The sequence below is a fragment of the Anolis sagrei genome, chromosome 2 (assembly GCF_037176765.1).
Source record: "Anolis sagrei isolate rAnoSag1 chromosome 2, rAnoSag1.mat, whole genome shotgun sequence".
Taxonomy (NCBI): domain Eukaryota; kingdom Metazoa; phylum Chordata; class Lepidosauria; order Squamata; family Dactyloidae; genus Anolis; species Anolis sagrei.
In genome coordinates this window covers 74928755-75000843 of record NC_090022.1, presented here as the reverse complement: position 1 = coordinate 75000843, position 72089 = coordinate 74928755, and the positions used below count along the sequence as shown (strand labels likewise).

Genomic DNA, 72089 nt, shown 5'->3' with positions numbered 1-72089 from the left:
GGGAAGGTGGAATCAGTGGGGTGAGATGAAAGTGAAATGCATTAAGTAAAAGCACTTTTAACTGTTGTTAACTGCCATCAGGTCAACTTATGGAGAACTCATGATGGAAGACCTTCAGGTGTTGTGAGTCAGCATTCTGACACCATACCTACTACTAGTAGTAGGAGAAGAAGAAGGAGTGATGCAGAAACAGAGGAGAATCAGCGCCAGCTGAAATGCATTCGTGACATCTTTCTGGCTCCCAGTGATGAAGAAGACTTTGTAGGATTCAGGCCAGAGGAAGCTATGGAAGCAGATTACAGGGGAGTGAAGAGAGTGGCTAGTGATTCTGGCAGTGAGAGTGACACTATGTCTAAGAGGCTTAGAGACACAGCAGATAACTCCAGTGATAGTGAGGATGAGTTGGAAGAGGCTGTAGACTGGACTCTTGTTCAGAACATTAGAGACATTTGCAATCAAGCAACATCAAGTGATGATTTTGAAGGTTTTAGGGATAATGGGAATGAGAGTACTGATTGGCAGGATCAGGCACTAGAGCAAAGGTGGCAGGCTTGGCGTGGTGTAGATGCTTCAGCTGCGGGAGCAGAATCAGATGCAAGCAATGAATCTCATTCTTCTGATAGTGAATAAAATGAGCACTCTGGGACCTATTCCTTTGCAGACGACAAAGTGTTGTTTCGTGTTCTCTGCCTAATCTTGTTTTGGATTCCCAGTATCCTGTTTTCCCTGCCATGCCTCGGACCTTGGAACCGTCGCTTGTGAGTGTACATCTGGCTTCTTGACCCTTGGAACTGACTGACTACACGTTTGCCTACCGGATTTTGCTCCATGCCTTGCAACCCTTAAAGACTGTTTGTTTTGTATTCTGCTCCTAGTTCATCGTATCTCCTGTTATTTCTTGGCTGCAATTCAAGCCTGCTTATCTAGCGTTTTGTGTTCCTGTTTAAATACATCCTTTGAACTGTTTGCACTGACTTTTAAAGTGCCTTATTAAGTTTGTTTTGCATTAAAATACTACTATTTTGCACCTCAACTGCTGTTTAAGACATTCTGTGTTCTGTGGGTCACGACATCAGGTCTCTTTATTCTTAACAGTCTTGCTCAGTTCTTGCACACTCAGGCCAGCCGTGGTTTCCTAGATTGAGACTATTCACTTGGAATGCAGTCTTCTTCTTTTCCTCCTGCCTCTACCCTACTAAGAATCATTGTCTTTTCTAGTGAGTCATACCTTCTCATGATATGTCCAAAGTACAACAGTTTCAGTTTAGTCATCTTTGTTTTTAGGGGGAGTTGAGGCTTGATTTGCTCTAGGACCCATTCATTTGTCTTGTTAATGGCCCATAGTATCTGTAGAACTCCCCACCAGCATTTCAAATGTGTGGATTTCTTCATGGTCCAGCTTTCAGTAGCAATAACTGATGAACACATTTATTGTAATGGAAAAATAAATAGGATAAAGAAAGCTAATATTGTTGGTTAAAATAAAATATTTAATGTGTATTGCTAAAAAAAGCTGGACCTTTATTTTCTCTTCTGCAGTTCCTGATGTTGCACTATTTTCCCTCTGCAATTTTTGTTGGCTGTGAATCAGATCACAGTGTGCCGTCTGCAGAGCTTGCTGTGATTTTCTCATTGATGTCTAAGTTTTCACTGTGAGTAAAATAAATAAATAAATCTGAGGGTAAAAGATTAAAATACTGCAACCAAAAACTTCTCTATGTGATACATTGTCATTAGGATTAAGGTTATAACCAGTCTGTCTAGTAATAGCAAGGTGAAGGTCTTTTTCACATAATTCCTCTCTTTCTGTTTATCCCCATAAAAGCTTGTTAGGTAGGTTAGGCTGAGGCGTAGCATCTGACTCAGTTCAGCTGATTAGCTTTGTAACTAAGCAGGGATCTGAAGTTGGATCCTCTGTTCCAAATCTGCAACTGTAAATGTTATTCTCTGCTGGCTACATATACTGTAGATGGTGCTAAGGCAGAAAGAGTGCATCTACACCATAGAATGAATGTAGTTGGACACCACTTTAAATGCTTTTGAATTGTGGGTGTTGTAGTTGTACAAGGTATTCAGCCTTTTTTTGCCAAACAGTGTTGGTACCTCGTCCCAGGATTCCATAGCATTGCGCCATTGCCATAAAGTGGTGTCAAACTACATTCATTCTACTGTGTAGATGCACCTATAGTGGTAGAAAAACCAATTTAACAATTAAAGTACTCAATTTGGACAAAGTATAAATGGCACAGTATAATTACTCTGCATGCTATACACATTTGCATAATATGGACAGGCTATCTAGATTTGGAAAGTTAGAATATGGCAATTCTAGCTGAAACACCCTCCAATCACTTCGTTGAGAAAATAAGCATAGTTTTGATTTTTCAGGTTAGCAACTAAAACTCAAAATATTAGCACTCTTGACATCTCTGAACTGTTTTCTTGGGTGGCTGTGTTTTAGGACAAGATGTGTATGTTGTCTGGGTACATTGTGATGAAATTTTATCTATTAAGATGACAGTGTGGTAAGTTTCTCTCCAGATGCAACACAATGTCTCCTAAAATAAACAAAGGATCTCAAGATGCTTTAAGGCTAGGAATGTGCTAGTAAAGCAGGAAGAGTCATACCTAAGTTGGGAATAGGGCGTTGTGGATTGGCACATGACCTCCTGTCTCTTGCACACAGGTGTTTGGGTCACATTGATGTCTGAATGTTTCTTTCATGTAAATATACGAATTTTCTTTACATTGTGAAGCCTTCCCAGGGGCAATGAGAGCTATTGTGTTAAGTAATCTGGGACTTTCTTTCTCCCCCCCCCCCCACCCAGTGGAAAAGAAAAACATTGCCTTGGCAACCAGCCATCTCTTTTTCTCTTTCTTCAATTCCCTATTGCAGTCTCAGAGGAAAGGTCTAGCAATTCATTTTATTTTATATATCTCTAAGCTTTCCCCCTTCTTCGAAAGTAATAGGTTCTGGAATGCTTGCGATGGCAAAGAATGAAACACGTACTTTCTGTCTCAGACTACTTTACCTGATTTTGTGATTTTTTTTTGAAATGAAAGAGTCCTAGCAACAGATGCTGTTGATCTGGACCTGGCCCACTACCAAACATCTTCATTTTGTGGGCAGGCATTTAAGGGCAGGGTTGGATAATACAAAGAAGGCCCTACAGCATGATATCACTGCCTTGCAAGCTTTCAAACTTTTCCTGGGGTCTGCATGTATGGGCAAGGGAGCTGGCAATTGAATTAGGTGGCATTGTGTCCTTTGTTTTGCTAACCATGGGGCGGGGGGGGGGGGGGGGAGAACTTGAAGTGAGGAGGAGAGTTGTGGGTGCTTCTATAACTGCATCCGTACAATCTCTGTGTCAATGAGTTATGTTCCAAGACTTTGGAGAAAGGGCAAAAGATACTCAGTGTGCAGATGTGAGATTAAAATAGCATTCTTTGCAAAATTAAGCAGAGAGAAGATTTAGGCTGCAAAAAAAAGGTTTGTAATTTTTTTAAAAATGCAAATCTTATGTGGTCATCACCCATAGCTAGCAAGAAATTTCACACTTTCTTGACAGGCCAGAAAGAGCATTGTGGGGCACTCTGGAGCAGCATCACTGAGAGCTACTTTCTGTGTTTGGGAGCTGGATGGTGGCTGCATAGTGTGGCCCCAAACGGTACTGGTGGCTAGATGGCAGCTGCACTGCCGAGTGACATACGAATTGGTTTGGTGCTCCTCAACTGTGACACTTACCTTACTCAATGTGGTGTTTATGGTGCCCATTGGGCACGAAAATGGTTCTGTTCATCACTTGATGCTGGAGTGGTGATATCCAGAGTGATGAGGAAACATGGGAGGGCGGGGGAGGTGAATTCTTATCTGCTCCTCATGATCAGCTCATTGCTCTGGACATCATCACTCCAGGCACTGAGTAATGAACCACACTACTGGTATTCCTGTGTCCACTGGGCCCCACAAACACTGGATCAAGGGGGCAAGGTAGGGGCCATTCTCTATTTTTGGACTGCCTGATCCTGGGGAGAGCAGGATAGTGGTTTAACTAGCTATGGACACTTCCTGAACAGGAAGCAGCATAGTTGATTCCACATGCCTGAAATCATGGCTAACTCTGGAATTTGGAGGAACGTTGTGGGATTGTGAGCTATTGATGGGGTTTCTCTGTGAATAGAGAGGGACAGGAGAAAAACAGGGAGTGGGCACTCTCTCCAGTATTGATGTGAATATTTCCCATCTATCTGGTTTAATCTAACTAGTTTTAAATACCATCTTCATATTATGTTATAATAATTTTCTTTAATTCTTATAAACATATTTTTGAAGTGTGCATATTCCATATTTTTTTCCATTTTTGAATATTCAGAGTTCTTTCGGAGTCTAATTCCCATATTTCTCAGTAATAGTTTATAAATATAACTTATTGTACCTTTTATTATTTCATTTTCTAGTTTAGTTTCTCTTGGGATAATTATCTTATCCAATTTTGTGTATTCTCTAGCTCTCTTATATTTATATTCTCCACTTCTCTTATATTTATTTTGTATATCGATGGACCATTTTTCCAGTTGTAAGCACTTATACCATGCTATTTTACCTCCTAATAATTGATCTTTTTTATTCTTTCTATACTTGTTATCTTTAAATCTCAATCTTTTATTTTAATTATTTCTCTTCTTTTAAATTCTTCTTTTAGTTCTTTGTTTAAGTTTACAGGGAAATTTTCTATAATCAATACCAGTGTTAATATAAACACTTTAATAAAAAATATTTAAAAAAAATACCAGTGTTAAGGGTGAAATACCTGGTGTCAGCTTTATTTTATATTTCATAGAATCATAGAGTTGGAAGAGACCTTGTGAGCCATCCAGTCCAACCCCCTGCCAAGAAGTAGGAAAATCACATTCAAAACACCCCCAACAGATGGCCATCCACCCCAGCTTAAAAGTCTCCAAAAAGGAACCTCCACCACACTCCGTCCGAGGCAGAGAGTCCCACTGCTGAACAGCTCTCAGTGTTAGGAAGTTGTTTGTCATGTTCAGATGGAATCTCCTTTCTTGTAGTATGAAGCCATTGTCCTGTGTCCTAGTCTCCAGAGCAGCAGAAAAAAAGCTTGCTCCCACCTCCCTATGACTTCCCTCACATATTTATACATGGCTATCATGTCTCCTCTTCTTTAGCCTTCTCTTCTTCAGGCTAAACATGCCCAGCTCTTTAAGCCACTCCTCACAGGGCTTTTCCTCCAGACCCTTGATCATTTTAGTTGCTCTCCTCTGGACACATATCCTTTCAATTGTGGTGCCCAGAAATGGACATAGTATTCCAGGTGTGGTCTAACCAAGGCGGAATAGAGGGGTAGTATGACTTCCCTGGATCTAGACACTATACTCCTATTGATGCAGGCCAAAATCCCATTGGCTTTTTTTTTTGCCACCACATGACATTGTTGGCTCATGTTTAACTTGTTGTCCATGACGACTCCAAGATCTTTTTCATGCGTACTGCTGTCGAGCCAGACATCCCCCATTCTGTATCTTTGCATTTTATTTTTTTCTTTCTAAATGAAGTATCTTGCATTTGTTCCTGTTGAACTTCATTTTGTTAGTTTTGGCCCATCTATCTGTTAATATTGTTTTGAATTCTGCTCCTGACTTCTGGGGTATTTCCTCCAGATTTCCAAAACATTTTTAAAGAAGGAATTACTTAACTTGTTTTAACATTTTATAGCCTCCATTTTTATCTAGAAAAAAAATACTCTAATTTCAAATCTCATCTTTTATCATCTTCTAACCACTCCAGATTTCCTTGCTTTGCTAAACCTTCTACTATGTATCTTATTTGATTGGCTTGGTACTATAACTTAATGTTTGGGAGGTCTAAGTCCCCTTCTTTTTGTGGTCTATACCATGTGCTTTTATTTATTCTGGCTTTTTATTTCCATTACAATAAAAGTTTAACATATTTTGCAGGTTTTAAAATTCTTGATTGGAGATTTTTATAGGTAGCATTCTAAATAAGAAATTTAATTTAGGCAACAATTTCATTTTAACCAAACCAAACCAAACCAAACATTTTAAATTTAGCAGATTCTGATAATTTAGTATTCACTTCTTTCTTAGTTTGGTAAAATTATTTATCTCGAAATTTTCTAAGGTGCCAATGTTTTCTAAGCAAAAGATGTGGAACCTCTTGCCTTCATTGTCCTCTCCAGGATTTTTAGTCCCTTCCCACATTGCCTGACTTTGTGGTATAATTAATCTTGTGCTTGCTGCAACATGCAGTTGTGTGGTGCCAAATGGAAAGGAGGAACTGCCAGAAACAGTCTTGCACTCTGTAAATAACTGGGTGATGACTCCCTGTTGTGAAAATCACACTCTCTATAAGAAGCTGGGAGGCAACTACAACCTGGGTGTGAAAGGCAGGGAAAGAAGAGTTAGTCTGTAGCTGGTCGGTGTCTATGTACCTCATCACATTAAGTTGTCTTATGGGTGAGAGCGGGGGGTTTCTCCAGGCATTGCAGCGAATAGATCGGGCAGCAAGGAAATCCGTTGCCCCGCACCCTGCATTGCCTGCAGTACTTCTTTCCCCACCACACGGGGAAAAGCTGCAACCCTTGCACTTGCCCCATTTTTGGAAACAAGAACACAAGAAACGCCCCATGTTCTTGCTGCTTCCTCATGCAACGCTTTCAGCACAGTTCAGATATGGAGCCCCACCACAAGTAGCTGTACTTTGTTTGATATGATCCAGCAGGATCTGTCCCAAAATTGTGCTGAAAGCATCATATGATGGGTAGATTTGTCTGTGTGATGAAATCCCAAATGAGAGCATAGAGGGGAAAAGGAGAAGTGTAGGGGAAATAAAGTCAAACTAGGAGTTTAGAGATGGATCTTGTTAGTGGCCCACAGCAAGGTAATTACCTGGTTGCTATTATCTTGTAGCCAGTCCTCTCCTGGCACATAGAAATGACATGCCAGGAGAAAAGGGGGGGGGGGTGAAGAGTGATTTTCCTCCCCCCCCTTAATTTCTATGTGCAGCAAGGTAATGGTGGCTGGGTAAATAATTTTTTACTTTTTAGGGTTTTTAAAGGGGTTTTGGGGAGGGGATAGGAGCTGTTTTGGGTTTTCCACGCTCCAGGCACCTGGAAATCTTGAGATAGCTATGTAGACTGGGACCAGAAGTTGCACAATGTGATCTCCAGGCCCAATCCACACAGGGCCAACACTTGGAAAGACCTGGGTCTTTCCATGTATCAAATTAATTTGGCACAAAGCAGGGTTTTTCTGCTTTGTGCTAAATGAATTTGCTTTTACTTGAGGCATTGTTTGGATGCCTCAGGTAAAAGTGCAGAAGCTCATGCATTTTGAGAGCTGTGTGGATGCACCCTCAGTGGGCTTTGAAGTGGGAGATTTGCACTTTACAGAGAACCAGGCTATTAAGATGATTCATAGAAATTCCCTATTCAGGGACAATATGTCTGAGAGTCAAAGCTATTAGCAGAGTAAACTTATAAATGAAAGAGAGATTCTATTCAAGGAGCAAGGACATTAGTAGCTAAAGTTTAAAATAATCTTTACTAAGAAAACACTATTCCTTATAGGAAAAGAGGTGCTGATCCAGAGGGGGAAATGGAAAATTGAGAAGAGGTGCGGTAAATCTGAGATTATCAGTCTATGCCACAATGGGTTGGGGATGAGGCAAAATAGATAACTATTCAAAGAAAGAAGGATCCAGGCTGCCCTAAACTTCCAAAAAGCAAACTTTGATTTTTGTCATTTTATATAAGGGACATCATTTTACTACACCTTTGTATATAATGAGACTTGAGCATCCATAGATGATATATTTACTGGGCTGCGTGTGTTGTTGAATCAAATACTAGCAGATAATAAGGACCCACTATAAATAATGTGGCTACTCAACAATAGTTACAAGCATACCATGATGCCACTTGGTAGCCTGGAAGCTATTCATGGCAATAGCAAGTGTTAGATCAAAGAGAAGAAGGAGACCTCATAAGTTTTGCAAGGTCTTATTGACAGGATTCAATGGACTCTTCTTTAAAGGGATACAGAGGAAGGTTTCCCTTATCAATGTTAGTATTATTGTCATAGAATGAATAATTTAAAAAAGCTTAGCTTGCTTTGCCAATCTCAACAGGGTCTTCAGGAAACCCTTAAGAGGCAGACTTTAATTCATGGGGACAGCTGGCACAACAAAGCATTGCATGGGCAGTTCCTTGACAAAACTGAAAGAAAAATTGATAAGGAGAAGACCTGCTTATGGCTCACAAATGGAAGGAGTCCGAAGGCCTGATTCTTGCAGCCCAGGAGCAAGCCATCAGAAGAAATGCCATTAAGGCCAGGATTGAAACATCAGTGATGACCCAAAATGCAGACTGTGCAAGGAAGCTGATGAAACCATGGATCTTATTCTCAGCTGCTGCAAGAAAATTGCACAAACTGACTACAAACAGAGGCATAACTCTGTGGCCCAAATGATTCACTGGAACTTATGTCACAAGTACCACCTGCCAGTAGTAAAGAACTGGTGGAATCATAAACCTGCAAAAGTAGTGAAAAACGAACACGTAAAAATCCAGACTGACAAAGTTTTGGAACACAATACACCAGACATCATGATTGTGGAAAAGAAAAAAGTTTTAATTATTGATGTCGCCATACCAGGTGACAGTCACATTGAGGAAAAACCACAGGAAAAACTCAGCCGTTATCAGGACCTCAAAATCAAACTGCAATGGCTCTGGCATAAACCAGTACAGGTGGTCCCAGTGGTCATCGGTACACTGGGTGCCGTGCCAAAAGATCTCAGCCAGCATTTGGAAACAATAAACATTCACAAAATCACGATCTGTCAACTGGAAAAGCCAACTTACTTGGATCTGCACGCATCATTCGAAAATACATCACACAGTCCTAGGCGCTTGGGAAGTGTTCGACTTGTGATATGAAATCCAGCATATAGATCTCGTTTGCTGTGACATACTATGGTTTTGTGTCAGTAAAATAATAATAATAATAATAATAATAATAATATTTCCTCTAAGCTCCTTGCTTTTCAGTTTACCATGGATATTCTCCATAATTCTGTTATGGTTCCAGCTTACAAGCTTTTAAATGAATAATTGTCTCCCTCTGACCTTAAGCTGTTATTCCCATCTTACAGTTGTCTTCCAAGAAGTCTCAAGGGGCATTGGTGTCTTGAATTTCAATTCATCACGTGTACAGGAAGATTTCTTTAGCACAGATTTCCAGGATCTCTGCTTCCCCTTCCTGATTTACCTTTTCCTTCCCAAACTATAGCACTGTGCATCAGAGGTTCATGCTTCTGTATGATGAAAGAGCTATGCTTTAAATAATTGCCCTTGTAGTAGTCACTTATTTCTGCCCATTAGAAACTTTATGTGCTACAACTTTCTTTGTTCTTTTAGATGCCTATTAAACATACAAATTAGTTCTGGGTCAAAAGTGTAGAGGGGAAATGTGTCAGGGATTCTTAATAGACTGTGCTGGAAATGCATACCCCTCCTACCATTAACAAGTAAATTCCAGAATTAATTAACCAGTTTATAATTAATTTAATAAAGGTCCAGTATAATGCTAATTGCATAATCAAACTGTCACACTGGATAAAGGAAGATAGCAATCAAAGTGTACTATGCCAAGTGAATTTACAGAAGGGTTGCTATGTCAGGCGAGATCAATACAATCAGAAGGAGCACATGGCGCAGTTCTCTTGTAACTGCATTTATGAATATGGGTGGGGAGCTGCTTTGTTAAACGTTGGCTATACCATCAAATAGAAAACCAGCAGATCAGGGAAAAAGTTAAACGCAACTTTTCTTTCTTCCTCCAGACAAGGAAGGGGCTTTTTTGTATATAGAAAGGCATTAAACATATACCGTAAGCCCATTTCTGTCACCATCTGGAGTTACACAGTCTAAGGTGGAATATACAGGTTATACCTCCCTTATCCAGAATTCCGAAATCAAAAACACAAAATTGTCCACATGAGTGGCTGAGATAGCAACAGCTTTGCGCTCTGGTGGTTCAATTTACACAAACTTTGTTTTATGCATGAAATTATTAAAAATTATGTATAAAATTACTTTCGATCTATGTGTGTAAGGTATATATGAAACATAAATGGCTGTTGTGTTTAGAATTGGATGGCATATTCTATATATATATATATATATATATATATGCAAATACAGGCATTCCAAAATCCAGAAAAATCTGAAAATCTAAAACATATCTGGTTTTATGTATTGTCGAAGGCTTTCATGGCCGGAATCACTGCGTTGTTGTAGGTTTTTCTGGACTATATGACCATGTTCTAGAGGCATTTTCTCCTGACGTTTCGCTTGCATCTATGGCAAGCATCCTCAGAGGTAGTGGGGTCTGTTGGAAGTAGGAAAATGCGTTTATATATCTGTGGAATTACCAGGGTGGGACAAAGGACTTTTGTCTGCTGGAGCTAGGTGTGAATGTTTCAACTGACTACCTTGATTAGCATTTAATGGCTTGGAAGTGCCTTTGTCCCACCCTGGTTATTCCACAGATATATAAACCCATTTTCCTACTTCCAACAGACCTCACTACCTCTGAGGATGCTTGCCATAGATGCAGGCGAAACGTCAGGAGAAAATGCCTCTAGAACATGGCCATATAGCCTGGAAAAACCTACAACAACCCATTTCTGGTTTTAACGTAATTTGGATAAGAGATACTGAATCTGTAGCCAAGAACAGCAATCACAATAATAATAAACAATAATAAATCTTTATTTATATTTAATCTGAGTGTGTGTATTTTATTCTATGGTTTAGAGCTGTGGTCCTCAAACTTTTTAAACAGAGGGCCAGGTCACAGTCCTTCAAACTGTTGGAGGGCCAGATTGTCATTTGAATGAATGAATTCCTATGCACACTGCACATACCTTATTTGTAGTGCAAAAAACACTTAAAAACAATACAATAATTAATAACAAAACAATAATTAAAATGAAGAACAATTTAAACAAATATAAATTTATTAGTGGGCCTGATTTTTGGTGATGAGATAGGATTTTTGTTGTTGTGTGCTTTCAAGGCATTTCAGACTAAGGTTGACCCTGAGCAAGGGCCGGGTAAATGACCTTGCAGGGCCGTATCTGGCCCACAGGCCTCAGTTTGAAGACCCCTGGTTTAGAGAATGTGAATGCTTAACTTCTGAGCCTTTCAGGGGATTAGACTATGAGCCTGAGCAAGCAAGACCTCGCAACTCCCATCAAACGCTGTAGAAAATGGCATTCCCGTGGCAGCAAAGCAAACAACCTGCCTCCTACCTCAAGCTGAAGCAAAGAGCATAGCAGGGACGTGAAGCAGACTTAGCCTGCAGCTCTGCCCCGTCAGCTGCCCTCACCAAGGCTGGTCTCCTTCATGAGGGCTTTTAAATCCACCCCTCCCCCTGTTCCTTAGACTTTGCCTGCCAATTATGAGTGGGCCAACTTGGTTGCTTCCACTATATCGCCTATTGCTGCAAGTAATGACAGTGTGTATAAATTGTCAAAATTTGGTTGAGATAGTGCTTGCAGTTCTGGAGGAACTCATTTAATTTTTGCTTCTTACAGACTTAGCATGGGGATTTGGTATACCAGTTAAAATTTATGAATAGAGCACAGTTGAACCCTTAACCACCACCACCCCCCGCCCCCCGGCTACAGGCCTGGTTTAATGTGTGTTACTGGCCTTCATCTGTGCTGCAGTACACGGTGTAGTGTGCATTAGTTCAAACCAGATTATATGGTCAGCATAAATAAATGTACCCCAGGTATGGTGAAATAAATAAATTTACCCTTGGACCCTACTGTGCCAATGACTGCTACTCCATGTTGTTAAAGAACAACAAACCTTCCAAATTTCAGAGATGAAAACTGGGATGTGTTTTATTAAAGCCAGAGTTTAGGCATTATATCATATGCAGATTCTATGATTTCCTTTTTCAAAAAGGATGAACAATATAAGCATAATTCAAGATTAGGCCCCACCTGAAGAGGCCAAAGAGGGAGAAATTAGAAGATTTTATACTAGAATTTAGGGGAAGATTGATCACACACCAAAACACAAGTGACTGGAATGTACGCAAAAGCTGGAAACAGAGCAGAACCCAGATTGTTAGAAAATTTGACCTAGGGTCAAGAAAAGAAGCAGGAGTACAACCAATTACATTCTGTGAGGCCAAAACTTTGTTCACATTTTTCAGGCAACCTAATAAACCACTATATACAGGGATAATGAAGCACACCAAAGAATTTCAGAAGAAGATCACTCTGTGCTTTATAGATCATTAAAAAAAAGCCTTTGGTTGTGTAACTCATGAAAAACTAAGGAGCACTCTGAAGGAATGAGATGTATCACAACATTTTGATTGTCCCAGAGGCCACTGTCAAGGCAGAATGTAGAGAGACAAAAAGATAACCATTGACATGGAGATCAGACATGGCTGCTCTCTATCTACCCAATCTAATCTATATATTAAAAATACCACACAGAAAGCTAGATTGGTCTTGAAGAAGGAAAAATTGGAGAAAGAAACATCAAGATATGCAGATGATACAATTTGTTCTTTGTTTTCAAGTCATTTTCAAATTATTGCAATTGTAAGGTGAACAACTATTCAAAAAGGCAAGAAAGAATGTGCAATGGTAGAGTTACAGATTCTTGGGTTGTTGTAGGTTTTTCGGGCTGTATGGCCATGTTCTAGAAGCATTCTCTCCTGATGTTTCACCTGCATCTGTGGCAGGCATCCTCAGAGGTTGTGAGGACCTCACAATCTCTGAGGATGCATGCCACAGATGTAACCTTCGACATTACAAATTATTTGTTTGCTTGTTTTTATTGCCACATTGTAAATACAAAATTCAATAAAAGACAATTTTTCATTTCATTTTTCTGGTCTTATTGTTTCATTTTATGATTTTTACTGATAATATTTTTGCTGTATAGAGGAGGGGTGATAAAAATGATCTGTACTAAGAGTCAAATATATGAAGTGTGCCACTGACCATATAAATGGTAATAATTGGAAAATTGCAGCGAGGTAGCAGCCAGCCTACCCTCCCATTAAAACTGGGAGGTTGCAGTGCTTCTCCTTTGTGTGGCTTTGCGGCATGTGGCTCAATCAATTTGAATGCGTATTGCCAAATGTATTCCATCTAGGAAAGTAAAACTATACTGTACTTGGAGAAAGGAGCAGAGCACAGCCTTTCTGTTGTGCAAAAGCACACCCCCTCCTGCAGTCCCATGAGGTCCTTTGCAGCACAACCTTGTTAAAGGAGGAAATTAAGTAAGCAGTGTGTCAAAAGTCTCCTCCATCAGGCCTTGCTTGTTTGCATCCGACATGCTTGGCCAATATGCTGCCAATTGATAGCTGCAGAAATCCCTTCTGCCTGGGACAGGAGACAAGCAGAAATCCCAACTCATTAAAATAATCTGTCCCAGTGACTCAGGAGCCTGCTGGAGGCTGAAGGCAGTGTCGAGTGTAGATGTCTTAACTTGGAGAGAGAGAGGCAGAGGCAGGGGGGAGATATCTGGAAAAGCTAAGCAGTGACAAAAATTCAGCTCCTGAGCTAGCCTGGCAGGAAAAAGACTGTGAAAAATGGTCTATTCTAGAACTTTTGGGTATTTGAGGGTGATAACCCTTTGCCACATACATTTTTTTAATAGTACCAGCAAAGGAGAAAAATTGAGTTGTTAGGAATGTCACAGGAAGATTTCCAGGCTTCAGCTGTTGCTCCAATATAGTTTTGCTGCCCTGCATATATTCCATTGTTTATTAAAGTATTTTAAATATGTAAGCAAAGTGGTGTCTGTGTTTAACTGGATGGTCCATTTGTATCTCCTTTATAGTAAGATTCTACTTTAAGGACAGATCTCTGGTTATTTCAGAGTTGCAATTGCTTCTAAAAAAATTCAAGCATGGAGATTGCATGCTCTTCAATTGCCCCAGGTTGGAAGGAACAGTACATTTAACTCTGTCATTCCTCCCTTTTTGCAACTGTATTTAAAATGTTCTGGTTTCCCCTTGCAAAGTCAATTCAGTTGTTACAAACTGAGTTCAAATTACACATGTTGTTTGCAGACAACTCAACAAGAGGGAGAGAAGACATGCTGCCCCTCCCTGTAAACTTGAGCAAAAGCAAACAGTTGTACTGCGTAATGTGTGTATCTTTCCTCACAACTACATTTCGTCATCTTGACCACACATTAATCGGGGTGCATGTGTGTGTGTGTTACTGTCATATAAGCATCAAAGACAACTGATCACTCAGGGCCTTTCCACACAGCCATATAACCCAGAATACCAAGGCAGAAAATCCCACAATATCTGCTTTGAACTGGGTTATCTGAGTCCACACTGCCATATATTCCAATTCAAAGCAGATAATGTGGGATGTTATTCAGCTGTGTGGAAGGGGCCTCAGATGTCCAGCTGAAGAAACCTTACATATGCTTCTGAGGAAAAGTTATAAAAAAATCCAGCGCGCCAAGAGAAAAAAGATGAAAGGAGAAAAAGAGAACAGACAATGGGAGGGGTGGGGTGGGGGTGGGGGGCTCCTTGTTTTACCAAAGGCAATGCTTCAAAGTATACTGAGCTGATACACCAGGTTCTCAAGCTCCATAAACATCCAAACTGGAATTCTGTCTGTGTGTCTGAGTAGAATAGGGAAATGTTCTATTTAGATCAGGCATGGGAAACTTCGGCCCTCAGGATGTTTTGGACTTCAACTCCCATAATTCCTAACAGCCTGCTGGCTGTTAGGAATTGTGGGAGTTGGTCCAAAACACTAGGAGGGCTGAAGTTTTCCCATGCCTGATTTAGATGCATTAGGTTTTTTGTTTTGTTTTAACCTCTGGCTGTATGAACCTTAGGGTGATGGTATCTTTGTAACTTTTAAGTAGTGCCTGAAGGGAGAGGCCCTTCACACTGAGATATCTTTTGCCAATCTAGATTGCTTGCATAGAATGAAGAAATTTTCCTTTTAAAGCTCTCCCCTGCCCATGCTCTTGTGCCTGGCTCAGCTTAGTATATGCATGCTCGATGGGTGGTGTCAGCTAGTATAGATGATCTCAGGGGATCCTGCTTCTACCCAAGTGTAGGATCAAAGAATCCTTACAGGACACCTTTGGGGTGAGCAGGTGGTGAAGGAATATGGTATTACACTTTTCATGAGTAGCCATGCCCACTCTGAGGCATTTCTTCGTAAAACTGACCTAGAAAGGGCAGGTCTTTCCCCTCTAACATTTCTCTGTTAACTCCTAGGATCTGATTCCTGCCTAATACTGGAACTTTCTTGGTACCACATGTGAACAACATGCTGGACCAAACCCCAGATTCATTTGCAGGAGCCCTCGGTGGGTTAAACCCCTGTGCCGGCAGGACTGAAGACCGACAGGTCGCAGGTTCGAATCCGGGGAGAGGCGAATGAGCTCCCTCTATCAGCTCCAGCTCTTCATGTGGGGACATGAGAGAAGCCTCCCACAAGGATGATAAAAACATCAAATCATCTGGGCGTCCCCTGGGCAACGTCCTTGCTGACAGCCAATTCCCTCACACCAGAAGCGACTTGCAGCTTCTCAAGTTGCTCCTGACACAACAAAATAAATAAATAAAATTGCAGCTCATCAGGATTCTATGTTATCCAAGTAGATACCAACTTATTTCCAGAGATCTGACACCAACTTTGTTATTTATTTATTTATTTTGTGGGAGAAAGAAATCTTTTGATTCTGGCTGGTCTTTTAATCCTCTTGTATTTCTTTGTGCTGTTGTGTTCTTAAAGAGGTTAATGTCTACAATATTTTTTCTTTTTCTCAATGGTGCTCTTTTTCCCTCTTCCTTACTTTAAATTGATTAGGCTTTTAATTGATTACCTCAGATTATTTTACAATTTAATTTATATGGATTTTATTTGTGCTTAGTCAGACATCGTCTGGAGAGCTTTTAGCTCTAGGACAACTAATAAATTTGAGAAATAAACACATACATAAATAATAAAGGTGGAGAGTATGAGAAACAACCAGGTCAATAAACACTGCATAGATCAGCATGCAGACAGGGTGAAAAGGCTAAGACTCTCCAGAGGAATCTGACTGTGTGGATTTACAGGCAAAAAATGTCCATAGTGTTTCCCATCAAGATTGCTGGTGGTGGGTAGCATAGTATCATACTGTAAGTTAGAATGCACCTTAAAGAATCTCACAGCAGCATATTGCAACAGAGAGAAGAACAGCAGAGAAAGTTCATTCATCATTCGTAAAAGCAACTGGAAGGAGCATCTTGGGTAGTTTGTCCTTGCTGCCATGCTTTTACACTCCATCGCAGCTTCCCATGGTGGCTTCTCATTGTAAAAACCAAACAACCTCTATCCAAAGGCATTGACGCATGACCCTATCTTCTTTGTGGATCCATCAGATATTCAAAATTCCAGTTTTAAAAAATTCCTTACAAGTCAAATCAATAGGTAAGATGAAGAAGAAATGGTTGTCTGCTCTGTTATTGAACACTTTCATGTCTGATTAAGGCTAGCTTGTTAATGAGAGCCAGCATGGTGAAGTGGTTTGAGCATTGGACCTTGACTCTGGAGACCAGGCTTCATTTCCTTGCATGGCCATGGAATTCCACTGGGTAATTTTGGGATAATTAGATACCTTCAACCCCAAAAATCCTGAGATAGGGTCTCCCTAGGGTCACCATAAATCAGAAATTACTTGAAGACACACAACACATGCAAACAACTTAGTGAGGCTTTCTTAAATGTCTACCCCAATCACTGGGACATTTCACTGAATATTTGTTACAGCTATTTCTTGTAAATCTCATTTAATAAAATCAGTCAAATGTAAGCTTATTTCAACTGCAAAGGTGTACTCTGTTAGTTTAAAAGAAGTGCATTTGGCCAGGATGGGCAAGGAGGCCCAATAGTTTCAGAACATTACTGCCTCTGATAGGCTCCACCAAATATGACAGGATCTGGACAGTAAGTAGATACATACAAAATTATAAGTTTCCTTAAATATTTCAGTCATGGCTTACAGCTTGTCCTCGTTTTTCTCCTTAGTGTAAGGTGCAAAAAATTACTAATGGGCATTGCATCCTGAGTTAGGTCCCCTCTTTCCCTGCTGAAGCCCTGCATACGAACTCATTTGCTTCCATCTATTTATTTATTTTAAGATAGAAGATTATCAACACACATCTCCTGTGTAACATCTGGCTTAGCCTTGAGACCCTTGACACAAGACTTGTATTTTCAGATAGGAATAATGGGTGGGGAGGACATGGACAATTCAGATGTTTTAAGTGGGTTACAGAAATCTCTCTCTGAAGAAATTTTCCAGCAGTAACTCCTTCCGCAGCCATTACTGGTGAAACTCACAATTGAGTTCTTTGTTTCACACTGTAACTATTTTCACATTTTTCTTAAGCATGCACCTGTCCCCACTTTAAAATAAGTTCATTTGCCTTAGACTGAGGAGCTTCACTTTACCCTGAACACTCTGACATCCTCTCTGTAGGATTATTGACAGCATGACCTATCTAGACTGACAGCAGTCACTGCTGAACAGCAGAAAGAGAAACGGATGGAGTCATAAACTTTTTTTCTAGGATGCCAGAAGCAGGCATACAAGTACTAGATAGGTGAATGGGAAGATAGTAGGCCTGTAGGTGGCCTTAAAGCAGTGGTTCTTAACTTGTGGGCCACAGGATGAAAATCTGGTCCCCAAGCCTCCTTCTTTATTTATTTTATTTCCACTCCTTTCACTCTGCCTGACACTCCTTCCCTGTCACTGACCATGGCATATGCTCTGTATCAGAAACTAGAGCTGGTGTGGCCTATCCAATACAATTTTCTGAATCATCACCCCAAACCAAATCTAAAATTGACCAAAAACTCATTTATAACTCTTTTGGTACTAATGTTGGAGAGTGGTCCCTGGTGAAGTGGTCCTGGTCAAAGTGGTCCCTGGTCAAAAAAAAAAAAGTTGGGAACCACTGCCATAAAGGCACCAGATCCACTCTGATCTTAGGACTTTATCACAGACTCTTGTCTGACACTCATTGCTTTGTTTAAGGAAATGGAAACATATCAAAATAGAAACAATAAGTATCACACTTCTCCACATTAGCATTATGGTGCTGCTTTGACAATGCACAGTCACCCCATCTGTATTTTGCACTGCTTCCTTGACCTCCCCACCTTCTTATCTTGTGTCTGCCCTACTTAGCACATGCTCACTGTTTATTCATGTTTTTTTTGCCGGAATTGCACCAAACAAAACAGAAATCTCTTGTCACCAAAGTCTATAACTCCCCCCTGTCTTCCTTTCTCACCCTCATATATTTACAGTGTTATAAAGAGTTTATTTTCAGGGCTAAAGAAATCCAGGCGATTCCTGTCCTGAGAAGGTGGGAAGGCGTTTTGATGAGCACAACAAATAAGGAGGCAAGAAGTCTGAAGTGAACTTGCATGTTGTAAAAAACAAGCAAACAAGAGCACTAATGAGATTTTCTGCCTGTGTGAGAAACTCCCACTAGCAGTGAGAAAAAAAAGAGAAAACAGCTCATATAGATCTACAGGAAAAATGCCAGTTCCAACTCTATGATCTCACAGGCATCCTCGCCAACTCAAGCGTTTGTGTGTGATTTAATTGAGCTAAGGATCCGTGGGCACTTCCTCTCTATTCTACCTGCCTGGATAGTAGCTACCAGAACCTTTTTCTTGTTATGTATCATGTTCTGTAGTTGATGGTGGTAGGCCTAGCAGTTGGTGATGGAAGGGTTAATGTCTTAGTTCTAAAGGATTGAGTAATCTGTAAGTAAGAGATCATGGGTGAAAGCAATTAAGGGTGGAGGTATGCAAGAGATAGGCTGCAGCTGGGTGTTTTGGATATAATGAGCTAGCCTTGGGACTGATCTTTGGGAGAAAAGTATTTGTCTTATTTTGGTGGTAGATGCTGCTGGTTTTCACCCAGGTTTGTGGATTTTAGGTGTCCTGACCTGTCTCCTGAACCCTTGGAATCTTGAATCTTTGGACTGGCTTTTGACTACGGTATAGACTCTTGATCCCTGGATTTTGCTCATTGAACTCTCGGTATTTGACTACTGAACTGGACCTTTTGCCTACAGTGTCATCTTGAACCTGCAACAGCGTTTGCTGTCAGTTTTGTTTTATATTACGTGGCTGAGTGCTATCTTTATGTTTTATGTTTTGGACTATTAAAACAGCCAGGAAGTAAGTGCTGCTTTAATTAAATTGTTTAACACAAACTGGGAGTTCGTTTGGTTCATCTCTACCTGAATAAGGTAGAGCCCTGGCATCGTGAAATTTCTCCTCTCTAGAGTATGCATGGATGAGTTGGGAATGAGAAAGAGAGAGAGAGAGAGAGAGAGAGAAGGGAGAAGATGTCAGGAGGGAGCGGATACAAGGAGATGTATCCTATATAGTCATGTATAAGTTTAAAAATGTTAATTAAAAATCAATGCAAAAAAACTCAGGTCAATGTGAGTAATGTAATTCATGCTCATCAAAAAAGTAAGTTTCCCCTGTTTTGGGTAGATCAGCAAAAGACAAGAGCTTAGTCTGTCATGCCGTCTGGGGAACTTCTGCTCTCTCCATGGTGGTGGTGCTTCTCGCCTTTTTGAATGTTCAGCTGGGGAAATGGTAGTGGTGGCTGTCTCCTTGAGGTGGCATTGGGGCTTTCTCTGCTAAATGGTCCTTGATGTATTTACAGGTCATATCAAAATACATAATTTTGGCCCTCAAAATTGATTTATGTATCAATATATATGTTATGTAGCAACACTTTTATTACCCAAGGAGGCAAGAAGGCTCCATTCCCTTGTAGTGAGTAAAGACCTCATCTTATTCCTCTAAAAATGTGTCCTAGAATGCTTTCACCCCATCTTCTGGACAGACCCCCATGCTGGCCATCACAGATGTTGTGTGACTTCCAGCAGAGGCCCCACCCCCAACTGGGGTGAAAGTGTCACTGAAGACCTTCCTCACAACATGGGAGGCTTTTCATGTTGTGCTGGTTTGAATGGAACCAGCACAGGTCCTCCGTAGAAGGGTAATGCTTCCCGTAGGACACTTTACTTGGCCTTTGTGATGAGGCCCTTCCTCTTGCTTGTGGATAGTGAGGGGGGAGAAGAAAACTACACCTACTCAGACTGCATGGCTGCCACAATGTCATAGCTGCAATGGAACAGAATGATGCATCAGAGGAACAGTAGGAATGTTGCAGTCATTAATGAGTTTTCCCTGTCAGTGAAAAGACATGAACCAGTAATGCTCAAAATATAATGCAACAACATGAGAGAGAGAACTTTGAACAATAGGTCCCTATCAAAAATGCTATCATCCTTCAGTAATTGTGCCTCAGTGCCTCATGGGATAAAGGCATAAGAAGCTAAAAAGGGTCAATCCTGGATAGGAGATTGCCAATAAAGACTGGGTTCTGAAGGCTAATTTTCAGAAGGAGGAACTGGCAAACTGTTTCTGCCTAAGAAAACACAATTGAATTCATGGAGACACCATAAGTTGACAAGTGGCTTGAATATACATACAGCAGGATACATCTTCCCAGGGGATTTGCAGCTGAAAGCCTTTCAGAGTTCGTTAAAAAATGGAGGCTGGCATTTGAATACATGGAAAGGATGGCAAATGTGGACTTCACAATAGCTGCAAGAGGAATTTACTAAAGTAGAGATAAAAGTAGATTTGATTAGATATGGGACTCACAGTGAGTAGTGTCGGAAGTAATTGGTGATGGGTTCTTGGGCGGGGGGTAAGAGGGGAAAGATTGGATAGAGTATTGCAATGTATTTGTTTGAGGGAATGACATACCTGTATTAGATGTATTTGATTATTTCTAGATGTTTCTCCTTTTTATATTTTGTATCCCATTAATCTCCCCCCTTCTCCCCCCTCTCTCTCTGGGTTTGGTAGCTGGGATCTTGAGAGATTGGGGGAGTGGGGTTGGTTACTGTGCATTTTCCACCTCTAGAAACTCTGGGGACTGGAATTCAGTCCCTGTGGAAATCCTCTTGATAACCTTGGACAGATCACACTATCTCAACCTCAGAAGAAATCAAAGGAATTGCCCTCTGAACAAACCATGCCAAGAAAACCCTGTGATGGTTTTACCTTAGGGTTTCCATGTGTCAGAAATAGCTTGAAGGTACACCATATCAATAATGGTGGCTTTGATGTGAGCAGGGGCCCTTAGGAGGATCTTTTGTGCTTCATAGAGCTCATGTTCTGCAATCCTGTTGAAAAATTTAGAGAAAGGTTCTAGGCAAAATGATTTCTTTCATGTATCTTCTCAGATTTGGAATGATTTCAAACATCTCCTTTGAACCTTTGGAAGCTGTAGTTACCTTACATTTATTTATGTGAATTGATCAAATCAGCAATGAAGAGGCTTGCTGTACAGCCCCGAGCATACAAATTTCTCTTCACTATATAGCTGCACCATGTGAAAGGAAAACCAGAATGGTTTCACTTTCTCCTTAAGCGCAGTGATGCAGACTTGAGATAGAAAGAAAGAGGAGCCATGGCATCTCTCTACTGAACAGCAATAGCAATAGTAGAAATAACAATAATAATAATAATAATAATAATAATAATAATAATAATAATAATAATATCTCATGAAAATGAAATGGCTGAGTCTCCTTTCTACTCCTATACTTCATATACACAGAAGACCAAAACTGGTGATGAGGTGGTGATGAACTTACTTGTTTCCTTGGGTTAGCAGAAATCATAAAAGTATCTTATCAGAATCAGGGATAACAAATTCTACTCGCTTAGAGTCCCCCTAGAGGTGAGAAAAGCAGTATATAAATACTGTAAATAAATAAGTAAATAAATACCCAAGGAAGAGTAGAAGGACATCAGAGATGTCAGCTTCTTCATAAGCTCAAACTGCTGACTGATAAAGGATGGAGAAAGCCCAGGAGAGCTGAAGACAGGTAGCTAAACCTGAAGTGTGGGAGGTTCATTGGATATAGCTTCACAATCTGAACATACTTCTTTGCCTCCTATTTTAGCAGCGCCTGTTTTGCAGCTGGTGGGATCCATTTCATACACACCACAACTGAAAACTGAACTTTTACATAATTGGGATATGTTGATTTTTATGTATCCACATTGATTTCAGAGATATTTAGAGTAAAGCATTTTCCTGGTTAGGATGCAAGAAAGGGTGCCTTTTTAAAATAAATGTTCTTTATTGAGGTTTTTTATATTACATAATGTTTAAAAACAGAAAGAAAGGAAAAGAGTAAATGAAAGGAAAGAAGAACAAGAAGAAAGAAAAAAAAGGTGAAAGTACAGAAAGTTAAAAGGAAAAGTCAAGAAGTGGTCTTTCACCACCAGAGGTTTTCCCTCCTTCTTCAGGTTGACTTCCAGGGTTCTTCGAGGATGGTTTCTTCCTTTTCTTTCATTCTTCTTTCTCCTTAATTTTCTTTAAATATTTATAGAACTTTTTGACTAATCTAATATGAATACTTGTATGGTTGTATATTAATCTTTCATTCATTTTTGGGCAAGTTTTTGCCTCGTCACTACTATTACCCTAAATATTCATTAAATGGTGTTCAATCCATGCTTGTCTCTGCTATTCCTTTGTTTCTTTGTAGTAGATAACTTAATCTATCCATATTTTTAACATCCAATATTTTTCTTTTCCATTCTTCAGTTGTTGGTATTTCTTCCTTCCTCCACAGTCTGGCGTAGCACATCCTGGCTGCCGTTGTGGATAGGAATATCAATTTATCTATATTTCTCTCAACTTTCATATCTGTAATACCCAATAGGAATAACTCAGGTTTTAGGTGGATTTTAATTTTTTAATTTTTTTTGTAGGTTGTTATGAATTTCCTTCCAATAACTTCTTGCTTTTTTGCATTGCCTCCACATATGGTAGAATGTGCCTTCTGCCGTTCCACATTTCCAACACTTAGGGCTCAAATTCTTATAACATCTGCTTAATTTATAAGTTGTCATGTACCATCTAAAGAATGTTTTTGCCCAATTTTCTTGCATATCATATGCCCGTAAATACTTTATTTTTTCTTCCAAATTGATTCCAATTCTTCTAATCTTATCGATCTGCCCATGTTTCTCACCCATTTTATCATACATTCTTTTACTCCTTCCTCTTCTGTGCTCCATCCCAACAATTTTGTGTATATTCTGGATATTTTTTCCTCCCTGTATCCCATATTACATCCCATTTGTTTCCCTTTGTTTCAAATCCTGTTTTTTTGTTGCTCCCAAAATATTCTTGGATCTGTCTGTATTATAGCTAAGTCATATTTGGGTAATATTTTTTGATTTCCCCTAGAGGTCTTAGATTTATTTCTTCTTTCTCTTCTTTTATTAATTCTTTATAATTTGGCCATTTAATCCATCCTATTTCCCTTCTTTGACAGGATTCCAGCGGCGATACTCATACTGGAGTTTTATTATACATTCTTTTTGTGTGTTTATTCCATGTTTTGATAATAGCTGCCCTAATGAAATGGTTTCCAAAATTCTTTTCTAATTTTATTTTATTGTACCAAATGTACGCGTGCCAACCCCTTCGTAAAGCAAAACCCTCTAAGTTCAGTAATTTTTCATTTTTTAGTTTTATCCACTTTGTGACCCATGAAAGTGCGCAGGTTTGCATAAATATGACATTTACAACTCCATTTTGTGTTGTACATTTTTTGCCACTGTTATGTAGCATACATACAAGAAAGGAGGTATCTGCTAAGCAGTGTATACATTTTTTCTTATTCTTAACAATACCGGGGCAGCAAATTAGACTTCCTAATAGTCAATCTTCTATCTGCTGCTTTCCAGGTATCTTGGGGTGCAAATGAATTGATCCCCACCAGAATTTCTGATTTATGTTGGAGAGGATAGGAGTTATAGATGAACACATATATAAATCATCGGATGGCATGACTTATAATAGTCTATATGTATATTTTACATAACATGGGTTTGCAATGATCCCTCCCCAAATATTGTAGCTATTATAATGTAGTCTTCGATGAATTTAAAAACACAATAAAAATGTAGTACCGCACACAGGTCTGTCTCAACTATGATATTTCTATCAGTTCAGTTGTTATTTGATTTTGATGAAATGTGGACACTTATGTTCCAGTGCAATTTCATTTAGTGCTCTTGAATGGATGTTTGTGTTTCCTATCAGTGACTTAAAGTGTTTTGAAAGTGTATTAGAAGACTTTAATATATTTCTTACTGTTTGCTTTTTTACTTAGCAAATAAATCTAATTCAAGATTGTAAAATAGAAATGTCAGAGCAAGTTGTGAAAAAACCTAAATGTGATGGAGCAAATTTGAAGTCATTTTTGGGATGTCAAATTCCTACAAAATCAGCATAAAATTTTTATAATGTTTATGACCTTTGGTTTGGCAGACCTGAGTTTAATAAAAGATGTTTATTTAAAAGTACCTGACTTTTTGGGCTTTCATTTTTCTCAGTGTTGTCCATTAGAATGATAATGTAAATATGTGTTTATAAAGTTATGAACACATGTGAGCCAGCATAGTATAGTGGTTTGAGAGCTGAACTAACACTCCTCACCTCAGACATACATACTGAGAGACGGCTCAGAGGACAGCAATGGCAAATCCTCTCTGAATAAATATTGCCCCAAAATATCCCTTAATTGGGTCGCCTTAAGCAAGAAACAACCTGAAGGCACATAACAAATATATAAGCATATATAAAGATGTATAAATGAATACTAATGTTAGGATGGTCTAGGTCACCGTATTCTCCATTTCTGCGTAAGGTTGTCAAAATTGGCTAGAGAAGAAAGCTGTCAGGAAGAAAACAGTACACTTGAGATGTGTTTCTGGGGAAGAGTTGTGTGGATACCATGGATGGTTAAAAAGACAATTAAATGAGCCCTAGAACAAATCAGGCCTGAACTCTCCCTGAAAGCCAAAATGACTGAACTGAGGTGGCTTATTTTGGCCAGAAGAGATAGCTCACTAGAAAATATGATAATGCTTGGTAAAGCAGGGGAAGTAGGAAAAGTAGAAGACTATATTCCACATAGAGAGATTTAATCAAGAAAGCCATGGCCCTGAGTTTACAAGACTTGAGTAAGGCTGGTGAGGATTGGCTGACTTGGAAGTCTCTCATTCATTGGGTTGCTTATTTATTTATTTATTTATTTACCACATTTGTATACCACTTTTCTCAGCCTGGAGGCTTAGGGTGAAGTTGAGTAGAAGGCAGTTAATAACAGCAAAATCATAATTATCTTTATGTTGGAAAAACAGCTTGTCTGGAGCACCTTTAATGATCAGTCGAGCCTCATCCCACCAAACAGTCATTTCTCTGTTCCTGAGTGAGGCAGAATTTTTCTTTTATTGTCCAGATGGGTGAGTTCTTCACTAAGGGCTCTTCCACACAGCCCTATATCCCAGAATATCAAGGCAAAAAATCCCACATTATCTGAGTGTGGACTCAGATAACCCAGTTCAAAGCAGAGATTCTGGGATTTTCTGCCTTGATGTTATGGGATATAGGGCTGTGTGCAAAGATCCCAACTGGACTGTAAACTGACAGAACAGGAGCCCATTCCTGCTTCTGTTAAGAACCCTTGTGAGAGAAATAATTGAAGACTGTCAGGTTATGGCCTTACCTACCCCAGTATTCAGTCCTGTCCATAGTTGGTCTACAGTCCACAACACATATACTCCTATGGCAAAGATGAGTCAGGAGTCATCCTACAGATGCCCTATGGCAGGCATGGGCAAACTTGAGCCCTCCAGATGTTTTGGACTTCAACTTCCACAACTTCTAACAGCCTACTGGGAGTTAAAGTCCAAAACACCTGGAGGGCCCAAGTTGGCCCATGCCTGGCCTATGGCCTCCAGGCCTTTTGGTTTATCATTCCCTCAGCCCCATCAAATACTTTGGCCCCAAGATTGCCATTTCTATTTCCTCCAGGAAACAAGATATGAAGCCTGAGTATTTGTTCTCTTCCAGATGTACCTTATTTTTTTCCCAAAGGAAGTGTTTATGTTTGGGATGGAGAAAGTTGAAGCCAATGGAGATCACAGTCGTTTCTGGGGGTTGAAATTTGGACTCCACATTTGCTCTAATGATTGAGGGTGCATCTACAATATAGAATAAATGCAGCGTGACACTACTTCACCTACTATGGAATCCTCGGGTTTGTAGTTTGGTGAGGTACCAGCACTTTTTGTCAGAGAAGTCTAAAATTACAACTCCCAAGAGTTCATAACATTGTGTCATGGCAGTTAAAGTGGTGTCTAACTGCATTAATTCTATCATGTAGACCAGGGCTTTTTCTCACCCGTAGGCCACATACAGCCCTCCAAGGCCATTTCATAGTCATAGACTCATAGAGTTGGAAGAGATCTCATGTGCCATCCAGTCCAACCCCCAGCCAAGAAGCAGGAAAATTGCATTCAAATCACCTCCAATAGATGGCTATCTAGCTTCTGTTTAAAAGTCTCTAAAGAAGGAGCCTCAACCACACTCTGGGGCAGAGAGTTCCACTGCTGAACAGCTCTTGCAGTCAGGATTTTCTTCCTAATGTTCAGGTGGAATCTCCTTTCTTGTAGTTTGAACTCATTGTCTGCGTCCTAGTCTCCAGGACAGCAGAAAACAAGCTTGCTTCCTCCTCCCTATTATGACTTCTTCTCACATACTTATACATGGCTATCATATCTCCTCTCAGCCTTCTCTTCTTCAGGCTAAACATGCCCAGCTCTTTAAGCCACTCCTCATAGGGCTTGTTCTCCAGACCCTTGATCATTTTAGTCGCTTTCCTCTGGACACATTCCAGCTTGTCAACACCTCTCTTCAATTGTGGTGCTTAGAATTGGACACAGTATTCCAGGTGTGGCCTGACCAAGACAGAATAAAGGGGTAGTATGACTTCCCTGGATCTAGACACTAGACTCCTATTGGTGCAGGCCAAAATCCCATTGGCTTTTTCTCACCACATGACATTGTTGGCTCATGTTTAACTTGTTGTCCATGAGGACTCAAAGATCTTTGTCAGACATAGTGCTGTTGAGCCACATGTCCCCCATTCTGTATCTTTTCATTTCATTTTTTTCTCCCTAATTGGAATATCTTGCTTTTTTTGATGCCACATCACATTGTTGGCTCATGTATAACTTGTTGTCCACAAGGACTCCAGAATCTTTTTCACACATACTGCTTTTGAGCCATGCATCCCCCATTCTGTATCTTTACCTGCCCCTGCCCGAAATTTTAGACTTAGGGTTGCCCTAAATCCGAAACAACTTGAAGGCACACAACAACAATCCTAATTAACTTGGCTATCTCATTAGCCAAAAGCAGGTCCACACTGCCCTTTGAAATGCTGAAATACTTCCTTTTAATTATTCTATTGTTCTTTCATTTTTTGTACTACAAATGAGATATGTGCAGTGTTCATAGGAATTCATGTTTTTTTCAAACTATAGTCTGCCCCCTCCAACAATCTCAGGGACCGTGAACTGGCCCTCTGCTTAAGAAGTTTGAGGACCCTTGATGTACACAAACCCTTAGAAAATATTGCACATCCCAACTGAAAGAATGTGCTGGGTTGAAAGTGTTCATGACTGATGGCAGCTTGTTTTAAGTGAGGTGCTAGTCCCTGACTAGCATACTCTGAAAAGCCAGCACTCTAGCTAAATGGTGGGATGCATTTCAGCCAATCCTGAGAGGGGCTCCACTTGCACAGGCGGGAGCTATGATCCCACTGACTGCTGGCCACCAAGGTCTATAATTAACTGCTGGGGAAACATGGGGGAATTAGCACAGGACTGTAATGCTGTTTCTAATCCAGAGTTTAATCATATAGCCTAAAAACAGCAAGACACGCAGTTATTAATCTTTGCACTGTGTGGTATCCTCAAATATAATTTGCAATTAATCAGCAGGAGGCAGACATGGCTCAATATTTACAAGATGTCTAATTTATAGAATTATTGCGAATATAAGGGGGTTATTGCATATGCACTGATGGGGGGCAGCCAAGTTCAGTCTTGGATGATGTGCATGCTGTTCTTCAGACCCTTCAGTTGTTTCCTATGTAAATTCTGTTGAGGAAGTTCCTAGAATGACATGCCCTACGTCTGGGTGTTCTGTTTCTTAGAATACTCAAAATGGAATGTAACCCAGTCCAATGAAGACTAGTCTGCTATGGCCAATTAAATAGGGCACTGTCCACTCATAGGCTCAAGCCCCTTTCTACACTGCCATATAATCCAGATTTTCAAAGCAGAAAATCCACATTATCTGCTTTGAACTGGATTATATGAGTCTACACTGCCATATAATCCAGTTCGAAGTTGATAATCTGGATTTTATATGGCAGCGTAAAAGGGGCCTCAGGCTATCCCTCTAACAAAAAAATTCCTGAGTCATCACTTGCTTGTCATCTGCTGCTGTGTGTATGCTCCAATGTTTGCTTGCCAGACTCAGGATGTACAGGGGCTCAATGCATGGCGGCTCAAAAAACTATTTTACTGATGGCTCTGTTTCTCACTGTGGTCTTTGCCTACCAGTGATTGCTAGGCCTTCTGCTCCATTAACCAGAATGTGTGCCACCATCTTCTGCCTTGGAGAGTAGACAAAATAGGAGCTCATGGGCTATGAAGTACTTTAACTACATAAGAAGGAAGGACAGCTTTTCCTTTTCAGAATAGAAGAGGCTTCTACATCACATCTAAGGGAGGCTGAAGAGGTTTGTAGAACATAGGAAACTGCCTTATATCAACACAGATATTGGTTCTTCTCACCCATTTTTGTCCAGTAGATTGACAATAGCAATTCTTCAGTATTTAGGCAGCAGCCGTAAAGAGGGGCTATACTACCTGGATGTGTCCTGTCCATGCATTAACCAGTGCTATCCTTGGTTAGCCTCTCCAACAAGATTGGGTGTGTTCATTATGGTATAATGGTTCTAAGTCCAACTAATGTGTTTGGACAGAGGGATCAGTGTGGTATGTATGCCATAGGTGGCCTCAATCATTGCAGGATTATCTCAATTATCCTGAAAACACCTGTGCTCTAGTTTGAGAATAATCCTCTGCTTCCAAATATGCCATGAGATTTTTATGGAACAGGTTTAACACTACAGCCCTCCCTCCTATACATTGTGATTGTTCCTGGCAGCTTTCCTTTCCCAATGTCTTTGCTGTCAGCTATGAACTATCCATTTTTGGACTGCCATTCTCTTCTTATGTTCACCGGGTGGTGGTAGTGAAGGAACGGAAGAAGCTATCACTGAAGAAAAAAGGGGATAACCTTTCTTAGCACAACTTTTCTTATAGTGGATGAGTCTGTAGGCCCTTTGGGACACCCAGGAAAACTAACTCACTGGCCAAGTTAGGAAGAGAGGACATCACCATGCTTGGTCCGGTCTTGCATGTTGAGCATCCTATTCCAGGAGCTTGGATTGTTTTATGTATTTTAATAGGCTTTTGATTCATAGCCCAACAAAAAATCTTAGAGTATTGGCTTTTAGGACTGTTCCTGAGGTTTTTTGTGGTGCAACAGATGAAGATGATATATGGCACATGCTCTGTATTTCAAAAACTAGAGCTGATAGGGGGAAACAGGTGCCATTTTTGGAATCATCAATTTACATATACCCAGGAACAGGTCTAACATCTGATGTACCCAAATATGTGGTGGCCAGTGTTATTTTAATGATTTTTTTTACTATTTATTTGTAATAGTTCTGTATTTAATTCTATTTTAGTGTTTCAGGTTTTAAATTACATGTTGAATTATTTTTAGCATTGTCAGCCAGCCACTATGAGTCTCTTTTAAGAGAGAAAAACTGGGATGTCAATAAATATAATAGTAACAGCAACAAAAACAACATCATCATACTGGGAGCTGGTGATTTCCATGAATCTGCCACTTTTGGGTAGCTCCTTTAAAGGCTAGAATATGGAATATGTGCAATTTGACTATGGATTGGCCTTTAGACTATGACTCTGAATGACGTCATTCATTGAAATGTATTCTATTATGCTTATTATGTTTTCATGTTTAACTTATGTTTTGATGGATGTGGTATGTTTTAAGGAACCATGGAGGTGCCATTGTAAGTCGCCTTGAGTCCCCCTCAGAATAGAGAAAGGCAGGATATAAATAAGGTAAATAAATAGAATATAACTAAGAGAATGTATTGACTGAACACCAATCTGAAGCCACCAGTGCTACTGTCCTGTACAAGGGACTCAGCATATTGGGATGTTGGTGGGGGAAACTTCAGGCTGCCCAGGTTGCAACTCTTATTAGCTATAGAAAGTGGGGAATGATAATGGGATTTGCAATCTCGTAAGATCTGACAGCCCACAAGTCACCCATTCCTTCTCCAGACACTCTGTATTAATTTTGATGAAGGCAGGCAATCCCCTGTGAATAGCCACAGCTGATCAGCCTCTTTCCTGATCAGCCTCTTTCCTACACAAGAGACGGCTTGCTCAGACCCAGCTGGGTAACTCGCAGCTCTGCCAATGACTCATAGTACAACACATGAGGATCAGTGTGCATTTAAATTTGCCATGGCAACAAATAGTCAGCCAGCAATAATTACATAGATTGTCATGGAGACAGGGCAAAAGAAGCAGAATTAGTGTCTGGTTCTTTGGGGAGAAAGACCATCTCTGAAGTTTCTGGCATTGTACCACCATCGACAAGAGACATGATCGGATTACTCCTGCCTCCCCTCATTACTCAAGGCATGCTTTCAACTGGATAGCTGGTCTACACTGGTTAGGAGATGGCTATGAATGCTTTAATGTTGTTTAGGGGGTGCAAATAATAGAGATGGTTACATGCAGAAATAAGGAAGGTGGGGGAGACTTTGGACACTACTTCTGCTTCTTCTCATGCTCTCATGGCAACAGTCCTGTAGCCCAGAAATGAGGAACCTTGGACCCTTCAGATATTGTAGTTTCCATCAGCGACATCTGGGTTTAGCCAGTTGTAATGGATTGTGGGGAGTGATAGCCTCAAATCTGAAGGGTCAAATGACAAAGTGAAATCGGTACAGGATATATGGGTGAGGTGTCCATGGATGTTAGGGAAAGATTTGAGTAAGAAGTGCAGATTGGAGTGACATGATAGTCTCTGAATTCTATCATTGGGGGAATGGGAGATCTAAGCAAAATAATTGTGTAGTAGGAGTCATGAGAGGTATGTGTAGGTTCATATGAGGCAGCCTATATAATTGTGTGTATGATTAACATAGTACCATTCTTCTGTAGTGAAATGCATGTTTTACCTGCCATATTTGAGACTCTCAAATATTTCCTACATGTTGGAATATAGAGACGGCTGCCTTCTCCAACATTGTGCCCTTCAGATGTATTGGATTGCAAGTACAATCACTCAGATGGGAAGGGCATTGGCCATTGATGGACATTAGCTAACACATTCAGAAGTTGCCAGACTAGGAAATAATATTTTAGTGACACTCATTCCTGATCTCCAAAAGAAATTATAGAATTGACTTAGAAGCCAGACTTAGGAAGACATTCAACAATAGCATGTTGTGGAGGTGATTTCCCTTGAACGCACCTCTCCCCTGAACGTGCCCTCATCAGCATCCTCCCAAATTAGAAGCAATGCCGGTGGACAACAAATGGCCCCTTCTCAATGTAGGTTTGCCGGCTGATCCACACATTCTGGAAAGCATTGAGTGAGGCCACAATGGACCCCCCCAGCCAGGCAGAGAAGGTGCGGTTGGGCGAAGCCAAGATGCCCACCTGCCTTGTTGGCTCTAGTTTCTGCAGTTCCCTTTTAATTCGGTCAGAGAAGCCACGGAGCATGGTGGTGCCACCAGCCAGCAGAACATTGGAAATCAGATCTGCCTGCCTCTCTGCTTTACATTTTCTGACACCGTTTATGGCCTGGATATGAAGCCCCACCTCTGGGAAGCCCAGCATAGTAGGATTGAAAAGGACTTCAGGGCAACGAAAGCGTTCACTGCCAATGGAAATGACCTGCTTGTCAGGAAGAGTGTAGTCCATGAGATATTTCTTCTCATCTGCGTTCAGTTCAGACTCATAGTCCTCTGGGATATAACAGCACTTCTCTTTGATCTGACACACTACATCCATTTCGTCTTTGTGAAAAGGGTTTCCAGATTCCCCCATCAGTTTGGCCAGGTAGTCTGTCAGGGCTTTTCCTGCTATGTCCAGCCGGTAGGTGGCATGAGGTATGATGTATCCATCATCAACAGGAGCGGTATAGGATGTCCCATAGCCAGACCCAATCACAAGCCCACCTGTGCGCCCATAGGAATACACAGACAAAAGAGACTGATGGGCAACCACCATGGCTGGCACTTCAAAGTTCTCAAAGAGCAATTCAGCCATTTTTTCACGGTTAGTGGTTGGGCTCAAGGGGGCATCTGTGACTAGCACTGCTAGCTCTTCAGGGCACACACTGAGCTCTGTGTAGAAAACATGGTGCCACAGCATTTCTAAGGCATCCCAATCTGTCACCACGCCGTGTGTCATCACCACATGTGTGCTTACCTCTGAACGTTGTTGTGGGATGCTCCTCCCAATGTAGTACAAAGGACTTTCCTTTGTTTTGTACCTGGGAACCCCCACTATACTTGGCACAATGGATCTTGGCTTTTCATCTCCTGCAAGGCCACTCTTGGTAAAGCCAGTGCCAGTATCTATGACAACGGCAGCATAGTCCTTGTATTTCTCAGATGATCCTGAAGTAGAGGCTGCAGCAGCCCCTCTAGAGCCATGTCTGTGGTCCATAAAATGAGATTCCTTGGCCATCTTGTGATGAGCCATTGCTGGGATCTTTCAGAAGCTATTTCACTTAGCCTTATGACTTGTTCATTCAATGAGTGACCATCCCAGCTACAGCCTCCATGGAAAAGAACTTTCTCAACTACCTATGTAATAAGTGATAGCAGAATGACATCATAATAGGAGGGATAAGATGAGAAGATTCTCAAATGAGGAAAGAAAACTGAAATGGTGCATATTGAGATTGCCTCATACCTGAGTCATTTCATGGCTTCCATGATTTTTGCAGTGTGCACAAATTCCATTGCTGCATAATTATGATTTGATTGGTTTATTGTTGTTTTAAGTTATTTTTATTGGTTTTTATGTTTTTTGATTTTGGTTTCCATTACATGCCATCCTTTGTATATTTACAGAAAGATTGTGTGTGTGTGTGTGTCTGTCTAAATGGCTCTCCATTCAGTGAGTGGTGAGAGTGAATTACAATATTTTAAAGTGTTCTGAAAAATTACATCTTTGAGCCACAATCTCAAAGTTTCCCAGGCAAAACTGCCAGTGGCCAATCTAAATAAAACCATGAATACAATAAAATGCAGGCATTCAAAATAATATCAGAAATAAAACTGATAAGATACTTAAAAGTGGAACAGGAGAATGTTTTAAATTCAGTGTTAATAAGAGCTCAGCAGAGAGTGCATTTTTAGCAGCTATCTGATGGTTAAAAATGATGAAACCAAGCTAAATGGAAATGTAAGATAGCAAGTAAAGCTTACAATCTGATCACCTTATAATCTTAGATGGGTTCATCTTTTTGTTTTGGCAGAGAGGGAGAGCAGGATGATTTTTTTTGCCTTCACAACTTAAAAATCTTCAGAGGTGAAAAATTAAGATAGAAGAAGGCTACGGAACTTGGCAAATTAATACCCTACTTTATGGCATAACTGCCCAAAAAAATCCAGCATCTTCTCAGTTGCATCAGTGGCTTTCTTTGCACTCACTATGACCTTGACTGTTTTGTGTAGCTGTTTTGTGTTTGGATTTTAAGTGAAAGAAACTACAGTAGGCCCTCCACTTTTACGGGGATTAGAGATGCAGGAATTCCATAAAAGTGGAGAAATCATTAATAAAAGAATGGGTTTTTTTTCTGCCTCTCTAGCGATCTCTAGGTCTCCCAGTGTGACCTTATAGTCTGTCGGAATTGACCATAGAAATGTGTTAGGGGACCTAAAATGCCCAGATAAGTGTTATCTATAGTAATATCTAGGTTCTCAAGCATGACTCTATGGTCACCTTAATTAAATCTGCTAACAAACAACTCAGTAAAACTAAATCTGTAAATGTGGAAGGGTGACTGAAATGCTGTACTATGGCCTCATAGTAACAACATAATCCAGGATAGACAGCACGGGAAAACGTCTATTGAATATACAGTAGTTCTCAACCTGTGGGTCCCCAGATGTTTTGGCCTTCAACTTCCAGAAACCCTAACATCTGGAAAACTGTCTTGGATTTCTGGGAATTGCAGGTCAAAATACCTGGGGACCCACAGGTTGAGAACCACTGGAATAAAGAAACATGAAACAGTGGTACTACATAGAATCATAGAGTTGGAAGAGACTGCAAGCATGGGCCATCTAGTCCAACCCCTGCTATGCATGAAAAGCACAATCAAAGTATCCCTGACATATGGCCATCCAGCCTCTGTTTGAAAGCCTCCAAAGAAGGAGTTTCCACCACATGTTTTAGCTCTCACCATGATTGCTTGGGTTTCCGTCATTCAAAAAACTGCTTTCTGTTATTGTACCCTTCTCCCCAGTTCTCAAGTGCTTTGGTTCAGGGGCTGATAATGAATAGCCCATATGCTGTCTGTCCTTACCATTTTTTGTGGTTTCCCATGGGTAACCACAAGTTTTCACTGCTGTAAAAATCATAATAGTTCTACTTGGAAACCTGGCATGCCAGGAGTGTGCATCTTTTTTTGCGGCAGAATTGCATTCACAGTAAACATATGCCCGAAAACAAGACCTATCCTTCTTGTGTACCATGTTTCCTAGTAGGGTCCCTGGAATTCTTGTTGCAACAGAACATTTGACAGTGGCAGGTTTGGGGTGTTGTTGGAATGGTGTAGGTTTCAGGGGGATCCCCCATTTGCCTATTGCTATAAAATTGTCTACTGTTTTTGACTTCCAAAAGGAACTTCTGGGTTTTAAAAGGAAAGTTGGGAAAGTCTGAACTGAGCAGATGGCCATAATGAAAGTGTGGTGTAATGGTTGAAATTCTGGAATGGGACTTGGGGGGTGCGCTTTTTGGTTCCCACTTAGCCATGGAGGTTCCTGGTGTACTTGGACCAGTTATTCTCATTGAGCCTGGCCTACATCACAGGATTGTGTGAGGATAAAGTGAAACCATCAACACTATCTTCAGATAACTAGAGGAAAGACAGGGTTTAAATAGATAAAATAATGTGTGTATCTGTTATTATTATTATTATCATTTAAAAATTAAAATATCACCATATCTACTTGGTGCAATGTAGTTGTTCTTAACATGCTGTTGCCCATGGAAAGATGTTGGCATGTCCCTTCTCTCCACCTAATGATACAAGCTAGGTTTCAGTTTCAGCATGATCAATGGCAGCTGAACAGACACTTCCATAGCTGAGCTAGCATTTGCTCTTCTGACCACAGGGACCTAATTTCTGAAGGATTTTTGTAGAAAAATAATCTCTGTGGCTAATGTGCCACCGTCTGCTTAATTCCCTCTGACTACCCTCTGAAGCAGCGCTCTTCTCCCTGCATTCTGCCAACATTGCTATGAATACAGCTAATCCCAATGCTTCAGGGTGAAGCTAAGAGAGCCATAGTGAAGCAGGCTATCACACTGTTAGCTGAACTGGGAGTTGGGGACACAGCTGATGCAGTTTCTGTGGTTTGAACTTGAACTCACCATGCTAGGTCTACACATCCTGATTGGGAGATTCTGGAAACTGTAGACCTCAAAAGGAACTCTTCTAAGTTTTACTTATTACAAGGCATTTTGTGAGAGAGTGAATATCAATGAGCGGTAAACCTCAAAATCTGGACAGAGAATAGTTTTTGGGAGATTCCATTAGCTACTGGATGGACATGGTTTTGGCTTGCCATCAAGCTATTTCCAACTTATGGTGAGTCTAAGATGACCCTATCACAGGATTTTCTGAGGCTGAGTGTATGTGATTCACCCAAGACCACCCAGTGGGTTTTCATGACTGAGCAGAGAATCATCTCCAGTGTTATAGTCCAGCACTCAAACCACTACTCTCAATGAACATGGAGGGGAAACAGGATTGGGAGCACATCTGGAACAATTATGCAGGGAGCGAGGGATGTGTCGAAATCGCACAGTGACATTTGGTCATGAGCTAGCTTGCTGTAATTGTTTAGGTATTGGATTAGGCCTCTAATGGTATATTACACTATAGAATTAATGAAGTTCGACACCACTTTAACTGCCATGGCTCAATGCTCTGGGATCATAGCTTTACGAGGTCTTTAGCCTTCTCTACCAAAGAGTGCTGATGCCTCAGCAAATCAGAAATCCCAGGATTCTACAGAATTGAGCCATGGCAATTAAAGAGGTATCAAACTGCATTAATTCTATAATGTAGGTGCTCCCTGAGAGAAAGAAGTTGGTAGTATAATCTTTCATAGACTTAAGTGTGCTTCATCAAATGTAAAGTCTCTGCATTAGTAAGAGCCCCTTCCTGGAGTGGTCCATGGAGCTGTCCAGAGTGCTAATGTGTGCGACCTTGCAAAAGCCTTCAACACAGTGAATCGCAAGGCTCTCTGGACCATCAACCTGAAAATCGGATGCCCTGATATATCTTGATGACATGATGGCAACAGTCTCAAACATTTTTGCAGTCATATGATCATCAGCTGAACACAAAAGATTTTTGAACTGTGGTTTAATTGCTTCAAATCCAAATTCATTTTTATCTATTATAAATCAGTTAGTAATTTCTCTATAAGCAAATCATTGTATTGAGTAATCCTCCACCATTTTTTCCTCTCTCGTCTTTAATGTATATTGAACATTATCTAGTGTTAACAATGTTTATAGGCACCAGCACCTCTGGCAGAGAAGACAAAAGACTTTGTAAAATTATAACTTCCAGGATTCCATAGCATTCAGCCATGGTATTAAGTGGCATCAATTCTACTGTGTAGCTGCACCCACAATCATGGGTAATATACTTGGGCCACCATGGTCTTCTATATAACTTTAAATTACCACATTTCATTTTATCAGAATATGGATTTTTCATTAGACATTCCCATGTCTAGCTTGATGTGCTTTGCCTTGCTGGAACTGGAACATAATCCTGCATTGCCTTGCTCGGCACCAGCTCTCTTTGGCTGAGAAGACTGTAGTTGAGCACTATGGGCAAGAGAAAGTTTGTGCTCTTAAAAGACGAAATAGAAACGATCAGAGATATGATGATGTCCACTTTAGAGCCAGTCCTTAAAGAGCATAGAAAGCAGTGATTGGCCAATTGAGCCCAGTACTGGCAGCCTTGACTGGCAGCAATAGCTTCCTTAGTCCTCTTTCTTCTAGGTATTTGCCAGACGTAATCCTGTTCAGCTTCCAAAATCAAATGATGGTATAATGGTTTGATAAAAAGAAAAAAAAAAGGAAGAAAGATAACGTAAATTGGGTACCATGTAGAATATGTACGGAATATGTTTGTCTTTTTCTGAAATGTTGTGTGAGCTAACTCTTCTGACAGAGGGCTAATTGGGATAACATATCCATTTATCTCTCCTTTTCACTGCTCAGTCTCAACTACCATCTAAACCCCCTATCCTATTATGGCTTGTCATCATAGACAGATACTTTAGGTAAATTAGGGTGTCTGCTTCCCACATGATTGTTTCTCCTTATTGCCTTCTGCACATTTTGTTTTGTCTTGATCTTTGACTCTCCCAGGTGGCACATGAATGCAGTAGAATAAAATCACTTGCTTTTCCACTGAGATTTATAGAAAGGAGGAAAGTGCTTGGAGAGAAACCTAAACAATTGCTTAGATCCTATTTAATACCACTGTAGAACAGAAAGAAGCCTCAGAATTAGTCTTTGTTTGTTTGGAATTGCGAACCCACACATTGTGAAATTGTGGACTGCTTTTAGAATAAGGGCTATCTGCTCTGATTATTCCTTCACTAAGGAACCTGAAGTTTCTTGAGTCCATAAAGATGCCTTTTCACCTTTTTTATAACATCAGGTCAAATGAAACTTGTGGGCCATAATGGAGCTCTCTCTCCTGCTGTCTATAGGTGCAAAAGCAGTCACTCCTTCCCGTTCCTCCCCTGCATGTCTCTCATTTTAGAAGCCTTCTGGGCATATTTAGCCTGCAGAAGAGAAGGCTTAGATGAGGGCCATGTATAAATATGTGAGGGGAAGTCATAGGGAGCACGGAGCAGGCTTGTTTTCTGCTGCTCTGGAGACTAGGATGTGGAACAATGGCTTCCAACTACAGGAAAGGATATTCCACCTGAACATGAGGAAGAACTTCCTGTGAAAGCTGTTCAGCAGTGGAACTCTCTGCCCCGGAGTGTGGGGGACGCTCCTTCTTTGGAAGCTTTTAAACAGAGGCTAGATGGCCATCTGATGGGGGTGCTTTGAATGCGATTTCCCTCATTCCTGGCAGGGTTTGGACTGGATGGCCCATGAGTTCTCTTCCAACTCTATGATTCTATAATTCTGCTATGTTTTATTGGTGCTGTTGTTACAATGGAGAACTGAGACAGAAAGAAGGACTCATTTCTCTGATGTCTTCCTGTGCCATGTGTCTCTGGTGGCCACTGGCATTTTCCTGACATCTGCCCCCTGTTTGCATGTATTCAGGAATAAAAGTTTGAATTGCAGAGATGGTGGCTGCTTGTGCTGTGTGAAATGTGTTCTCTGCTTTGGCTGAGGGTGAAAAGCCAAGGCATTTATCTCTTGTCCTCTGCTTTCAGGAGGTTGCCAGCACCAGCAGAATGTGTGATTGTAAAATGTCATTTCTGTTCATGCATGTGACTCTGAAATTTGCTCTATTGCCCTCTCCCTCCCCTTCCAGCCAGGAAGCCTCACTCTAGTCACAGTTCCTCTATTACAAGTGAGAACAAAGTGAATGCATAAAAACAAAGGAATGTCTATTCCCGGAACACACTGGGAAGTGCTCAGACACCTTTACACGGGGCACACTCTTCTCCGAGCTAAGCTAGCTCTTTTGTATACTTGAAAAAAGACAGCTTGTATTTAAGAGAAAGAGAACACTCTGGACCAAATGATGTGGTGATTCAGTGCTCACTCTGCCGGTTAGTGGGTGGCAAAACTACTGGATTCACAACTGGGAAGCACAATTTTTCTTCTATCATAAACTCATCAGGTTCTTGTTGCCGTTATATGCATTCAAGTTGACTCTGATTTATATATATAATAGGAATTTCTTGGCAAAATTTATTCTTAAGAGGTATTCCACTGTCTTCCTCTTAGAAGGGTGATAGAATGTCTTGAATATGGGACTCTGGGATGTCACCCATGGAAACTCATGCTGTCTCTGAATCAGTACTCCCTGAGTCCTCACCCATCACCAACAGTATGACTTATAAGGTTGGATGGTGTTGAGTCATTCCAATCGTTCATCTAGCCCAAGTTTAGTTACTTTTATTGATGGCAGACCTCTGGAATGAGGAGGAGCTGATATAGCCTCCAGGTGACTTGTGATTCCCCCTGGTTGTTTTCATGGCTTATTCATCCATCCTTCCACCACCACCACCACCACCACTGAATTTCTTTCTGTGGTTATTTTAAGCACCACATTGGCCTGGAATAACTTTAAATCATCGTATACAGGAAGCCTCTTGGTAGCATTATTCAGCTTAGAAACAGAATCCTTTTCCTTGTGAGTTTTTTTCTTTTGTTGCTGTTGCTGTTGACAAAAGTAAACATCACAGTGGCAAACTGTGCAGTCTAAGGTAGTTTGGGTGGGGATAGGGTGCAGGACCTTGCGTTACAAAGATGACAGTGCAATCTCTAGAGTGGCTTCTGAACTTTTTTTTGAGAGAGTTGGGACCAAACTTGAAGGTGCTCTTGTGTAGCTCTTCTTCTCCTTCCACCTCAGGCTGGATCTACACTGCCATATAATCCAATATCAGATCCCAGGTTATCTGCTTTGAACTGGATTATATGAGTCTACACTGTCATATAATCCAGTTCAAAGCAGATAATATGGGATCGGATACTGAATTATATGGTGGTGTAGATGAGGCCTCAGTGTCCAAATGATCTCAAATTTAGCTATGGGAAGATGGAGGCTGTAGTAGACATGGCAGTGCTGGGCATTCTTTGTGCTTGTTAGTATCTTTCCCCATTAGACGCTAGGACCTGTTCTCCTAGGACTAGATCCTACTAGTAATCCTAATGGTTATTAGAGCCAGTAAACCCAATATTATCTTGATTGAATAGGACCACTCAAGTTGGCTAGCATAAAGATTTAGACTCTGTGGAGGGATATGCTCTGCTGAGATCAGTTGGCTCTTTGGACAGAAAGGGACATTTGATAACATCTGAGTCAGGCTCAGTCTGACTGAGTTTTTGTAACATGTCTGTTCCCTTTGCTGTGGCTTGATTCACTTTCTGTCAAAGTCTCATAAAAGTGGCTTCTGTGCAGTTTGCTTTGACATTGCTCTGGCAACCTCTGGATGGAAGAAAGATGGCACTAAGCTGTCCCTTTCCTTCACCTGGATTGTCCAGCAGAGTGCAATTGGTGGTTGTAGGGGAAAGAGCTAAGTGATTCACAGCCCCTGCAGTGCTTCCATTGAAGTATGATCTCAGTGAAGTATGATCAGGCCAGAGAGTGGGTTACACAGTGTTTTTGCAGCTATAATGTATTGAACAGCATTGCAACAAGTCTAATTCTGAAAGCGGGATTCATAAGGTAGCCAGCATAGTATAGTGATTTGAATACTGAATTATGACTCTGATGACTATGGTTAAATTCCTCGCTCAGCTATGGAAACTCATTGGGTGACATTGGACAAATCGCATTCTTTCATCCCTAGAAAACCCTACAATAGGCTTGCCTTAGGTTGCCCTGAGTCAGAAACAACTTGAAGGCAACATCAACAACAGGCAAGCAGAGTTGCTCTTCCCCGAGCCAGTCGCAAGCAGAACTCCACTTTGGCATACAATTACATTCACATTGCAGAAGCAGCCAACTGCATGCTGAGAGTGCCACTTGTATACGTTTGGCTGGAAGACCTTCCTGCAGACCATTGCAAGAGGGCTTCATGACAGCTTTGTGGGATGCAGAGTGTCTTGTCTACCAGCATGTGCAAATGATTAAGTTTCAAGCTGTAGTGCGTACAAACTAAAGCCATTTGGCTTTTCCGGTGTGCTTTTGGAGAGTGACCATATCTTCTTTCCTGTTGTTTTCTCCCACAATGTTGTCCTCATATTGCACTTCCCCCCACCTTTTTTAGGTCTGACTTCACTGTTCGGTCCCTTTCGCGCTCCTCCCTTACAAATATATCCTTTTCATTGTTATCTCTCCCAGAGTTTTATCATTTTATGTCATACATTTGGCCCACCCACTGTTTGTTTTTTCTTTGTATTTTGAACTGTTTTATTTTATTTTTATGTTTCACTTATTTTATTGCGATGTTATTTTTGCCACTTTGTATTTACTTTACTGTAATTGTATTACTGGGCTTGGTCTCATGTAAGCTGCCCCGAGTCCCTTTTGGGAAGATGGTGGTGGGGTATAAATAAAGATGATGATGATGATGATGATGATGATGATGATGATTATCATCTCTAAACTGCTTTGCCGCACATATTCCTCTGCAATAGTGCACTGGATTCAGGGCTCACAAGGCCAAAATGGTGGGACACTTTGATTATAAAGGATGGAGATAGTACCTGGCCAGCAGTCATCACTCTCCTCCCCTACCCCACTCCCTCCCATTGCAAAATGCATACTCCTGAAGGAGATTACAGTGGTTTGTTGCAATGGATCAGTGGTGCATTCTACAGTTTTAAGGCTCTCCTTAAGGGAGTGCTTCTAGAATCTGACACTTGGGGCACTTTTCCACCATGCCATTTTGCATGTGCTAAAGGCTCCAATGCTCAGGTTCTTCTAGAAAAGTGGTTCCCAACTTGTGGTCCGTGGACCACAAGTGGTCTGCAAGAACTAAAATATGATCTGTGGTCTCACTGTTACTACACCATTGCAACAATAGCAACTGGTTTCGCAAAACCCTCTTATAGTGCTGAGGCTTATTAAATATGGTTTTCTGTGGGTGAGCAGATGGTGATTACTGGATGGCACATGTTCTGTATCAGAAACTAGACCTGATGTGATCTATCCAATGCAACTTTCTGAATCAGAATCCAAATAACCAAACCAAATATAAAGTTGACCAAAAACTGATTCTTAACCCTTTTGTTACTAATGTTAGAGTGTGATCCCTGGCCAAAGTGGTCCCTGGTCAAAAAAAGGTCAGAAACCACTGTCCTAGAAGAAGAAAGGTAAGTGAGTCATCTGGATTTTTGGTTTGGCAACCTGCTCTTAGAGAATTTATGTCCCTCTATGTCCCAGCAAGTTGAAACAGGATAGAAAGTCAGGCCCCCTCTATGCTATAGAATTAATGCAGTTTGACACCACTTTAACTGCTGTGGCTCCATACTGGAATAATGGAGCTGTAGTTTGGGAGAAACCAGCACTCTTTGGCAGAGAAGGCTAAAGACGTTGTAAAACTACAATTAACATGATTCCATAGCATTGAGCAATTGCAGTTAAAGTGCTGTCACACAGCATTAATTCAGCAGTTTATATGGCCCCCAAACACAGAAATATTTGACGTTTAATTTTTTAAAAAATCAGCTGAAGTCAATCCTATACTATCTGCTGAATCTGCATTAGTGACAGGAAAAAAAGAATTGGGGTATGAAAGATCATGAGTGCTAATTTTTTGCAGTTTCCAAATGTGTACAAGGGGTCAGGGGAGGTGTACAGTTTCATTTCCAGCATCTTACACAGGAAAGCTGATATTTCTTCCCTTTTAAAAGCACATCTTATTATAATCCATCCAAATAAATTCATGTATATCTTTTAATTATTATACCCTGTCTATTTTCCAGGGTAGGACAGATTTTTTTTTTTGGTGAAATTCTGATGTTTTCAACACAATCCTCTGCATGTCTTCCCAGAAGTGAATCCCTGTAAACTCAGCAGCGTTTACCTCAAGTAAGCCATTATGGGTAATTACTTGTGGCTGAGTATGACTGTCTTCCAAGGGAAGATTCTTGGTGGTGGATCCGTAAGCAACTGTAGAGACCTATTCTGGATCTGCATGGTCTTTTACAGTGAGAACATAGGTTTCTAGGTGGAAGGTAGTCATGACAAGGTTTGGCTTGACACGCCTTCCTCTTGGTACACTTCTCCTTTTGCCCTCTCTTTGTGCCTCTTCAAAATCCATAGCATTGTTGGTAACAGCTGATTTCCAGTTACAATGCTCAAGGGGCCAAGTTCCCAGTTCTCAGTGTTTATGGCACATTTTAAAATAATTTAAAGTCCATTTTTAAATCTCTTTTGCTTTCCATTGACATTCTGTTTTCCATTCTTGAGCTGAGAGTAAAGTAACTGCTTTGGGAGATAATTGATTGGCCATTCAGACAACGTGGCCAGTCCAGCAAAGTTGATGGCAGAGAATCATTGCTTCAGTGCTGGTGAACTTTGCTTCTCCCAAAATGCTGATGTATCAGGAGCAATGTAACTTTACCCCTGGTTGCCAGAATGGAAGCCATGGCTATATTGTCCAGCAGTTCTCCATAGTTTAATATAGAGGACCTTTTCAGCCCTTTCGGGAGTTGCCTGGGGTTGAACTTCAGAACTTTTGGTGTACAAATGTGCTATGCCACTGAGTAGCAGCTCTTCCCAAAGAGCTCCAGCAACTTCAGAAAGGCATATGACTCCTATTGTCTTGTAGAGGATGTCCCCACTGAGCCCTCTTATGGGCAGCAAAGTGACAAAGAACAGAGAGGGTGTCAGGGAAAAAAATCAGGTTAGTTTATTACTGCAGCTCTTTCTTGTTTAGAGTCAGAAAGCCAGGTAGAGAGCCTTGAGCAGAGTTTGTTCCCTGCAATTCAGATAATGCTGAAGACAGTGACATTGACAGTCACACACAGAGATCTCCTTGAGCATGGATTTCAGTGCTCTTGGAGATTCAGCCCAGCCGCCTTCTGGCAGCAGTCAACATCCATGCCTGTCTGGCATCAGAGCCAGAAGCTGAAGACTCTTGGCAGAGCCACTCTGGGTGACTGGCACCATTCAGATTGAATTAGTCCCAGGATGAGGGGTGTTTTGGCAGCTGTTCCCACAGAGGTCAGAAATATGAGCCTTGGCTTCCTGAATATGAGTCTCCTGGGCATGCAAAGCCATCCCCCAGCAAGGGAAAAGTGAACTGGCAGTAGGTTTACCAATGTATTATGCATTTTATTAATAACAAAAAAAAAATCATTAAGTGTGTATTCATTATGATTTTTTAAATCAAATAATTAATGTGTATCATTTTCACTTTACTCAACAGAGAGCATTCATTACAAGCAAGTGCTATTAATTGTGTCCTATATTTCAAAATGGTGACATTTCTGTTGCTCTTTATGGCTGGGGATAAAGGAATTACAATAGTCAGTTTCACTCATTTGATTTTTTAAAAAAAATCTTGTATTCTATCATTTCTAACTAACTTAGGAAGTCATTTGCAAATCTGAGGAAATACTTTAAAAAAACTGAAGGAGCTGAATGAAATCCTGAATCTCCTACTCTCTCCAGATTCAATAAAAACAGCTACTCTCAGTATGGAGTACTGATACCCCTAAATTACTTCAATCTATGGTTGAATGCCATAGTCTGAAATGTTAGGCTAGAAAATTAATTTCATAATGTTGGCCATTTAGATGTGGGAAGCTTAATTACTTTCCATCAGTGTTAATAATTGAATCTACACAAGTTGGACAAGGTTGTTGACAATCTGGAATCTGTCCAGATGAGGGCAGCCAAATTGCAAAAGGTCTGAAAGTCAAGTCCAATGAGGAATGGCTTAAAGAGCTGGGTGTGTTTGGCTTTGAGAAGAGATGGTTAGAAGGAGACATGACAGCCATGTTTAAATATTTGAAAGAATATTGCACTGAGGAGGGAGCAAGCTTGTTTTCTGCTGCTCCAGAGACTAGGAAATGTGCAGTATAAGCAATGGTTTCTTTCAAACTACAAGGAAAGAAATTCAATATAAACATTCGGAAAAAACTTCCTGACAGTAAGAGCTGTTCAATGTGGAAAATGCTGCTACCTCAGATCATGGTGGAGTTTCCTTCTCTGGAGGTTTCTCTATAGAGGCTGGATCACCATCTGTTAGGAGGCTTTGATTGTATCTTCCTTCATGGCAGGGCATTGCCCTGGTTGGCCCTTGTGATCTCTTCCAACTTTCTTTCTTTCTTTCTTTCTTTCTTTCTTTCTTTCTTTCTTTCTTTCTTTCATGTCTAAAGCGTTGCATAAATAAATGTAAAACTGATAAAACGTAGGGAGCACAAATAATTTTTGACCAAAAATGATAGAGCGGGGGGGGGGGGGGGTTAGAGGAAGGGAGGGGAGAGAAGTAAAGTGGAGGGAGAAGAAAGCTTTTCACTTATTCATCCAAGCGCCCAGCACTGTGAGAACAAAAACACTCATTAAAAGAGTACAAAGGGTTCATTGTCATCCACCCAAAAATAATAATACATAATAGAAACCAAAATAAAATCAACAGTAATTAGGTGAGAAAACACAAGAGCATCACAATGGCCAGACCTCACTCCAACTATTTCTACTGTATATAGACCAGTGGAGCATGGAATCATAGAGTTGTAAGAGACCTCGTGGACTATCCAGTCCAACCCCCTGCCAAGAAGCAGGAAAATCACATTCAAAGCACACCTGACAGATGGCCATTCAGCCTCTGTTTAAAAGCCTTCAGCTCTGATGGGAGACATGCTAAAAGATCCATTACTGCCTGAGAGCCTCCCAACTGGCAAACAATTCAACTTTCCTTTCATTTTCCTTCTATTCGTTTTCACCATTCCAGGTAGGGGCCAATTTTTTCTCTTCTTATTCCATTCTCTTGCTTGAACTTTTAATTGCTTCAGAGTTCTACATTTTTTTTCTGCTCTTGGGGTTTAATGGCAACGTCCTGGTCTCCCTCTCCTTTCAAAGAAAGCAACAAGGCAACAAACAGCCAGTTTAGCAAGTGCAGATAAACAGCCAGCACAGAACAATCTGATGTACGTCTTCCCATGCTAATCTGTCTCCTGAAGCCACACTGTGTTTTTGTATCCAACAGAGAAAGTGAGTGAGTGAGTGAGTGATTACATGAGTGAGAGAATCCTCCCAAGTCTATGAACAATCTAAAATAACTCAGTCATTAATGTGAGTGAAAAACTGTAGTGTTACTCACTCCATGAAGGTTAACCATGTTGTAAGGGAATCTAATGAATTAAAAATGAAAACAACTGATTTAACCTTTTTTCAAAGGCTCTTTTGAATGCACTAGGATTCAAAGCCAGATTTTTAGTAGCTAAACCACAAGCCAAGCTGGTTGAGGGGTAGTTTAATAAAATGTTCAAGCTCTGCTTTAAACACTGCATTCCCTAGTAGACTCCTTGGTGGAAAGAAAGTAGGCAGGGGGAGAATTTTTAAGGGAGAGGCTCCTAAATGCTTCAGGTATCTGGCTATTATTGGGATCAGAGGACAAGCAGGCATGTTCTTGTAATATTGGTAGGCGGTTCTCAGGTTCAGAGCGTGTTGGGAAATCAGAGCCATTATCAAAAGCAAAAAGCGAAGGCAGAAGTCTCAGATGTTCCTCAGGGTGTCATTCAAAGGTGTCGTGTGTTTCTAAAATTATCGTCACAAAATGTACTTCTTCACTGCAGACAGAGAGACCTTAAGTATTTCTTCTAAGTAAGTATTTCTTATAACAAGATCTTGAATGGATCCTAAAAATGGCTCAACTTTTGAATCTCTCACAGCAAGTATGTGCGCGTATATCCTCCTCACCCACCCCTTCAAGCTTACTTTCCCTCCGTCTCTCTCTCTCTCTCTCTCTCTCTCACACACACACACACGCACGTACACACACATACACACACATATTGAAAATGCTTGTCTCAGGGAGGACCAGCTGGATGGCTTTGCTGCTGATTTGGCACCTTTTAATCGAAACAGTTTTGTAAGAGTCTGATTCAGCTTTTCCCTTTTTGCTCTGTGGGGGATTTTTAAATTTTTATTTAGGTGAAACTGGGTCAGTTCAACTATTGGAGTCACAATGATATTTTGTGTTTACTCGTACGCTTAAAAGCTGGAGTCCAAAGGATTTTGTGTTCTTAGATGTTGTCCCAGGCAGCTGCTTTCTGCTGAGAGGGAAAAAGTAGTACTGGTGATGGTGAGAGATCTCAAAAAAAAAATATAATAATTTACAGACGCACACACACACACACACACACACACATGAAGAGCTGCCAGTAAGTTCACTTTATTAGTAATCACCTGTCTGAAGATATTGCTTTTGTATCTTGAGCCATGATTGAGGCAAGGAGTAATGCTCTTAGCTGGAATACAGGCAATTTGCCCAGGAATATATTTATCAGAAATGTGTATATATCACCCAGTTGGCACATACCTGCAGGGCATGTTACAAATATTTCTAAAAGCACAAAGCAATCAATAAAGTGAAACATTACAGTTAATAAGTGATTTAACTTGTCCTTCCCTAATGTCATGCCCCCAAGAATTGCTGGACTATAATACTCATCATCTCAATAGCCAGCATATATAAATATTGTTGTTTTGGAGGGTTATGGGAGTGGATGGGTAGCAGGCACCACATCAGAGTAGGAAAATTAACCACACCTGGGAATTTCTTGAGGACTGAAGTTTGACAATGGTGGTTTTAACTAGTGTTTGCAAAATTTACTGTTTTGAAAAGTTACCTTTTTGAATGACAACTTCAAGATCCACCCAGCTGTACTGGCTGGGCTATTCTGTGATCTGTAATCCACAACAGTCATGTTTCTAGACTCTGGATATGACTATGTCACCTGAATGCTGCTGTGCTGTGGATTTCTGGTAGCTCAAAGAGCACAAAGCCTAGTTTGGTCCCAATCTTGAGGGTCCATACTTCCCTTTACCCTGGTCCTTAATGCCACATCTGGTGGTGAAGGGAAGCTCTTATGCTCCTTGGCACTCAGCGCATTTGGGGCTTTCACACCATGCAGCAGTCCCCTCAGAAACAAAATACTCTCCAGGGAAGAGAATCAACCTCTCCCCCCCACCCCAGACCATGCCCTCTAACCATTATTAGATGAAAAGTGGCCACATGTGGCCAACAACACCAGTGTAGTCAAGATGGTGTTAAGGAAAAATAATAGACAAGTTAGGAAAAACTGCGGTGGTTTGTTTTTGTGTAAGCCTATCAGGAAGGGCAAAACTCCCCTTCTCCTTCCTTCTCTCCTCTGCTGAATTTTGCACCTTGAACTAAGTTTGTGGTAACTGAAATATGGTGAAGACAAAGGGAAGAAATGGTAGGAGGAGAGAGAAACTGGCTGACCACTTCCAACAGCTTTGAGGCACCCATGTTTCAGAATTGGGGGTGCTACATCATTCCTAAACTAGGCATATTTAGATATAGTTTGACTGCCTATATTGTAAAGCTACTCTAAACACAGCCCCTGACAATCAGACTGAATTACTTCCTAAAGTATGTCTATCAAGAATATATCTTATTAGAATTAAGATGAATAACGGAGCCCAGATTTGCATATTGGGATACACTTGAATGTGTCATTGCATCTGAAATATTTGGTGGTACTGATGATGTTCCTCTTCAACTCTGCTGTCCAAGACATTTTCAGTGGCTGATGGCTGATGGAGAGCAGGATTGCCTGGTGGCTGAGCAATCCCCAGATATGATCCTACATAGCAGTCACATCATTCTCCAGGACCTCTGAGAAATCGGAAGATGCCTTTCACTGTGCATCTAGTTATAGGAATATAGCTGAATGCTAGCTGACCACCCCCACTTCCTACTGATTAGTAAAAGGGTGTTGAAGGGGTCAGAGGAGAAATTTCTTCATTTAGGATGTCACCTGCCATTTTGCATTTCATTGAAATGCAAAACCTTCATGGATTTTGAAGGAAGCCAGATAACACATGCGTTGCTGAACCTTGCTCATGAATCACCAATTTTTGCATTTTCTATGTACAATGTAGATTTCATTTACAAAAGGAGAAAAAAAGTCACGGAATCAATGCTTCATTCCTGTTGTGACCACTTACAGTATCTGAATGCAGTGATTCTGTGCAAAAGCAATTTCTATGTAGGAGAAGCATCACAGGCTGCAGAGAATGGATGGATAACTTCCAGCAGTGAAATTGCATGTGAAGATCTGCTTGCATTACCCCAGTCAGATCCTTACATAGCAGGTTTCAACTGAAATGACGAAGTGGAACACGTCAAAGGAAATGGCTCCAGGCATTATTCTAGACCAGGTTTCAAAAACATCAGTATATGCCTTAGTTTGTGAGTTAGATCCATTATAGTTTATGGAACATTTAATGGCTCAAAACAATGAAGCCTCTCTGACTGTGGCACCTCCCTCAAAAAACATTTACAACCTGGTGCATTCAAGAGATGTTTGTCAGAACAGGAAGGTGGCCAAGGAGGGGGATTTTGATGTGTATGCATATTTTATTGATGTGACATGTTAATTTACACAGCAGAATGCTCATAGCTTAGGAAAATAGCCTTGCTGTCTGGGGGATTTGAAGACCTGCAGTCCAAAAAAGCAATGTTTCCAAACTTTAGAAAATGACACTGGATTCATTTCCTGCCCTTCTGGAGCTATCTTCATGGAACTGGCAATTCTCTGACACCTTGTTATTAAGCTAAACATTCTGTGACATATGGGGATTCACTTAGAAACAAGTTTGTTTTTAATCCCAGAAAGGACCACAGTACAGTGACACATAGTTTGCACGTGGAATGTCCCAAATTCAATCCTTGGCATTTCCATAGTGGGCTGTGAAAAACCATGGGGAGCTGTGATCACCTGAATACACAGTACTGACAAATGATGGTGAAATGTGTATCTCTATATTTCTAAAGCATACTTGGTACCGTTATGCATAAGACAGAATGTCAAGGAAGTGACAGCCATCTTTAAATATCTATAGGAATGTCATATAGAAGATGGGATGAAGTTATTTTCTGCAGCTCCAGAGACTAGGACATGAACCAGTGCATTCATGTTACAAGAAGATATTCCACCTAAATATTAGGAAGGAGTTATTTATTGTAAAAACACTCCAACAGTGGAAGGGACTGCCTCTTGGTGGAGCCTTCTTCTTTGAAGGTCTTTAAACAGAGGTTGGATGGGCATATCTCATGATTGTTTAGTTGCCTATTCCTGCATAGCAGGGGAAACCTGTCTTCCCTCCTAATCATCATCATCATCATCATCATCATCGTCGTCGTCGTCGTCATCGTCACCATCATCTTTATTTATACCCCACTAACATCTCCCCAAGGGGACTCAGGACAGCTAACATGAGGCCAAGCCCAATAATTACAGTAAAGCAAAGTAAAATACATACAACAGATAATAACATCAATCAAATGCAAACAATGAAAATAATACAGTAAGGTAAACACAGGATATAAGATAAAATAATGAAAGAATTAAACACAGTGGGCAGGGCCAAATTTAAGGGATAGAATTATAAAACCCTGGGTGAGATAGATAAGTAGAGCAAAGAATCTGGCGGGAGATTCAGATGGGACAAACGATGGGGTTGATTTTCACTAAGAGATGAGATAAAGTGCCTCAAAAGGAGAAATTTTGTACTGGGATGGTCAAGGTATGGGGATTTGTTGTTCATTACTCAAAAGCACACTAGAAGAGCTAGGTTTTTAGTCTTTTTCTAAAGGCCGCCAGAGTGGGTGCTTGCCTAATCTCTCTGGGTAGCGAGTTCCAGAGACGAGGGGCGAGTGGCCACCACAGAGAAGCTGTGCTTGTGATGAAGGTGGAAGTGAGAGGAGGGCCTCCCTGGAAGATCAAAGAGATTGTGCAGGTTCATAGAAGGAAATGTGATCACGAAGGTAGGCGGGTCCCAAACCGTTCAGGGCTTTGTGGGTGATAATCTGCACCTTGAATTGGGACTGGAAAATGAACGGTAGCCAATGGAGCTCCTTAAACAGGGGGGTAGACCGCTCTCTATAATTCCTAACTCTATGCTTTAGTAAAAGCCAGGAATGGTAGCTGAATCCTCAGATTGAATTTTTTGATGCTTATTGTATAATTGCAACAAAAAAACCTTGGAAAAATTGAAAGGTCATCATGATCAAGAATTGTGAAATTATGTTGCTGGAAAATGATGAGAAATACACATACACACACACCTGCATCTGAGAATGCCAGAGCCTTGGAGCTGTCTAAGAGAATTCATTGGAATACAAGGACAAACGTCTTCACACAGCATACAATTAACTTATAGAATTAATTACCAGTGGATGCTGTGAAGGCCACTAGCATTATCAGCTCTTTGAAAGGATTCCACAGATCTGTCGAAAATGGGTCTATTGCTATCTATTAGCCAAGATAGCTTGAAATGAAACCTTGATGTTCAGGGACAACGTGCTTTCAATTACAACCAGCTGGGAAGGAGGATGTATTAATGTCTCCATTCCACCTTGTTACAAGGTTAGCAGGGCATCTCTCTGGCCCACGGTGGTGACAAAGCACCAAATTAAATTGGCCTTTGGTCTGACCCGGCACAGGAATTCTTAGGAAGAGCAGAGCAGCTAAATCGCTGCTGTTTGCCCTGCATATATCTTATCCTGTATCCAACGGTGGGGAAGCCTGAAGCTTCCTGTCAGAGTTTGATACTTCAGAGACCTCTCTCTGTGACTTGCAATGGCTGTTGTCAAATGCTTATAATCCTATTAAAACCACTTTAAGGATAAGAGAGAAAAGACTACCAGAGCAAAGGTGGCAGGCCGCCATCCTAAAGAGGAAGTCACAGCTGGGATAAAATTCAGTTGTGGGTAAAAGAGCAGGAACAATCAAAAGCAATAGGAGGGAGGCCTATATCACTGGTTCTTAAACTGTGGGTCCCTTGGGGACACGAAAACTTTGGCAACAGGAAAAGGTTTCTAAGTGCCACCTATTTACACAACAGCACTTTGCCTCCACTTTGGGTGGAAAGTGAGCAGGGCCTGCTGTAGGTCGTATGATGGTGCATGACTGGCCTCATCCAAGCCATGAAATAAAGCAGCAAAATGGGGTATTTTTGCTCCATGTGGAGAGGTCCTTGGTTATTGATGGTGAAGCAAAAGGTCAATTGGCACTATCAGCATTATGCCTGCCTGCTATGTGCTTTCAATGGAGAAAGGAAGAAATATAATTAAGTAATCACATGGTCTGGATACCTGGAGAACAAGAGCAGCCATAGGCAATGCTTCTAAGTGTAATGGAGTGAGTGAGCAGATTGGGAGACATAGAATGGGGTCTGTGGACTTGCTACATTTTTTCACCATGTCAGTTTCATATCATTTCAATTGCCAAGGCATTATGTGATCTTGGGATTTAAGGTTGAGTGGTGCATTTGGATGGGGGCCAGCATGGTGCACTAGTTTGAGTGATGAGCTAGGACTCTAGAATGTAAGTTTGAATCTTTGTTCAGACATGGAAATCCTCTGGGTGAGTTGTGGCACATCGCACTTCTTCAGCTTTACACAAATCCTTGCAAAGACAAGCCTATGAGGTATTTAGAAAGTGCCACATTATTTTGATAAAGGATAAATTACTAAACCAGTGAAGTTCTGTACTGTAGACAGGTGCTCAAGGTAAATTGTGAACCGCAGTTCATGGCACTGGAAAAGAATTCCAGAGCTGAGAATTGCAAGTGCTTCACCATACTACAAACCCCAAGGTTCTCTGGGATGGAGCCATGACTGTTAAAGCAGTGTGAAATTGCTATAACCATATATAACAGGTACAGTCAAAGGGCTCATCATGGTAGAATTACCATAATGAAGATTGGCACTTCTTTAATTGTCATGGCTCAATGCTATTGAATGGGAGTTGTAGTTTTGTAGGGTCTTAAGTCTTCTTTGCCAAAGAGGACTGGTATACCACCATACCATGAATTTCAAGATTCCATAGCATTGAGCTATGACAGTTAAAATGGTGTTGAACTGCATTAATTCTACAGTGTAGGGGTAGGTAGCATTGGTAGCCATACTTCGCAAGAGTTCTCAAAACTGGGGAGAGGGAAAACTGGCTGCAGCAGTTGAGAAAATGTAACTAGAGGGAAGCAAAGCCCCTTTCTCCCCTTTCCGCTGTGCTTTTGACTAGAGAAGGGTCCTAAACTTTTTAAACAGAGGGCCAGGTCACAATCCCTCAAACAGTTGGAGGGCCGGCTTATAATTTGAAAAAAAATATATGAATGAATTCTTATGCACACTGCACATATCTTATTTGTAGTGCAAAAAATACTTAAAAACAATACAATAATTAAAATGAAGAACAATTTTAACAAATATAAACCTATTAATATTTCAGTGGGAAGTGTGGGCCTGCTTTTGGTTGATAAGATAGGATTGTTGTTGTTGTTGTTGTTGTTGTTGTTGTTGTTGTTGTGTGCTTTCAAATCATTTCAGACTTAGGTTGACCCTAAGCGAGGGCCAGGTAAATGATCTTGGAGCGCTGTATCCAGCCTTCGGGCCTTAGATTGAGGACCCATGGACTAGACAATTCCCTAGATAGCTGGTCCCAGTTAAGATCCAAAATTTTGTTCTCACACCTTACTATTGTTCTGTATCCAAACCTATAATGTCCAATTTCACATTGCCCTCTATCTCTACTGCTACCACATGACCTATGCACTTTATCCACCAGCCCTATCCTCACAATTGTTTTTGCACAGGTCTGCCCTCCCATGATCAGATACAGATTATTATTGTTCATTGGTTTGGTCAATGCTTACATTTAAATTTTGTTACAATGTTGTTTTATTTTATTTTATTTTATTTTGTGATGTGGTTGTATATTTTAATGTGTTATCTTTTAACTATGTTGATCGGGCTTGTCCCCATGTAAGCCACTCGGGGTGAGTCCATTCAGGGAGATGGAGGCAGGGTACAAAAATAAAGTTGTTGTTGTTGTTGTTGTTGTTGTTGTTATTTCAAGCAGCAAAAAAACCCTCCCCTTTGCGTTTGTTTTTAAAGGCTAATGTTCACTTCATTTCTTTGATAAAATGAGCAAAGCTCCATAGCAATTTTTGTCCTCCTCTATCTATATATTATATCTTTTGTAATGATTGGCAGGTTATATACAATGTAGTTTTAAAACTAGCCTTAGGAGTGGTTTATTTGGGCAGAATGGATAACAGGAAGGCATGTAATTTGATGGTGGCCATTTGGCATTCCAGAATATAATGTTTTTATATTTGAATTTCCAATATCTGTTCATATCAGAACAGAGGTAACTGCAATTTCTCCAATACTAAGGAAAAACTGTAAAAGCAGCCTTATGTTTATTTCCCCCTTGCACAGATTGCAGTGAAACTCAGCATTTTTTGGGCTCATTGCTTTCACCGTACCCCAGGGGCATGTCATACACAAATAGCTGCTGTCATAATGAGGGGCCTTCACAGTCCGCCTTGGCACTACCTGTCACTTCTTGTATGCCGCCAAGCCATCAAGTGCTCCCGGTTGCCTATTAGTCGACATTTCAAGTAAGCACCTTTTGGGGCCCTCCAGTGCTAGCCTTCATGCATGGATGATGTTCCCTCACAACACTGAAGATGACTCTTAATTGGGGTCCTGCAAAGCTTTCCTTAGAACTTCTTTTAACACCGAGATTTATAAAAATCACCATACCTCCAGGGTAAGCATTCCCTTTAAATAGGGATTGCTAAGTGAAATAAAAAGTCAGGGCTCCTGTACCTTTAACAGCTTTGTGCAAAAGTGAATTTCAGCACATGACTCACAAATGAAGCATTGCAAATGATTGCCTCTTTTCAGCTCTCCTGTATTTTTTAAATATATGATTATATATTGTGTCCCATCTTAGAGCAGATTTGTTGCATCCCATCACTGCCACACAGTTTCTTCTAAATGGGCAAGGAATTATAAGTTCTACCCCAGGACTTACAATATTGTAGATTGCAGAGATCAGATTCTGGACTAAATCCTATTATTGCAATCACCTTTCTACTTTTGCAGGTTTCATACTCATGGTTTTGATTATTCACGAGTTTATGCTGCTAGTGGAATTCATTGGAATGCAAAGTTGGGACTGCCACATGTACATTCACATGGCAGCCCTGTCCTCAGGAGGAGCGCAAGGTAGCTCTTTGGGAGGTGAACATGCTGCATGCTTCTATTCTGTTTAGTACCTTTCTGGCCTTTGCTTAGGTGAAACAGTTAGAGGAACTGAAGCCTCACCACTTCACTTACTCTGCAGATCTGCCTCATGTTATTCTTCCTGCGTCCCACAAGTGTCTGTTTCACCTGGGCAAAAGACAGAAGGTACCAGAGGGTACAGAAACATGCACTATACAAGCAGAAGAGGAGGAACTGGATCTTCCAGGTAAGTGATATTCTGGTGTTGTAGGAGGCTAGTTCCTGCTCTTCTCAGTTTGCCACAAGTTTCTGTTCCCCTCGGTATCTCATCCTTTGCCCAGGGGATTGCCCCCCTCTTTTCCCAAGTCATGTAGGCATCTTTACTGACATCAGCAAAGGAATCCAGAGATGGCCAAGAGCTCTCTGGCACTCCATGGCTGATACTGTGGAAACAACTGATGGAAAAGGTAGGAATGACCATTCAGCAGAAATGAACTGGATTCAACCTGACTGGACTCCCCTTCTGCTTCAGATGGAGAATAAAGTATAGTTAAAGGTAAGATAAAGGGTTTCCCCTGACATTAAGTTCAGTTGTGTCCGACTCTGGGGTGTGGTGCTCATCTCCATTTCTAAGATGAAGAGCTGGTGTTGTCCGTAGACACCTCCAAAATCATGTGGCCGGTATGACTGCATGGAGTGCCATTACCTTCCCGCCAGAGCGGTACCTATTGATCTACTGACATTTGCATGTTTTCAAACTGCTAGGTTGGCAGAAGCTGGAGCTAACAGCAGAAGCTCACACTGCTCCCCAAATTCGAACCTGTGACCTTTTGGTCAACAAGCTCAACAGTATGCACTTTTAAACAAAATTTTGAATGTTTCTGGAATTTGTGAACAATGGTAGAAGCAAATAAATTATATATATGTATGTATGTATGCAAGCAAAATCCTTATAATAAAAACAAATATAAGCTGAAATCTTACTTTACAGTAGACTTATTGAATCTATTAGATTTCTCTGTGTATTGAGTCATAGTGGACCCTTTTCTTCAAAGATCATTAAACAGAGGTTGAGTGTCTGTCGTTTGGAAAACGTTAGTTATGTATTTCTGCATGTCAGAGTGGCACTAGATGGCCCTTGCGGCTCTCTAAAGTGTAAGATTCTATGACCCTTTTGAACAGCTTTGAGCACTAGATGCCCTCTAGATGTGTTGGGCCATATTTCTCATCCTCTCTAGTCTTGCTTGGCAAATGCCTGGGGGTGGTGAGAATTGCTGTCTCATATGTATACTGTGTTAGGGAAGTTTAGAGAGATATGGCTCTTGAGAGTGATGTCTTATTTTCTACAAATTCTTCAGGCTATTATATCTTCTTCCATAACCTGACTATGCACTGTCTAATATCCATCTGCTGGAACAACTGCTTGTCAATCTAACATGCCATGTGAGGCCTGACAAGGAATTCCCTTGTGTCAGTCCTGAACATGGGGAGATGTGACAGCAGACATGATAACCAACAAATTGAACTTCAGATTACAACTAGCCTATTACTTTAAAATCTAGGTAGCTTGTTTCATGTCTTTGCCAATATAATTAGGGCAGGATAAATGTGTATTAGAATGAAATCCATCAAATTATCATATATATTTTTTGCAGGCTACATTTGTGTGGAATGGGGTAGGGATAAAAGGAAGTCAAAAGCGAAGGAGCTGAGAATGCACTACATCATAATTGCTTGATCCATCTTGAAATAATTAGAAGCTCAGCAAATTAATGTACTGCAAACCAACATGAAAAGAAATCCCACATGCCCCTCCTCGCACCTCTGTCCAGCTCAGAAGAGATCAAAGGCACAGAACTAATTAGCCTCTGAAGATGGCTCGCACAGCAAGCGGTCACTGAATGAGATGGATGCCAAAGTCATGCAGGCACCATCTATTTCAAGGGATGGAAGCAAAGTGTGATGGAAGTGCAGAGAGCAACATGGATAAAGCTCTCATAAGGAGGCCAGGTGCCATTATCCAGAGTTGATCTAGGCATCTGGCTAAGACTAGGAAATTATACAACAAAAAGTAATACAGTTATATAATCATAAGAATGAATGTAGTATCTATGCTATAGTACTACAACATGCAATGTACTAGCAGCTTGTACAAAGTATACTTAATAGCGATTCACAATTCAGAACCAAAAAATTCCCTTATGTGGGATAAACAATTAATTCCTACAGAAAAAAAGTTTGTGAGTCCTCTTCTCTGTAGAATGACCTTTGACTTAGCCACAGGTCATATCAAAATCCATAATTTTAACCCCCAAACTTGTCCACAGGTCAACTTATACATGAATATATATGGTATTTCTTCATGTACAATACAGGCATCAGAATGTAAAACATATTTATTCAGTTGCGAGAATAGGGTGGAATGTTATAGGATCCAGAAAGATGGAAATTATATTCTTTATTCTAAATTTGTACTCCTTTTCCATGGTGGTGGGACTGCGTGCTTTTGTGAGGCAAGAGGTTATATGTATTTCTTGCAGCACTGATGCTGTAGCCCATGCCAGACAGGTTTTGTAGGGAAACAAATGTGCCAAACAACTACTGGGCAGTAGCAGGAGTGGGGCTAAGGGGTTTGACAGTGGTGTGGGATCTCTCAGAGACAATGGCAGAGATACCATTGCTAATGCTTCTTAGAGCTTAACAGTAGGATGTACAACAAACAATTATTGAATATCTTTAATCACCAATGATGTATGATGAGACAAAAAAAAAGGAAAGAGAGAAAGTGCCTGCTGCAGCCTTTCTTTGTGTGTATGTTTTCCCTCATTGTACCTTTTGACTTTCTTGACCACATTCTAATGTTGCTTGGTCATATGTACCCAAGACATGTTTAAAACACATCTCTTGGAGTGCTCTGAATGCGATCTTCCTGCTTCTTGGCAGGGGGTTGGACTAGATGGCCTTCTTCTCCAACTTTATGATTCTATCTATACCAAGGAGGGTTGCATGGGGATAGGGTGGGGTGGGATGTGTTCCTTAGAATGTCTTTCTCAAACTGTGTCTTCCAGATGTTATGGATCTCAACCTCAAGAATGCCTGATTATTGACCAAGTTGGCTGGACCTTCTAGGAGTTGAAGTCTAAAACAGCTGGAGTACCAAAGTTTGGGAACCATGACTGTAATAAAATATAATAGTATCAAGACTGGGTTGTTGTGAGTTTTTTTTTTGCCTATATAACCATGTTCCAGTAGCATTCTCTCCTGACATTTTGCCTGCATCTGTGGCAAGCATCCTCAGAGGTTTGTTCAGAGGAAATGTTGGAAATGAGGCAAGTGGAGTATATATATATTTGTGGAATGCCCAGGGTGGTCTATTCAATGCAGTTTTCTGAATCAGCATCCCAAATAACCAAACCAAATCTAAAGTTGACCAAAAACTCATTTATAACCCTTTTGGTACGAATGTTGGAGAATGGTCTCTGGTCAAAGAGGTCCTTGCTTAAGTGGTTTTGTGGCAACGATGTAGTCATGGTGAGACCGCGGACCATATTTTCATTCTTGGGGTCCACTGGTGGTCCACAGACCACAGGTTGGGAACCATTGATTGAAAGGAAAATTGGTCTTACCATACATCAGGGGGACCATTGACTGCATCTGATGAAGAAACACAACCAATAAACAATCTACAGACCTATTAAGAAAATTCAACAAATGCTACGTTCAGCAAAGGATAAGAAGGATCCTCTAACCACTGCAGTAGTTTACCATATACCATGCAGCTGTGAATAAGGCAACATAGGGACCACCAAATGCAGTGCCCAAACACAAATCAAAGAACATGAATGGCACTCCAGACTAATTCAACCAGAGAAGTGAGCCATAGCAGAGGACTTTATGAACCAACTTGGACACAGAATATTATTTGAGAAGACAGAAATGCTGGACCACTCTGACAACCATCATGTCAGACCACACAGAGAAGTCATTGAAATTCACAAGCATGTGGACAATTTCATCAGAAAGAAGAAAACCATAAAAATGAACAAAATCTTGTTATCGGTATTAAAAAGGACCCGAATCAAAACAATAAATAAAGAACATCACTCAGAAACAGGGGAATTCCAGACAACAAACAACCAAGTGCTGGTTAACACCTCCTGAACAAAGGATGCCTCCAGGAACAACAACCAGGCTACCTCTATGCAAATACCTTCACTGATTGACTTTACAGCTGCAAGGCTACTCAATGCTAATCAAGCTTGCTAATTGAAACAGTCGCACTTCCTTCAAACAGACAAGGGTTATTTCTCCCACCCTGGACATTCCACAGATACATATCCACTTGCCTCATTTCCAACAGACGTCTGAACAAACCTCTGAAGATGCCAGCCACAGTTGCAGGTGAAACATCAGGAGAGAATGCTACTGGAACATGGCCATACAGCAACCCAATGATTCCGGCCATGAAAGCGTTCAACAACACAGTATCAAGACTGTTGAGAAAACTAGGAAATTAAACTACTTCACACTCCTCTATCTCTTTCCTTTGAGAAGTCATCTATCTTTTTAGCAGTGAGACCGGGCCTGAAACAGCAAATTGAATGTAGTTACTGGCAGGTTTCTTTCTCAAAGTGCCTTGCAAAAATTGTCACAGCAGGCCCTCAAGGGCTCTGTTAACATCCCACAGTAGACGCAAACTTTAATAGCCCATTCATGACCCAGAAAGGATAGCTACTCAAGGATGTGATGAAGGCAGAGAAATGGGAATACTTTTTGCTGCGAGTATCATCCTAAAGAAGCACACAGTAAAGGCTTGACCACAAACTTATAAATGCCTGGTTGCACACTGTCTACAAGCAGCTGGGATAGTGATTTCGAAGACTTGGCAAAACGTAGAGTCTATCTAGCCTATTGCTTAGTTTTAATGTGACTTTCAGTTCCCTGGATACACTCATGTGGCAACTGCATGTTAGAATCCTTTATTGAACGTTGGTTCTCATTATACCCAGGATGTCTAGTTCTCAGGATCTGGATGGTCTTTTCCTCTCTTCAGGGTAAAAATAAAGAATTGCAGAGCAAAAGCACTACCTTGAGAAGACTTGGTGTCTTTTATTTCAAAAGCAGGGTCTACGCAACAGTGATGGATGCTTAATGCATCATGCTGAATAGGAACATTCTAGTGACATCACCTTTATAACAGCACCAAGACCTCCCGTGACATGGCAAAGCATTTTGGACCTGAAATTTCAAGACCTGGAATAGCCCTGATCTGCCATCTATAATTATATTAAATGGTGTCACAAATCCGCATGCACAGCCTGTGGCTCAGTTTTATAAACGTATTATATTCTGAAATTATGAGTGCTCTGTGCAACAATTAAAAAAAGTATCTAACAACTACTATATATACTCATGTATATGTTGACTTCATGTATAAGTCAAGGGCACATTTGGGGACTAAAATTGTGGATTCAGATATGACCTGTGGATAAGTCTAGGGTCATTCTGCAAAGCGAGGAAAGAAACAGTGCCATCTTAAGGGACCAGCTGCTCCTGATCTTTTGCCTTTTGAGTCAGAGAAGGGGATGGTTCCTTTTTTGCTAAGAGTTAAGGCTCAGGGCCCTTCAGACAGTAACTTTATTGTGGTATCTACCGCAATGAAGGAGGGGCTGTCCAGACAACATTCTGGACAGTCCCGAATTAATTCGCTACAAACCAGGAAAACCCTGGCTTGTAGTGAATTAATTAGATAGTGGATTTATTCCACACCTTCTTGGAAGGCGCGGGATAAACCCACAATTTCCGGTGTCTGGACTACAGTTCAGACACCATTCCCACAGTTTACTGGGATAAATAAGCCCGGTAAACTGTGGAAATACCCACCCCCCTTGAAGCCCTCAGACCCTTAATGAAAACTAACTTACCTGGCCTCTGTTACAGGCTTCGGCCAGCTCTCCTGGCATGTAGAAATGACATGCCAGGAGAGTGGGGGGGGGGGGGGGGGGGAAGGCAGGAGGAAAATTGCTCCCCCCCCCCACTCTCCTGGAGAGTTGGCCGAAGCCTGTAATGGACGTTGGATAAGTTTTCATTACTATTCTAAGGGGTCTGGAGGCTTTGGGGGGGGGTAGGGCCTCCAGATGTTCTCCTGGGTTAGTCCTGGGAGAAGGTCTGGACACCCACCCGAGAAACCACACGCTCCCAGGAAAATCCACATTTTTAAAATGCGGATTCTCCTGGGATAAAGGCCTGTCTGGATCCGTCCTCAGTACTCATATTGACCCATGGATAGGTCAATTCAGGTTTTTCTGAGTTTGGATGGATTTTTCTAGACTTATATATGAATATACAGGGCAAGTTTCAAAGTATTTCTGTCTTTTTGGACATATATTCTAGCAGACCAGTTGCAGGGTTAATCAGTCTATAGACCTATAGATGTTGCTGCACTCTCCCCCAATTCCTGCCAGCCTGTAAAGGAATCATGGGAATGATAGCTCAATAACCAATTTGGAGAGACAAAAATCTCCATCTTCTAGTGTACTATTTTTGCTTTAGCTGCTGTTCTGTTTATATGATGGGTGGTTGCTTTCTCTTGAAATCTGGGCAACTCTGACATCCTTCATAAATATACAGCTAAACAAAACCCACAACCAAAATTGTTTGTGTCGGTGTTTCTTTGTTATGTAGCCTAGGGCTTGTCTACACTGACTTTAAAAAAATACTCACCTCGTAGGCGCTCTGATACTGAGACACCATGACTATGATGATTCATTTGCAATGCACTTGTTTGTATCTTAAACTGTTTCCAAAATGGTTGCCTTTTACTCCAAGCCAGGCATGTAGCCAGGGGGGGGGGGGGGCTCGGGGGGCTTCAGCCCCCCCCGAAATTCTCATGGTGGTTCGCGAAAAGGCCTTACTGGTGCATTATTTAAACTGTTATGTATATTAATATCATGATTTGATCACCATTCTCAATATATCCCATATGTATGGGGGTATTGGGGTAATGATACAAAAGGTTTGCTAGGCTAGACCCTCTTTCACTCAGACTCAGCCCCCCCGAAACTCAGCCCCCCCCCCAAAACCCCCCCTGAAAATTTTTTAGCCCCCCCCGAAACGAAATCCTGGCTACGGGCCTGCTCCAAGCCTTTACAGAAAATCCCAACATTAGGTGTGTGGCCACCCCACAAGGAGGCATTGCTTCTCTGAGTCATTGAGCAGGAGCCAGGGACAGGGGGGAAGTGGTTGGTGGGAAAGGAGCATTTTCACCAGAAAGTGGCTTTTTCTCAGGTTGAATTTTATTATTTTTAAAAACTATTGTGCAGAGATTCATATATTAGTTTATGAGCATTAATATACTTCCACGTAACAGAAAATATATTTATTTAGATGTATGACTGGGGGGGAAAGTGGAGTGTTCATATCTATGAGCCCAAAAATAAAATAAAAGACTAGAAATGTGAACTAAGATGAGTTTGCCAGGGGAAAATATGTAGCTGGTTATGGTGATTCTGCTATGATGTGCGTGGCATTAACAGTATCACTGAAGGATCAATTAAAACAGGAAAATGTGGTGTCAAACAGACATTTTTGGCAGTGTAGACAGGCCCCTAATCGTTCTTCTCTCTCCCAGTCTTGTTCCTAGGGGAAAAATGCTTCATTTTGCCTATCAGTGATCCCTTAATGAGAGCTCATCTGCAGCTGGGTGCTGCTTTGTGATCTGGCGATGAAGCGAATGACTCGCCTTTGATTGCACCAAGGAAGCTAACATTTTATTGCCTAATTAAGTTGTTCCTTTGCTTTTCATGCAGTGATTAGGAAGGGCAGGGTGTTTCAAAACCATGGACATATTGAGCGGATTCTCCTTACCTTTTGTAGGAAAGTTTGCCCAGGAAAATAAAAGACTATCATAAAGCAGCTCCTGGAAAATTACTTTTTTTGGACAATAGCTCCCCGAATTGTGGTTGCTGTGTATCTGCTTCCTCATATCTGAATACCAAATCTGCATATTATGAAAATAATTCTAATTACACAAATTGGTCTATTTTGCATTCTAAAGGTAAAGGTTCCCCCTGACATTAAGTGTAGTCATGTCTGACTCTGGGGTGGTGGTGCTCATCTCCATCTCCAAAGAACAGGTGTTGTTCATAGAGGCCTCCTAGGTCATGTGTCCAACATGACTACATGGAGCGCCATTACCGTTCTGCAGAAGAGTACCTATTGATCTACTCACATGTGCATGTTTTTGAACTGCTAGGTTTGCAGAAGCTGGGTCTAAAAGTGGGAATTCACCCCGCTCCCTTAATTCGAATCGCCAAGCTTTCAGTTAGCAAGTTCAGCAGCTTTAACCCACAGAGCCATCAGGGGGCCCTGTGTTTTGCATTCTAATTACATAAAATTTGGCACATAAATTGTTGCGTTTTTCTTCGTAGCATTTTTCAGTGTTACAATTGATCTGGGCAAACCAGTGAAAAGTAATGTTTGAAGTGTATTGTGCAATAGTTGGCGCATTGGATTATGACTCTGGAGACCAGTGTTTGAATCTCTGCTTGACCATAAAACCCACTTTAAACAAGTCACTCTCTCTCAGTCCCAGAGGAAGGCAAAGACACACCTCTTATGGACAGACAAAGCCCTGTATTCACTCCCCTAAGAGTTGTGATAGGTCAGAAACGAAGAATCATAACAACACATGCATCTCTTCTTTGCTGCTTCCAGTCTTCAATTCATACTGCTTTCCCCCCACTTCCTCTACATCTGGAAGGGAGGAAAAAACTTGTTTTTGTCCAAAAAGTGCTTCCACGTTTAATCCATATCTCAGTTTCTACACCTAGAGACTTTAAAAAAATACTGAAAGCTTGGAATGGCATGATGCTCCAAATGGGTACAATGATCTGCCTATAATCCAGGTAGAAATCTGCTATCTGTGTGTGCCAACTGCCCTCTTAGCCAGTGTAGCCTTTGGGGATTCTTGATATTTTAATGCAACACCCCCCCCCCCAAAAAAAACCCAACATGTTTGCAAGCTCTCCAAGAAATGTGGGGAAAAAGAAAACAGATGTGATGCAGCGAGACCTCTGTGATGAAACTGCTACCCTCTTCAAGCTACTAACAGTTATGCAGGTTATGGAGAGGGAAGATTTACCTGTCTCTCCATAAACCCCTGAAGCGTAGAGTAACTTTGAGAATATAATTTTGATCGTAGACAGTAGAGGCAGAAGGAGCTCACCACTGTTTTAGAAACAATATTTATACTTTAGAAAATATATTTTAGGAGATCTGCACACCAGTATCCTATTTTTAAGAACAAGATGACTCGTGGTTATGTATTAATTTTAAATATATTTGTCTATCTTTAGCAGAAGCTCAAATGCAATTAAGTAGAAACAAGAAATATAATAGTATGATAGTTGCCTCTGTTTGAGGAGGAGAGAAGTCTGTTGTATTTTTACTGGAAAATACAGATGGGGATTGAGTCTGTTGGTTTTAGAGGGTAGGGAAGGGGTTGGAATTAGAGCACAAATTATATAGGGGTATTTTTATGTGTGATTTCTCCATTTTGGTTTATTTTCTATATTATTTGTTTTATTTTTTTGTGCTTTCTTTTTAATTCATTGTTCTGGTTTAGGTTGAACTTTTGAAAGATCCAATTAAAATTATTAAAAGAGTAAGAACAAGTGATATTGGGTTATTGGGTATTTGCCTATAGTTTCAAGATCACCAAACCTAGACATTTGAATGATGGCACATATATTACGGGGACCACGAGGATGTGTCTTTTGGATTTTGTTTAAAAAGGAATACTTATTAAAACCTTACTGTAATCTGCAGAAAAAGTCACTGAGCCACAAAGGAGCAGGTGCCCAGCTCCTTAGAAATGAGATTATTTCTGAGAAGTATGAGAATCCTCAAGAAACAAATGCCTTCTCAAGAGCAGGAGATCTTGAGGTCTGGTCTAAATGCTTGTAGTTGATATTAGCTGGGTCTGTGAAAGACCTGGCTACACACTTTCTGATCTTTCTACTGCTAGAGCCACAAAGAATGTCTTCCTGCACAATCAACTCCTTCTGAACTTTTCCTGCTGCTGACACTATGTGTATATTTCTAATTTTGTGTGTTTACATGTAAACATGGAAGAGGTAGAAAGAGAGGGAAAGGCAGAGAATGTATTAGACTTTCTGCTGCCTGATATTTACTTCCTATCTTTATTTACATCCTGTCTTTTCTCTTTCAGAAGCATTTTGTCTTCTAGGCTGCAGTCAACTCTATGTGTCCACCTATCAAGACAGAAGGTTCATTGAATTTGACAGTAATTACTTCTAAATAGATATTTATGGATTTTGTTATCAACTGGCCTTTTAAAAAGAAAGTAATTTTATGACAAAGGTAGGAAACTTCTGCTGTCACCCAGAGAGAGAAGATCCTCAGTTGTTTCCTAAAACAGAAGCCAATTCCTTTCTCAGAGGAATTGCGGAAAGGTATTATTTAATCCTGTCACTGCTATTATTGTATGAAATGGCTAGTAATAATCTAAACTCAATAGCTAAATCCAATAGAGTTGCTGTAAACCTGAATAATTATTGCTTTGAAGAAACCCTTTAAAATGCACTATTCAGAAAGAGAGGGTTGTTGCCGTTTTTTGGGGCTGTATGGCCATGTTCTAGAAGCATTCTCTCCTGACATTTTGCCTGCATCTGTAGCAAGCATCTTCAGAGGTTGTGAGGATGGTTGGAAACTAGGAAAATTGGGTTTATATATCTGTGGAAGTTCCAGGGTGGGAGAAGTTCTTGCCACAGATGCAGGCAAAACTTCAGGAGAGAATGCTTCTAGAACATGACCATACAGCCCAAAAAAACTGCAACAACCCAGTGATTCTGGCCATGAAAGCCTTCAACAATACAGAGGGAGGGTTGCTGAAAAGCAACGGTTTTGGGGGGAAACAATTAGGGCCCTTTGACCATGAATAATATTGTAAGTTTTTCAGTTATGTAAGTCCTTATATGTTGTTCAACTGTGTCAAAACCTTGGATACAAACCAAGCATATAATGACATTTCTATCAGTTATGAAAATATAAAAGCCACCCTAAAGCAAAATCCACAGACTTCTTGTGAAAGAATAGAAATGAAGGGGAAAACAACAGCTTTTTTTCTAGTAATTTTATAAATTTTCCTGGGCATTTCATTTCTGTTTTTAGAATGGCTGTCCTTGAATAGAAAACTGCATAGAAAGGTGAGAAAGAGAAACAGAGAAATTGAATATATCCACAAATTTCAATCTATTGATAGTAGGTTGAACAGAGACAATGGGTTCCCGGCACACAACACATATTATTAACATCCCAGCCCCATGAGTGTCCAGTTTATCACATCTCCTTTTTGGTTCCCAGCATCCTATTGCATTCCAATAATCCCTCCACCATTCATATATTTATCTGCTGGGTGTAGGCAACATCTTTTGTCTTTCTCCCCCAAATAGCAATGATCAAAACTGAACTTGTCACTTCATTGCCGTACCCACATGTTTTGCATTTCTATGGCTATTTACACATGCTATCTGCCTATAAAGGTCTGTCCTTAGGGTCTTCATACATTTGAAGAAGTAGATTTAGAACCTCATCAGACAGCCAGGGATAAAATGCGGACAGTGAGGAAAATCGCAGAGCAGAATAGGGAGCCATCTTGCTGTGTTCCCTACTGTCAGAGACTGTCCTCCGCCTTCCCACAAAGTTTCCCTGTCTGTCTCCGCTTCCTATTTAGTTCCTGTTGCCTTGTTCAATGAGCAGTTGAGTGTACACACAACTCTTCTGGGCTCCGCTGCCACAACGCTGCTGGCACAGAGCTCCACAGAATCCACAGAGTCCCGCTTTAAGTAGCCCTGTGTCATGTGATGAGCTCTGGGGAACTCTGTGCTGGCAGCAGTGAGAAGTGGGGAGAAGACACTTCTCTGCCTGCATCTGATGAGGTCCTTAGTCTAAAAAAGTTTATGCTACCAACTTTGTTCTCATAGAAAGGCTGCTTCTACACAGCCACATACAGTAATCCAGATCAGATGTGGATTAATGAAATCCAGTTCCACTCCAGAGAGCCTCCACACACTCCCAAGGAATCATGAAAAAGCTGCTGTGGTGTCCACAAAGCTCCCTTTTGCCAAATCAGTTCATCATGTTTTTTTTTTTCTTACCCTGTTTGGATAAATTCACTGAACTGCAGCAGCACATTGGATGAGAAACAGCAATGGAGCATCTTCCAATTCAAAAACAAAAGAGGGAAGTGATTTCTTTTCAGGGAAGGAAAAGGTGTTTGTTTACTTTCCTGAGAATGCCATGTCTGGTTTCTTTATCCGAATTTTCCAGAGGCAGCTCTGTTTACATGAGTGCTGTGCATATTCCTCTAGAATTTCTGCTCTGCAGCATCCATACACTGATCAGCTGCAGCGCATTTTATCATCAATTTCAGACTTTTGCCCCCCACCTATAATCCACATTATTCTGGATTTTACATCATGTGTAGATGGGGCCATAATCTTTAAGGTGCTACACGATCCCTTTGTATACTGATATTCTACTAACTATGGCTATGTCTTTGAACTTAGAAGCCATATAACTTTTTTAAAAAGATACCTGTGGAAGCATTACTCAAGGACTGCTTTATCTTCTGATGGTAGAAAGATGATCTCACTCCTGGTGGAATCAGAAATTCAATATTCTACAAGATCCATGCACACATTTCTTAAATGGGCTGGCTGTTTAATTAAACAGAAACAACAAACCTTTCATCACTACTGGTAGCTGTTACATTAATGTCAAATTACAGATTAACAGATCATGAATGGCAGACAATAATCTAACTATGAACTTCCCATGAGATCAGGAGCAAATGAGCTGTGATTATTACTTTCATTTATAAAGTAGTCCAGGAAAAGCTTGGTTAACAAAATGTGTGCTGGCTAACAGTAGATGACACTCAACGGTATGCCATTGAAACAGTTTATTATTACCAGCCTCAGCAAAAGGCTCTCAAGCAAGAGCACTTTGTAATGGTTTTTGTTATTGTGGTTGTCTCAGTCTAGTACAATGGTTCCCAACCTTTTTTTGACCAGGGACCACTTTGTTACAGTATATGGTTTTGTAAGTCTTGACAAGAATCATCTCTTGCGTATATGTGTGTGTTGAGGAAGAACCACTCCCTGATTAGGATGTATATCAGGTGAAGTCTTCTTGATGCAGGGAGTGAGTGAAATGAAGTAATCAGAGATGGAACTACACTACAAGGTTTGCTGGAAAGAAGCAGATTAATGCATTGTTTTGTAAGTTTTTTTTCCTTCTGCGATGGACAATGTGGACAATGTGTTTTCAAGGCTACTGTATGTTTCTTTATAAAATACATGTGTTGACTACTCAAGAGTAAAGACATTTTTCTTTTATACTCTGTGTATTTTCAACTTGGTGCCTGGAGCTGGGAAGATTACTGTGTATTTTTCAATATAAACTAACAAACCGCAACACACTTGACCAGGGGGCACTCTCCAACATTAGTACCGAAGGGTTACAAATCAGATTTTGGTCAACTTTAGATTTGGTTTGGTTATTTGGGGTGCTGATTCAGAAAATTGCATTGGTTAGACTACATTTATCCAACAGTTTCTGGTGCAGAACATATGCCATCCAGTAGTCACCATCTGCTCTCCCACAGAAAACCATATTTAATAATCTGGAGCTTATGTGGTCTATCCATTGCAATTTTCTGAATCAGCACCCCAAATAATCCCAGGAACAGGCCTAAAATGAAGACACTAAGGTGTCCCCACTTCCAGGCACTACATTGAATGGCTTTGCTCAGGGGAAGGAGAAGGAGGAGAAGCAGCAGTCAGGAGGCTTGTTGTCATGCCTTTTGTGGGTAGTCAGCCTCTCCTTTCCTGACATCCCCGTTGCCTCGGCACTGTAAGGGGGTTTTGTGAGACCAGTTGCTCTCATTGCAACAGTGTAGTAACGGTGAGGCCATGGACCATATTTTAGTTCTTGCAGACCACTGGTAGTCCACGGACCACAGGTTGGGAACTCACAGGTTTCTGATGTGTCAGAAAAAGTCAGCAAAACAAAACAAGTCACTAGCTCTAAGTATAAAAAAGAGATACTTTGTATATGTGTAGTTTCTCATTTTAAACTCACATTGTGACAGTGTAATTACTTTTGGAATAACAGAGTTTAGGAAACCAGCCTGATGTTGTGGTTTGAGTGTTCAACTAGGACCAAGATTCAAATAGCTAGTTAGCCATTGAAACCGACTGGATGACTTTAGGTGTGTCACACTCAGCTTCACGGAAAGGCAAAGGCAGACTTTCTCTGCACAAATTCTACCAAGCAAAACCCATGATAGGTTGTTGTAGGTTTTTTGGGGTATATGGCCATGTTCTAGAAGCATTCTCTCCTGATGTTTCACCTGCATCTATGGCAGGCATCCTCAGAGGTTGTGAGGTCTCAACCCAGTGATTCCAGCCATGGAAGCCTTCGACAATACATTAAAACCCATGATAGTTTGACCTTAGTGCTCCTGTACGTCAGAAATTACTTGGAGACACACAATAATAACAGAATCTATGTTTGCTGACCTGATGGGTTCTCCAAGTGTAATTGTTACTGTAATTTGCTGTTGTTGGTTTTTAAAATCCAAATGATGTTTGTGTTGTCTCAAACAATTTTCTTGCAATTCTGAGGCACCAACTGCGAGATTTTATTTCTATCCACAAGTAGGCTTCTTTTAATTCTGAAACACATGAAAAGGGGGGAAAATGCCTCCTCCTTAAAAAAAAAAAACCCTTAGAGTTATTGTGCATCACTGTATCCAGTTTTGCATTATAACACTGTAATTACAAAAGGTTCAAAGGAGAAAATTGCCCTTCAAGACATAGAACCTCCTTAGTAAACCATACTCCAGTTTTAAAACAAAACTTTGGGAGGGCCCTAATGCAGTTTGAAGAAGTGGCTACAAGCAGCTTCCAAAAGGAGTGAACAGAGAGGACAATAATGCACAAAACTCCAGAAAACTCACACTTATTTAAATCAATATGAAAGAACTTGTCCTGGGATTCTGGGGTTGGAACTGAATTGTGTGTGAGAACTCAACTTTGGGATCTACAGTACTCCTTTAGAAGTCAAATAACTTTTTCCTTAGTGGCAATTTATTATCTCAATGGAAACCCTCTATATTTATTTATTTATTATTTATTTACTACATTTATATACCGCTTTTCTTCCCCTGCCTAAGGGAACTCGAAGCAGTTTATAAAGGCAAAATTCAATGCCATACATACATGTGAAAACCAAAAGAAAATAGCAAGGCAATAACATATAACTATAAACTAACCTAACCAAAGTAAAAATAAACATAAAAAAACATTTAGACATAAAGCATAAAAAACTTAAACATTTATAGTATAACATTTATATTAAACACCGATAAACAACATGATTTTAAAACAATTATTAAATTCACACCATCCAAAATCAAGTTCCATTGTTCCGTTCACTATTCCTTCAGAGATATCTCACTGAAAGCTACAATTTCTAGCTTTGTGTTTGTTATATTGTGAGAAAGGGCTGTTAGTACTGTCATTGGGCTGTTTTTTGCGTGGAGGAAGTGGCAAAGAAATAAACAACTCCGCCCTCGTCTTCTGCATATTTCCTCCGAAATGTCCTCCTTCTTTCTAATGAGTCCAGCAGACATATGACCTAGTTCTCCATGGCAAGATGTAACATGTGGCTTATTGCCAGGCAAATACCTCAAAAGAGGTTGATCACCTTATTTATGTTTTAAAACAGAATTTTCTCCCTCCTTTCCATTGTTAAAAATAAAAACCCCGAAGGTTGGCCACAGGACAGGGGAAAACAAATTAAGTGATCCAATCATTAAAACCAGTATGTGTCAAACCAATTTTGAAAAGTCACTTGGAAGACATGTTTCTTTACATCCTTCTTAAAAGCCCCAAAGGTGGAACTCCCAAGTACCAAGAATGAAGACAACGCTCCCCAATTGGGAAATTATCAAGCGCAGGCTATGACAAATTCTGCCGTGGGATTCAAAGTGCAGCCAATTATTCCTTCAATGCAAGCTTGTGCTGTGCTTAATCTGTAATATTCACTGTATTCTGCTTGACCCACACCACGCTTTTATGTTTGACGTGGGTCGTCTTATGAAAGAAAGTGGCCAAGGAAGCCACAAAGAACCAGACAGCGCTGAATGTTCGTCTTGCATCAACCTCCTGCCTGTTACATGGATAGCTCACTCAAACACTGTCCTCCGTTTGCATCATTATATATTTTGGGCCATTTCTGGCATTTCTTAAAAACTTGGCTCTGCTGCCAAACTTGGCTAAGCCGACTTCCCATCCCCTTCTCGTGCCATTTCATCTCTGGAGGACAGGAGCCACAGATGGGGCAGCTCTGCACCCCTCTTGCAATGCTTTTTTGTCCCCCACCCCCAATTATTTTGAAATCATTGCTAGGAAACCATACAAGCAGTCGCCTCCTATTTCTGATTCAGAACTTAATGAATGTGTGGTGCGAGGGTTGGGTACAGGTTGCCACGGCAACCCTAATAGTCCTTGACAGCTTAACCCACTCTGAAATCACATTGTTCTGTTCGTTGTTGGCAAAGGACGTTCGTGCTTGCAGGGAAGAGGAAAACAAGTTCCCAAACACATCTCTGCTGCTGAACCAGCCGGCCTCTTGGGGCTCCTTTCTTCAGA

General features: G+C 40.8%; 1 protein-coding gene across 1 annotated transcript; it reads right to left on the bottom strand.

Annotated features, from left to right (window-relative positions):
• Window positions 1-31729: 31729 nt before the first annotated feature.
• Window positions 31730-32929, bottom strand: LOC132765594 (actin, cytoplasmic-like). Its single transcript, XM_060759873.2, has one exon. The coding sequence runs from the start codon at window positions 32927-32929 to the stop codon at window positions 31730-31732; it is 1200 nt and encodes a 399-aa protein (XP_060615856.2).
• Between the last annotated feature and the right edge of the window lie 39160 nt (window positions 32930-72089).

Bases quoted from the DNA above. Each gene is read 5' to 3' on its own strand.
- LOC132765594 (XM_060759873.2), bottom strand. From the start codon at position 32,929: ATGGCTCATCACAAGATGGCCAAGGAATCTCATTTTATGGACCACAGA.